The 72089-nt window shown below is 37.2% G+C and overlaps 3 protein-coding genes across 3 annotated transcripts; 2 read left to right on the top strand and 1 right to left on the bottom strand.

Moving 5' to 3' along the window:
- The first annotated feature begins 12355 nt into the window (after positions 1-12355).
- Positions 12356-25762, top strand: LOC140165015 (uncharacterized). The gene is made up of 9 exons (XM_072188425.1): positions 12356-12489; positions 13710-13847; positions 16850-17314; positions 17983-18030; positions 18522-18974; positions 19881-20038; positions 23403-23503; positions 24520-24618; positions 25067-25762. The coding sequence occupies exons 1-7, from the start codon at positions 12453-12455 to the stop codon at positions 23484-23486; spliced, it is 1383 nt and encodes a 460-aa protein (XP_072044526.1). The 5' UTR covers positions 12356-12452; the 3' UTR covers positions 23487-23503; positions 24520-24618; positions 25067-25762.
- On the top strand, positions 23974-63969 carry LOC140163781 (uncharacterized). The gene is made up of 27 exons (XM_072187096.1): positions 23974-24012; positions 24520-24618; positions 25067-25172; positions 25917-26005; positions 27228-27335; positions 28047-28166; positions 29589-29690; positions 30698-30838; positions 33484-33594; positions 34718-34813; positions 35818-35946; positions 37162-37260; positions 41626-41715; positions 42276-42398; positions 43524-43619; positions 47044-47139; positions 47958-48077; positions 48858-49022; positions 49810-49884; positions 50762-50878; positions 51327-51593; positions 52490-52598; positions 53314-53474; positions 53681-53893; positions 58365-59507; positions 60578-60614; positions 61858-63969. Exons 1-27 carry the CDS (start codon positions 23974-23976, stop codon positions 62190-62192), a joined length of 4386 nt encoding a protein of 1461 aa, XP_072043197.1. The 3' UTR covers positions 62193-63969.
- Positions 63970-65428: 1459 nt separating this feature from the next.
- On the bottom strand, positions 65429-71356 carry LOC140165011 (uncharacterized). The gene is made up of 4 exons (XM_072188422.1): positions 71168-71356; positions 69643-69704; positions 68802-68901; positions 65429-67235 (listed from the first exon to the last, which is right to left on the bottom strand). The coding sequence occupies exons 1-4, from the start codon at positions 71299-71301 to the stop codon at positions 67181-67183; spliced, it is 351 nt and encodes a 116-aa protein (XP_072044523.1). The 5' UTR covers positions 71302-71356; the 3' UTR covers positions 65429-67180.
- Positions 71357-72089: the final 733 nt, after the last annotated feature.

Raw genomic sequence — 72089 nt, 5'->3', positions numbered from 1 at the left:
GGCTCTCTAACTGCTGATAAGGGTATTGATGAAGTAGCTATCTACTGCTGATAAGGGTAGTGATGAAGTAGCTATCTACTGCTGATAAGGGACCAAGGGTATTCATGAAATAGCTATCTACTGTTGTTAAGGGTATTGATGAAGTATCTATCTTGATAAGGGTATTGATGAAGTGGCTCTCTAACTGCTGATAAGGGTATTGATGAAGTAGCTATCTACTGCTGATAAGGGTATTGATGAAGTAGCTATCTACTGCTGATAAGGGTATTGATGAAGTAGCTATCTACTGCTGATAAGGGTATTGATGAAGTAGCTATCTACTGCTGATAAGGGACCATGGGTATTCATGAAATAGCTATCAACTGTTGATAAGGGTATTGATGAAGTATCTATCTTGATAAGGGTATTGATGAAGTAGCTATATACTGCTGATAAGGGTATTGATGAAGTAGCTCTCTAACTGCTGATAAGGGTATTGATGAAGTTGCTATCTACTACAGATAAGGGTATTGATGAAGTTGCTATCAACTGATGAGGGTATTGACGAAGCATTTATTTACTGCTGATATTGGTATTGTATTGATGAAATAGCTATCTACTGCTGATATTTGTATAGATGAAATAGCTATCTACTGCTGATATGGGTGTTTATGAAATAGCTATCTACTGCTGATATTGGTATTGATGAAGTAGCTATCTACTGCTGATATTGGTATTGATGAAATAGATATCTACTGCTGATAAGGGTATTTATGAAATAGCTATCTACTGCTGATAAAGGTATTGATGAAGTAGCTAGCTACTGCTGATAAGGGTATTGATGAAGTTGCTATCTACTGATGATGAGGGTATTGATGAAGTAGCTATCTACTGCTGATAAGGGTATTGATGAAGTAGCTATCTACTGCTGATAAGTGTATTGATGTAGTTGCTATTGACTAATGATGAAGGTATTGATGAAGTAGCTATCTACTGTTGATAAATGTATTGACGGAGTAGCTATCTACTGTTGATAAGGGTATTGACGAAGCATCTATCTACTGCTGATAAGGGTATTGATGAAGTAGCTATCTACTGCTGATATTGTTATTGATAAAATAGCTATCTACTGCTGATAAGGGTATAGCTATCTACTGCTGATAAGGGTATAGCTATCTACTGCTGATAAGGGTATTGACGAAGTACTAGTATCTATCTACTGCTGATAGGGGTATTTATGAAATAGCTTCCAAAAAGGCTTTATTGGGATCAATGCACGAGTAGCGCAATGAAAGAAAAAAATGTATTTAACACTATTTTTGGCCATGATCGGGGTAAAAAGAGCTTTATTGGTATGTATGCGCGTAGCCAGCAAAAATTTTGTATGTTTTTGTTTTTGTTATTTTGTATTTTCTTTTTAAAAACTTTTTGAACCCCCTCCTTTTAGCGACCAAAAATGTTTGGTCTCCACGTTTTGCCCAGCCCCATTTGTGAACACTCCCTTCCAAAATTTTGGCAAATATTTAAATTTGTTTTTTATTGCCAGTTAGAACTATAAAGTATTGGGACTTATTTTCATCTGGCAAAACATGATAATATTTTTTTTAATCCAAAACAATTTAGTGCTGTATTTGTCTGGAATCGGGAGTAGGATAGGCCCTGGCCCTGCCTTGTCCTATACCTGCATAACGAGCTATATCGGTAGGTCTTCATGCGCTATGGCGCCAATAGTTCATGACCGTTCAAACTACAGCCTGTCTAAAAAAAAATTGCAGATGATGGTGGATGCGATATCGCTATTTTTGACGTCGCCATTGGATTAACACATAATCATGAAATCTTCACAAACAATTCTAAATTTGTTATGTGGTGTCAAAGCAAAATTATCTTACTCTAAAACCGTTGGGGTTCTGCAAAGTACCCCACTGCAAGTATGTTAATTGTCCATTTATAATCGCTAACCGTGTATTGTGAATGGGGCTGTCAGCCCTGTATCTTCGCCAGCCTCGTACGTCCGTGTTGGTCCTATATGCCGCCTGAAAAATTGTGCAAGTAAAAAGCGCCCTCTATGGCAATTAGAAAATACCGTTGTGAAATGATCCTTACATCAACGTCAAGGGCGTAGTCTTAGCTATCAAATACCGTTTGTTTGGTTCAATTTACTTGTTTTAATCTCGAGATATGTTTAGTTAACAACGAAAGGGTAAAATCACAATTGTGCCACTTTTACTAGGCATACTGTACATGTAAATCAACGATAGCATCAAATTGATCAAGAGAAGTTACTTCGTGAAATCAAAAGAACGCATCAATTATACAACAATAAAATATTTTTTACTGTTATTACTGTTTTATCATCATATCATGATACAGATATTATATGATTCTCTTTTTCCACTTAAAACAGATTAAAAGAGAAATAGATATTTCACATTCTGCTGTAAAGTTAAATGCATGTGCATGCCAATGATTTTATCATGGTAAATACTATATTCATTGTCACTCAAGACATGTTAAAAGACAAACAAATATTGCAATCTTATATAGGTTAATGAACGCGTGTTATTTGTTGGGAGTGACATTAGACAAAATAATGCATGCGGGTTGATGTTGATGCGTCTTATGCACTACCCACGAAGGGTGAGTACATTAGACGCATCAACATCAGCGAGCATTGATTTACATGTACAGCCCTCATTCCTAGTAAAAGTGGCACAAATGTGATTTTACCCTTTCGTGGTTAACTAAACATATCTCGAGATTAAAACAAGCAAATTGAACAGGACAAACGGCATTAGAGAGCTAAGACTGCGCCCTTGACGTTGATGTAAGCATCATGTCACAACAGCATTTGCTAATTGCAATAGAGGGCGCTTTTCACTTGCACAATTTTTTTTGAGACAGGCTGTAGTGGCCCGGGTCATTGGTCAAACCAGGCGGCGCCGCGCCGGTTGACATGATAGAGAGAGACGGCAAAACTGCTCAGCCGTATATGGCACTTTCCATACAATCGGAACACGGAAGTAAATCGTGTCTGAATTTCGCAACTGCCGTGTAAGGTCTAATTTCTGACTCGTTCTTGAGTCTATCGCTGCTCATTAGCGAACCCTTTTGTTCTATTCTTGACATCACACATTTGGTTTGACATGACTCGAATGACCATTTTCCCAATACACGCAAGATTTGCATATAATATAACAGCTAGGAAACACAATAGTACTTATCCGTTCTTGTTGGATCTCAGACTACAAGTGATTTATTTCCTGGCACAACATAATATCCATCCACTTATGCAATAATACGTAATCTTTACGTAATCTTTACGGTAGAAAAGGTAAATCTACTCCGAGATGGTCAAACAATTGTGTGACTTTTATCTTATGATTTTAGTGCATCTCTAGCTGGTAATCCAAAATAGAGGGCGCCAGTCAGGTAAATTTCCAAGACAGAAGGTGGTGGCTACATACCGGCCCCTTAATTGCCATGTGTCAAACATGCAATTACTAAGCACTTCTTTTTTAATTAACAAACAATACATTTTGATCCAAAAATGGCAAACTAAATTTGGGCCAAAACATTGCCGAAATTTAACAATAATCTTTTATCTCCAACTTTACTGAACATGCTTTCTGGAGATTATATACTGTCTATAATGATTTCTCCACTAATATAACTAAGTATAATGTCAGAGTTCACACTGTAGCAGCGCTATAGTCACATTTCACAGTCATAATATAGTTCAAATGATGCTTTATAGTTCTTTGACTGTGGTATCAAACAATTTAGCAAATTTCACTAAGAATCACTGGTTCCATGAGTTATCTTGAATCCTAATCAATAGTGTTCGTGTCCTAATCACAAATGTCCATTGTCCAAATAACATAATCCACATCGGTTCGGCACTCCAGATGAAACATTGGAAGAAGATCATGCGCTGCTGGCTTACTGCTCCAACGCTGCTCCTTACTGCGGGGTTCCCTGGAATCCGACGGTCCATGATGAACTTGATGAATTACAAACTCGCTGGATCCATTGATCAGCAATTCCGAAGCTCATGCTCCAACATGAGTGGTACAAACGTTTGCTGATCCTTAAAATTATGGTCGGTAGTTCCGAAGCAAATGGCTCCATACAGCCATAGGTGGCACAAACGATTACCGACGCTATTACTATACTCAAAAATATTTTTTATATTTTTCGATTTCCTTTTTTATTCAACTTTCTTTCATACAATAATATTTGTTTTTTGTTGGTGTTTATGGGTGTTTCGTGTCAGTATGATTTTTTCTTCTTTTCTTGAATCAAACCGAACAACGACGTGGCAACTCGAAAACAACATAGTTACCAATTACAAGTACAAGTACAAATACAAGGAATGCTCTATTTCCAAGTTAGGCAATCAAATGCTCACAGATGACTTCCATCAAAGAATCAAACCTTGAGAATCAATTTCCATTACAAAACATATCCTCTCTTATCAATCCAATGCCTTTCAAAACATTCCACAAGCCAATTGCACAACAATTGTCCATGTCCTGGCCAGAACACACAGACAAGGTTGTGCACCATTGAAATTAGACAAATTCAAACGTTCCATAAAAGCTCTTCACCAAATTCTTAATAATCTTACTCCGATAAACCCATTTGATTTGTGTTACCGTGTTCGCATCTGCGCGAGTGCTGCATCGCGTACCTACGCACTGCGCAAGTGTCTCCCTAATGTATAAATTTGTATTGCCTGCGCAGATGTCTTTTGCATTGAAGACCTACGCACTGCGCAAGTGTCACCTAGTGAAATCTACTGTTATCAATAGGCCATAATTTTGATGATTTTTAACAACAAGACACCTGAGACATTCCCTACCGGATACATCAAGACAAAGTCAATCTAACAAACATAAAATACATAGGCTCTGGACTTCAAGTCTCCAGTAACCATGGAAACAGACAGCTTATTCTTCTGCCTCCAACAACAGGCACAACTTGCTGATGGGCCTCCGTAGGGTGGATGACTTGGTTCGCACATCAACCTGTCGCACTCGACCATTCTTGTCTGGCAGAGTTGTGACGATCTTTCCCATCAACCAGGAATTCCTAGGAGCTGACTCATCTACTATGAGAACAACGTCTCCCGTCTTCAGATTCCTCTGTGGCTGCAGCCAGCGCTGTCTGCGCTGAAGTTCAGGTAAATATTCCTTCAGCCACCTTTGCCAAAACAGATCGGCCAGGTATTGGATCTGACGCCAACGTCTACGAGCGTAGATGTCCTTCTCGACAAAGCACCCAGGTGGCATGTCCGCCCTCGGTCTCAGCAACAAGAGGTCACGGGGCGCGATGACATCTAAGTCATCCGGATCATCCGACACTCTTGTGAGTGGCCTGCTGTTCAACGTCGATTCTATCTCACACATGAAGGTATGAAGTTGCTCATCCGACCTGCATGTCTTCAGGTGTTGTTCATTGAGGATGGCACACATTAACTTCCTTACAGTACGAATTTGTCTTTCCCATACTCCACCGTGGTGGGAGGCTGCTGGTGGATTGTATCGCCATTCAAATGTGTGGGATGTTGAGAAGTTCTGTATTTGGTCTTGGTCTAGTTCTTGCAGAGCGCGCTGTAACTCATTGTCCGCACCGACCAAGTTGGTTCCGTTGTCAGAGTGAATTACTTTGACTGGTCCACGCCTTGCTATGAATCGCCTAATCCCATCAATACAGGAACTAGTGTCCAGGGTGTGAGCGACTTCAATGTGGACTGCTCTGCTATTCATGCACGTGAACAGCATACCGTATCTCTTCCTTGTTACTCTGCCCTGCTTTATATGGAAGGGTCCGAAGTAATCTAATCCAGTGACTGTAAAGGCTGGGTCATCACTCTTTACTCGGTAGGCGGGAAGATCAGCCATCTTCTGTTTGCTAACTGGCATTCGGTGTTTTCTGCAGATTATGCACTTCCCTAAGACTGACTTCACCTTAGCTCGAGCCTTCACAATCCAGTATTTCTGTCGTAATTCGGCGAGAACGTGGTTACTACCCTGGTGATGAATCTCTCCATGAATATGACGGACTATGAGCGTCGCTATGTGGTGATCTTTCGGAATGATAAGTTGATGCTTCGCATTCTGCGGTATCTTGGCGTTTTTCAGTCTACCGCCTACTCTTACCATCCCATCCATCACCTGTGGGTCCAAATTGGTAAGCTTTGAGTCTAGTTGCAGAGATTTCTGTGCATGTTTTATGATTGCACACTCTGCCTCTTCCAACTCCTGCACAGTAAGTGCGTCTGTGAAGTTGTGACTCTGTCTCTGTTTGTTCTAAGAATCTTCTTAAGTCTCAGCCACCAGGCCGCTGCTCTTCTGAGCCTTGTCCAGCTGGAGTAGTGCTCTATCAGCTGGTCTATAGCATTATCTTGGCTCTGGTCTTCAGCTGTAACAGCGTGGACTTCCACGTCTGTGGACTCTGGAGATTCTTCTGATACTGCCGGTTCTACACCCGGCCACTCTTCCTCTGGTTCTAACAAGAACGCCGGCCCCTTTATCCAGTCTGGTCTTTCTACCAGCTGCTTGACTGACAGGCCTCTGGATGCATGGTCAGCGGGATTGCATGCACTGGGCACGTACCTCCACTGCTTTGGGCTAGACCCGTCTCTGATTACAGCAATCCTATTAGCCACAAAGACTGGAAATCGGGCTGTCTCGTTCTTGATATATTTAAGTACCGTCTGGCTATCTGACCAGAAAATGGTGGTAGCTTGAATGTCCAACTCTCTTTTAATCATATTGTCCACTTTCACAGCCAATGTTGCCGCAGATAACTCCATGCGGGGAATGGACACCTGCTTTATTGGTGCCACACGAGCCTTACTGAGGATGAGGTTGCATTCTACGTCACCAGCTTCATTCAAAAGTCTCAGGTATGAAGCTGTTCCGTATCCACGGTCACTTGCATCTGCAAAGTGATGTACTTGGACTTCAGCATTCTCAAATCCATCTGGCTTCCAACATCTTTGGATCTTGAAGTGTTCTAACTCTGGAATGCTTATCCACCACTTGTGCCACTTTCTCTTCATTTCATCGGGCACCTCATCGTCCCAACCATATTTCAACCGACACAACTCTTGCAGCATCTGTTTGGCTGGCAGAATCACTGGACTTGCAAATCCAAGAGGGTCGTAGAGCGAGCAAAGTGTCGACATCATGCCGCGTCTTGTCATAGGGTTGGACTTCTGCTCAATCTTGAAACCAAACTGGTCGGACTCCACATGCCACCACATGCCCAAAGTTTTGTGGCTCATCTTCTGGCTTTCAAGGTCTAAGTTCTTTGTGCTAGGTGACCGTTCTTCTTCTGGGATAGCATCCATGACATTCTGATGGTTGCTAGCCCACTTAGTAAGGTGAAATCCACCCATACTGCAGATTGTCCTAAGGTCTTGGCTCAACTTCACAGCTTTTTCTTCTGTGGGTACGGAGGTCAGTAAGTCATCTACATAAAAGTTGTGACATACTGTATCTGTTACTAGCTCATCAAACTGATTTCTGTTGTCCTTGGCAGTCTGCTTTAAGGCAAAGCTGGCACAGGCGGGTGACGACGTGGCTCCAAACAAATGTACCACCATCCGATACTCTCTAAGTGGTAGTTCCACGTTGCCTCCTGGCCACCAAAGAAAGCGCAGGTAGTTGCGGTCATGTACCGGTACCTTAACCTGACAGAACATCGCCTCAATGTCTGCTACCAAGGCAACTTGTGCCTGACGAAATCTCAACAGCACGCCCACCAGGGTATTGGTTAAATCCGGCCCCTGTAGGAGCTCCTTGTTCAGACACCTGCCTTGGCATGTAATGGCGCAGTCAAAGACTACCCTCAGTTTCTGTTTCTCAGCATTGTACACTCCATGATGGGGTATGTACCAGGTGGAACCATCTGTCTGGTTGATCTCATCATCTGGCACTGGCTCTGCGTAGCCCTTGGCTATAGTTTGTTCCATGGCCTTTGTGTACTCTGTTTTGAATTGTTCATTCTTTATGAATTTCCTCTTAAGGAAGTGTGTTCTACTCTCTACCACTGCTCTGTTGTCTGGCATCTGTGGGTTTCCATCTCTAAACGGCAGTCCAATCTCATAATGCCCATCAACAGTTTTTACACTACCAGCCACCATATTCAGGAAACGTTGGTCTTCTGCTGACATCGCCAACCGACCATCACTCATACGTTCGTTGAACTCATGGTTCACATACGACTGGAACTGGGTCTCCAAATTTTCCAGGCTATCTTCTATTACACTGCAGAAGTAGGTTTGAACTTGCTTGTTAAACCTTCCTGGAATACCGTACACTGCCCATCCCAGGGGTGTGAGTACAGCGTATGGCTCACCAATTGCTCCTGTGGCCAATTCCAGCGGCATGGTGGCTGCCGGAGTGTTGCTTCCAATCATCATTGTTACCTCTGGAATACATGGGTACTCGCTTGGTATTACTGGCAACTGTATATCGCAAAGGTGTGCCCATCTTCTCAGATCTTCTTGAGTCGGTGCGTCCTTTGCGGAGACTGGAATCTTGTCTTCGATATACACCTGTGGTAACGGGATGAAATTCTTCTGATTTAAATCACCCACTAGCAATTTATCCAACACCACCTTTGAGTTCACGGTTTTCTTCGAAGTCAAAGTTCCTATTAGCAGTTTTCTTTTTTGAGTCCTCAAGTTCATTCGCTGTTGTAGTAGCGAAGAGGCGAAAACCGCATCACAGCCGTTGTCCAAGAAAGCATATGTGGCTATGTGACTATCGCTAAGTTCATGCTTCACCAATACTGGTATTATGGTCATTAATGGTGAGGTATCACTACTTGTAGCTGCTGAAGCTAGAGTCTTGGTGCAACCAGTCACTACATTACTGCCACGAGCAGTTGCCTCTTCTTGAGACTTGTTTTGTTTAGGTGATTGAGATTCTTGCTCTCGTTTGTCTCTATGCATCGCAGTTGGATGTGTTTTCTGACATTTACTGCACTTCAACAGATCCTTACACTGCTTCTTAGGATGTCCTGCTTCCAAACAACCAAAGCACAATTTTTTGTCAAAACAGAAGGCTGATTTCTCCTTAGGTTGCAACTTGGAGAATTTTCTGCATTCCATGATCTTGTGCTTGGTGCCATCTCCACAGTAGGTGCATGACTTGTTTGAAGCTTTCTTCTCTGTGACCTCTTGAGCAGTTGTAGTGAAGGCTTTCTTCTTGTTGCTACTGAAGGATTCTGAGTTCCCTATTCTACCAAACACTGGATTCGCAATTATTCTCGCCTGTCTGTCGACAAACTGAACAAGATCGCTGAACTTTACTGTATTTCCTTGTTCTTCTTCAATAGCGTATACTTTATTTCTCCATAGATTCCTGTGTCGGTATGGCAGTTTCGCAACAAGAATCTTCAGGGTGTTAGAATGATCTAACTCACTTAAGGCATCCACTGTCTGCATCATGTTCTTACACTCGGTAAGAAATAGCGAAAAGGCATTTAAGCTTTTGTCTTCATCTTTAACTTCTTGCCAGGATTTGGCCTTCTTCAGCATTGCTTGTGCAATTTTATGGCCACTTCCAAACTTCTTGGCTAAAGTTTCTTTAGCTTTCTCGAAGCCTTCCTTTGGATCCTCATAATGAAGATAGCTCTCTACATATTTCTTGGCATCTCCATCTGTATGCTGACATAAGAACTCCAGTCTTTCTTTCTCATCATCTGTCTTGTCCTCGACACCAAATGCGAAGGCTCTCATAAATGATGTATACTTTAACGGATCTCCATCGAAAGTCTGGATCTTCGTCTCTGGCAATAAAGCTCGCAACTGCTGTTTTATCAGCAATCTAGTCAGTTCACTAAGCTGTTCAGCTTGATCTGCAGAATGATCTGCCTGTCTTTGCTGTTGAGGCTCTGTTGGTACACTAGTTGTTGGAACATGTGGGGGGCCAACAGGCTGTGTGGGTACACTAACTGTTGGAACATGTGGGGGCCAACAGGCTGTTGCTGTGGTCTATAGTCCATGTAATATGGCATAAACTGATCATACTGATCTACAGGTGCTGGTGCCTGCATGTGTCTATATGGCTTCATAGGAGGTGCATCATCATGCACATGTCTTGGGCGGAATGTATATTCCTCTGGATAACTATTGTAATCAAGCCGTGGCCGGTTCACATCACGTTCAGATCTGTGGTCTTCCAACTTTGGCTGTCTAACTTTCGGCCTGACTACTGGGTCTATATTTCTAGGTTTCAACGAAGCAGGAAGTCTATTTGGTAGCACTGGTACTTTCAAGTTCACCTGTACTTTCTGGTCTGACTCCTGATGATGAGGTACTATATTCCTATCATCACACTGCTTTATATTAGAAGCCAATTCAACATGTACAGTTTCTCCCTGTGGTTCAGGAGATATGTCTTGACCAGCTGCCATAGACCTGTCTACTTGTACATCTGATGTAGGCCTTTGCATTCTGACATCAGATTTTTGCACAACTGGTTCCTGAATTTCAACCTTTCCAGGACTATCATTTTGATTATCAAGCCAACTTTGTACGTTTTTTCGGCTGTCTATAGTAGATGGTAGAGGCGAACCTTCCTGACTACCTTCAGATGTACTGAGATTTTCATAAATTTCTAATTTGTTATTTTCTAATTCCAATTCTGCATCTATCTCTATAGACTCCTTTTGCTGTTGCAATTCAAGCTCTTTTTTCTCAATTGCTTGTCTTTTTTGAATTATTGTTTGTTTACTCATTAACTCTGCTTTACGCAGAGCAGCCTTGGCAATAGCACTGCTAATACTACTCTTTGATCTTCTGCTAACTTTGCTTTTAGCAATACTAGCATTTTCAATCTGTTCAATATCACCTGGATATTTTGCAGCCATATTGAGTCTATTTTACAATAAACTGGCTTGTTTACTATCTCACTAAATCTGAGATGGTCCCTGAATTAAATTCAGAAACTTATTTCAACTTTTGTCAAGGGCAAGGATGAAATCCAGTCAAAACAATGATTAGACTTATCTAAGGCCAAACCCATGCAAGTTAGACCTAGCCTATTTAGGTCCACTAACAGCATGAACGCAAGTCTTGATCAAGTCTAGCGCCCAGCGTGCTTGACAAGCATGTGCTGCAAGTGAATTTCTCAGCGCTGAGCTGAGCACAAATTATAATGTACACACTGTGTACGATACCAATGCAGTATACTATACTGCAAATGTACATGCACAATAGACTTTTGCCCCGATACTTTCTCGAGGTGACAACTTTATGACTTGTGTATAATCGAGGTAACGATCATATATACAACTTTTCTACTAATGTAAGGTCTAATTTCTGACTCGTTCTTGAGTCTATCGCTGCTCATTAGCGAACCCTTTTGTTCTATTCTTGACATCACACATTTGGTTTGACATGACTCGAATGACCATTTTCCCAATACACGCAAGATTTGCATATAATATAACAGCTAGGAAACACAATAGTACTTATCCGTTCTTGTTGGATCTCAGACTACAAGTGATTTATTTCCTGGCACAACATAATATCCATCCACTTATGCAATAATACGTAATCTTTACGTAATCTTTACGGTAGAAAAGGTAAATCTACTCCGAGATGGTCAAACAATTGTGTGACTTTTATCTTATGATTTTAGTGCATCTCTAGCTGGTAATCCAAAATAGAGGGCGCCAGTCAGGTAAATTTCCAAGACAGAAGGTGGTGGCTACATGCCGTGATCACTAGTGAGCGCCATTCAATTTGCACACTGAGTGATCAGAGCCTATCAAACACGGCGAATTTCGGCGACTCTATAATCAAATTGTACTGTATTTAATTAATTTGAAGGTTAGTTTTGTGTGCGGGTTCATTATCGAACCCCAACGGTTTTAGCTGGTATTAATATTATTTATAACATAGGCCTACTTGTTTGTGATATTTTAAGCGCGGTTTTAATATTTCAAAATAACCCCATTTTAATTACACGAAGGAACTGAAGAGAATGCATTGCGCTCATCACCACCTGGGTCAAGGAACCAGGAAACACTGGCGCTCGCTCATCGAGATGCATGGAGTTTAAATTCTGTGCCGCTCATGCAATGACATGAACATGGCATAGCAGATATGAAGTGGCCATCAGCGCCAGCAGGACCGCGACACTCCGGAGGACAGCAGAGGACAGAAAAATGTGACTCTCCTGCTAGTCTCCTACACAACCAGTTAATTATGTTTTTGTTCATACCGCATACAGTCTGGCCCGCGCCCGAGACTAGCAGGAGAGTCACATTTTCTGTCCTCACATCGGTATAGGCCGTCTGCACGTTAATTGTACGGAGTGTCGCTTCTCTACCTTTATTTTCTCTGGCGCCAGGGTTGATGACGATGTGCGTCATGATAGTACCATAATATTCTTCTACAACTTTTTGTTGCACATAATAATAAAACAAAAGAGCCGGTGCAGTAAAAAATGAAACGACATATGGCGACAGTTCCCATTGCAGAAGGTAGGCAGGTTTTATATTGTATAATTTATAAGTTCATTCAGGCCAAGTAGGCCTAAGTTTCGGACGGAATATCGGTTTTGATCAACTCCTGTCACATTTCAGTTAGGTAGAAGACGGTAGATGCAGCCTCATATGATACCTGGGCAGCGAATTATTTTACTGTGCTACTGTTTCGCGGTGTCCGCACAAAGGTTAGGGTTTATAACTTTTAAGTTATAAACCCTAACCTATTAAAATAAGTTTCTGCTATTCAAATGTATGCTCAGTAGTTAAACCTTGTTTAATGATATTATTATTATGATCTATAGGTCGCGTAGCTAATATGAGAAGTTCATGATGACCTGTCATCTAATGTTGTCATCACCAAATTCCCGGATGCCGTAGTGATGAGAATCAAGTGGTGGGCGTATCTCCCTCCCCCCTCTCCCCATAACTACACATACAGTGTTATAAGATAAATGGGGTAAAAAACGATTTTTACATAAATTTATAATGTGTCTTGTGTATGTTGGAACAATCACCCTTCCCAGTGGTGAAGCCAGGGGGATGCTGTCCCCCCCTGTGAGAAGTCTTCCCCCCACTTCCCCCTTCCATGAGAGGTCTTTTTTGTAATCATTTTTAGCCTACTTTTGACCATTTTCATCAAAGTTTTCCCCCAAGGAAATTTGCCTTGCCCCCCCTCTGAAAAAGTCATGGCTACACCGGGGCTACACCACTGCCCCTCCCCCAAATCTTTATAACTTGTGCAAAGACAATTTCAGTCAAGAGCATTATTTCCAGCCTGGGTGATAGCTTTGACCCATGTTGATGGAGAGAAAACAGATTTGGACCTTTTGCATGAACACACTGGAAGCATATGCTAGTTCATAACAAAGTGGCCATGTAGTTGACAGTAGCCAGTGGTGTAGCCAAATGAGGGTGCAGCTCCTAGCCCCCCCAGAAGTTGTGTCCTTCCTTCTCTCCCGGGCCTTCTCTCTTGCCCCCTCCCATGCTGATATTTTTAAAAATGTATGCTTTTTTTGCAATTTATAGTCCATATTTGACTACTTTTTCATCTAAATTTTTCCCTTCTTGATTTGCCCCCCCATCTGATAAAATCCCTGGATAAAGTCCTGGCTGCATCCACTGGGAGTGGCTAGAGGTCTGCTGCTCCCAAAATATGTAAATTAAAGACATCCTAATGATACTCATTTGTACATGTCTTTTATTTCCATCATCAGGTTTGCAGAAAAAAATGAAGAAAGAAAACAGTGAGGCATTCCATGATCATCCAATTATATACCAAGAAAAGGATGAAGCTGTTGATATTCTTGGTGGACCTGGGAGTGCCCAAAACCACAAATTGAATTTGATATTTGGTAGGCATGTGTTTAAGGGGGTACTACACCCCTGCCCAATTTTGTGCCTATTTTTGCATTTTTCTCAAAAATTATAGCGCATTGGTGACAAGCAGTGTTCGAAATAAGGAAAATATGGAGGTTGTCCCGAGGACAACTAAAGCATAAATTTTGCTTGTCCTCAAAACATTTTGGTTGTCCCCAAAATGTGTCATACTTTTGGAGGTAAAATATAGTGGTTGTCCAGGGGATAAGTACATAGCTCAATTTGGTTGTCCCCAGTGATTTTTGGACAAGAGGACAAGAGGATAAGTGCTTATTTCAAACACTGGTGACAAGTAAGGTATATTATAGGGGCAAGGACTACAACTACTGCACTGGAAATTTTATTTGAGCATAGACAACAGTTGTGGAGTTACAGTCAAAAATGAGGAAAAACCGATATTTTAATTTTTATCAATAACTTCTTGCCTTGAGTTGATGAATTTACAGTGCAGCAGTTGTAGTCCTTGCCCCAAAAATATACATATCTTACTTGTCACCAATACGCCATAATCTTTTAGAAAAATACAAAAATAGGCACAAAATTGGACAGGGGTGTAGTACCCCCTTAAACTAAATATCTAAACAAACATGATAAATGCAAACCATGCATTTGAAATTATTCATTGCACTGGATGGCACGAAAAGAGCAAAGTTCATCCTGGTGATTACTATGTTTGCATATCATTGTGCAGAAACTAAATGAATTTTAGTACAATGTTCAGCAAGTGAAGTATAATTATGAAATTATTTTAAGATTAATTTTTGTACAGGCCTATTTTGATTTTCGTCAAAGTGTAATTTTATTATTCTTTACCCAAAATGATTTCTGAGAAAGTTTTACATGATTAAAACAACAGTTTAAAAATATTTTTGGTAAACATTATTTGTCCAAATTGTTGTGTCAACACTTTGTAGCAAGTTTGATGTTAACCCTGGAACTATGGAAACTTTTGGGCCTCATTGTTGCATATTTTATTTTTTGGTCTAATGTATATAAAAGTATTATTAAGAATGACAAACATTTAACTAATCAAAATGGATGTCAGGTTTATGTTAAGTTTTGGAGAAAATCATAAATCATGCTGGAGAAGATCGGAAGATATAAATCTAAAGGTAATTAGGTATTAGGTTCGAATGATCCCAGCAAACACAAAACGTTTTCGACATCATTCGCAAAAGGTTATAAAAGGTTGCCAGAAAACGTTTAAATGTCGGGTTATATAAAGGGTATATTAAGAGTATAAAACGTTTTCATAACCTTCAAAAAACATTTTTTGATAATCTACTGCTCAGCAAACAAAAATGTTTTATAGAAAGCGTTTAACTGTCGGGTTATATAAGGCTAATGGAACTTGATTGTTAGTTTCCGATTGACCGCCCGCATCACTTTTTCAATTTGACCAAAACTTTCATTATTTTCATAAAAAGTCAATTATCTGAAAATTGAGATGGAAATAATCAAAATTGAAACTCTCAAAATGTCTGACATCCCCTGCTAATCATAATCAGCACTTTTTCTTAGTTGTAGGGTAGAGGATGTAGTAAATAATGGAAATTTAAGGATTACCTCACCATGTTTCTAGTGATTAGAAAAATTGCTAATTTCTTTTCATTTTTATGAAAACAAATTCAAAATTTTTCTCAATCTGTTGCAAAATGTCTGTAAAGATGATCTAAGCATTACTACCTGTTTTGAGATGGTCTTTCATCAACAATATATACTTTGGTACTGGTGGGGTACCTAAATTTGGAGAAAGCTGTTCATAAAATCATTGATTTTGTTGACATAATGGATAATGAAAAGAGACCGAATAATGAATAATGAAATAGCGACCTCATCCTTTTTTTTTAACATCCAATCGGAAACTAATAATCGAGTTCCATTGGCCTAAAGGGTATAAAAACGTTTTAATTACATTCCAAAAACATTCTTGAAAACTTAATACAAAACATTCTAAACAGAATGTTATTTTGGAGTTGAAAAAATATTTTGTGAAAAATGTTTGCCCAAAATATTTTCAATAACGTTTTAAAAACGTTTTCATGACCTTTATATAACCCGACATTTAAATGTTATTAAAAGGTTTGAAAAAAACATTTTAAGAACATTTCTGTGTTTGCTGGGTTCAAACATTTTGACATAATGTTTTTTAAGTATTGACACAATATTTGGCAAAAATGTTTACAAAAATAGTTTACAATAACATTTTTTGAAAACATTTAAAAATATTACTGTAGTGTGTTTTTCATACAAAACGCGTTTTAAAACGTTATCATGACCTTTATATAACCCGACATTTTAATGTTATTAAAACGTTTTACCTAAACCAAAAGCCAAAATATAACTTATTTAAAACGTTTTTAAAACGTTTTTGTGTTTGCTGGGATGTTCATCGCATTCCTAGTGGAAGGCATCAGAACTGCATATTTATAACAAATTCACATAGGTATGAAAGTTATTATATATACTTAGTTCTCTGGGTTGATTGGATGAACAAATTTTAATCTTTCCCCAGAGCAGCCAGCGCACATAAACTTTTTTTTTCCAAAGTATAATAACGTTCAAGATGGCATTACCACTCATCACATGCTAGTCTTGTTCAAGGCCCTCTAAGTTTCCTCCCTCATGACCAGCACTTGAATCCTACTTTCGGGCTCACCAAGTCCATGATATGAGGGCCACAGATGCAGCTGCTTATAATCATGGGTAAATTGAACGAGTGAACTCGGGTTGAGTCTGCGAGCCTGTAGGGCGAGAGTTTTGGCGGTTTGTAAACTCTGAGCTTAATTTTTCAGCGTACGCAATAGCAGCCGTAATCTGTGGCCCTCACTGACTTGGCGAGCCCGAAAATGTGTAGATACGATTCAAGTGCTGATCGTGAGGGATGGGAGGAAATCTTAGAAGGCCTTGAACAAGGCTAATCACATGCCTGTTAATGGTATCAACTTACTGTATTTTTTGCTGTTGTTTTGTATAGATCTCAAAGTGTGTATGAATGTGACAGCAAAATCAACCAACAAAGCACTTCCTAATGAGGCAACTAGTCTTGTGTTTAAAGAGCTCATCAGATTCACTGATGAATCTGAACAGAAGACTGGTGTTGCAACTGATGATGAAGCAGGATGCCCGGATGTTCAGGGAGATACCAACGCTCTTGAAGCACCTCTTGCACAGAATAAACTGCTGTGGAATATCTGTACTTCAACAGCTCTCTATGGTGGACAGTTGTGCAGGTTAGAATTGAACCAGGGACAGATCCTGTTTGCAGTTCGCTTTGGTGACATCAACAAATTGCAACAATTTCAGTCTCAATCAAGTGCACTGGCAACACAGATTGCTGCGTGCTTTGTACGCTATGATGTTGGTAAACGACTAGAGAAGGAACTTGCTGTGCATCTTGAAGTTCAAGACTCAGACTATAAGGCTGCAACAGAGATGCTAGGTAGGTGTTGCAATGCTTTATAAAAACAATGAATGCTAAGATAGAGGAACTCCTCCATTGAAATGGAAAAAAAGGTTATATAATACTAGTATAAGGACAGTGGCAATGCCAGGATTTTTTTTTCTGGGGGCATGTTGAGGGTAGGCAAAGTGATATTTTGGAGTGGCAACAATCTGAACATTTTTCAGAAATTGGTAGTAGATTTTCTGTGTTTTTGCTGTGACTTAGTGAGATTTATGGGGGGATAACCTGTTTCCCCCATGGCACTGGCACTACACAGTGATCTTTTGGTGGAAGGGACTAGTACTAATTAAGGGATTTGTAGGAGAAAAGTACCTTTACTTAATATAGTTTGGAACCAAGTCATGGGTGAAAACTGGCGAGACAGGTCTGTGGATAGTAACTTAGAATCAGGGATGGTGGGGGGGGGGGGGCACTCACTAAGATACATGTGTGTCCAAACAAGTATAGAAAAGGGTGTCATTTTAATCATACAGTGCCATACTAAAACTAAGGGGTGCTTTGGAGAATTTGCTCACACGTTGGGCATTACCTGAGCAGTTGAATGATGTTTAATACTAATAGGTGGGTTATTTTGGATTGGGAGCAGAAAATGAAAATGTTTGTAGATTGCAATATTGGACAAAAATGTATTTTTCTTTCTGCAGGGAAACAACAACAAGAGTCATTCACTGAAAGAAGATTAGATGATGCAGGTAATGTATAGTGAACATTTTCAAATAATACTTTGGCCCCAAATCAAGTTGTTTACCAGGCTAAATCTTTCAAAGGGGTAATTCTGGTTGATTTCTGCCTGGTAGATGGAGCTGGCCAAATGGTAAATATAGCCACTTAAGCTACAATGAGGTGGGATGTGGGCTCTGCCCCGGGGGCTCTGCCCCTGACCCCCACCTGATTCGCTACTGTATTTGCTAAACTTTTCTTACATTTTTGTTAACCATTAGTTTGATAATAAGCTATGACAGCTCATAATATATTATCATATAGGACTGAATATGATGTAGTACATAATTAGTGCATTTTTTACTACATGTAGTAAAAAAGCAGCATTTCTCAAGAAAACTTGGGAGAAAGAATTTAAGAATTTGAACATTCACAATAACAATGTAGTGTCATGCCTCCTTTTATGTTTCCAAAAGTAGGAATTAAAAAACTTCAACACTTTATTTTCTTGTTGTTGAAATAGGAATACCAATAAAAGCGACCTTTGAAGTTCAGAACATTGACGAATCGCAGCCTTTTAGCCAAAAACATACAAGACAGTTGACACCCAGCATGATGGAGAAAGCCAAGCAAAACTATCAGGATGTTCTTCAAGTCTTCCAAGACCATGGATGTTGCGATTTACAAATAACTGGTGATCCAGAGAAACCGTTTGTGGCATATTGCAACAACCTCTCAGATATCAACAGATTTTGCCATGCTCTTGGCCATGACAACAGTGTGTTTCAGAATTTTAGGCCACCCCGTGATGAGGATGTCAGCTTGGGCTACGAGCTAACACCATTTCTTATTGATGAGGACATTGTTAGAGAAATTGAATCCCCAAGTATACATATCATTGTTGAATCTATCAAATTGAAAGTGCTGTATACCCGGGTGGCTACCATTGACAGATTCAAAGATTTCTTTAGATGCGGTAAGAATTTTTAGTTCATATATTACATTTTGGTCCGAAATAACTGGATAAAAATGATACTTTCAACATAAGCTTGAAATGTGTGGGGGGGGGGGCAGTAGACTTGAATTGTCAAAAAGTGGCTGAAAAGAACAAAAAATGGGTAATTTTGCTGAAAGGTGGGGGACATGTTCCCCCTGACCCCCGGGATTGACGCCCATGCTTTTCAATGATAATTTCTTCATAATTAACTCTCTTCACGCGGGTGTCGACTGCAGACGACAAGTTTCAAAAAAATTTCAGAAATTCAAAATTTCAGAAATGTAAATTTTCATGACCATATTTGGAATCAGCATGAAAAATGCATTAAAATGAGTACAAACAAGCCTAGTATTGATTCAGTAGTTCTTAAGATAGCTCTTGATATTTTGAGAAAATATTTCAAAACTTGAACTTTTTCCATGGAGGCGCATGGATAGCACGTAGAGCATTAAACATATTTACAAAATGTCTTCCTCACTTTTGTTATAACTTATATGCCCTATTGAAGGCCCAGGGATTAAAGGTTTAAAAAAAAGTTTTGCCAAGTTTCATTGGGATGATGTTGACACACATTTTTGTCATCATTTACAGCTGATTTATGTACCGTGCATTAGTACTGATTTTTATGGCACAACATGTTTTTGTACTTTTTAGCCCATTTTTGACCATTCTCGTCAAAGTTTGCCTTGTTAAAGTTGCCTTGCACCCCCCTTTGCCCACCCTCTGAAAAGTGCTGGCTATATGCCACTGGTGGAATGCGCACTACATGTACTAGTGTTCCCAGTGTTCCAACTTGGCCAAGAATCACTTGAAATATAGGGCCTAAAACCAGGCCAAAAATAGTATGATATACATGGAAATACATGAATTTTCTTTCATTTGTAGGTAAAAAACCAATTAAAAAAAGAGAGAACTTACCTCAACATGAACAAGAAGAGCAGGTAAACTGGAAACTATGGGCATATGCTGGAAGGGGCAATCATGTCAAAGTTCAAGAATGCATTGACCTTGGTGGGCAAGTTGATTGTTATTCAGGAAAAAATGTAAGTATATGAAGTGAATTAAAGCCATAAGATTGGTCAAATTTTTATTTCATTCTTTCACAAAAATAATAAAATTTAGTAATATACTAGTGGTGCCCCCAGGGTGGTGCCAGGAGTAAAGGAACAGTAGCGTAGCCAGCAGGGGGTGGGGGAGGGGGGACAAACATCAGTATCATCCCTATTTTTGCTCTCCTTCCCTTTCTCTCTTTTCTCCTCTTCTTCTCATCCCCATGTTTCTGCTTATCCGTCCCCATTTTAAGTGTCCGGGCAGTCTGACCCCTTCCCTTCCCCCCGCTGGCTATGCTACTGTTCCTTTACTCCTGGCACCAGTTGGGAAACTAAGGGTCTTTTCGGTGAGAGAGACTTGACACCAAAAAGTGAGGTCATTTGGTGAGAAAGCCCAAAGATTGGGGTCTCTCCGTGAGACAGGGGAAAATTTGAAATAGTAGGCCTACTTCACTGCCGGGATACATCTATACTATTAAAGAGGAACTTGCCGATAATCGATACTGATCGATACTTTGAAGAGGAACTTGCCGATAATCGATACTGATCGATACTTTGAAGAGGAACTTGCCGATAATCGATACTTCTTGGGATCGATTCATCGGTATCATCTCAGAGATTATAGATGAAAAATAAATTAATAAATTAATAAATAGATAAATAAATAAGTTCTTGCATTTCCAGATGAATGGTAAATGCATAGATAGATAGATAAATCAATAAATACCAATAATTATTTGGATTTATTCGGTAGATCAACCAATGGTGGCCCGCTTATATTTACGGTCCGTTGCTTATACGCGCGATTACGCACAGGTCGTGGCAACTTCCCGACGCGCTAATGGTAACAAAACTTCCAGCACGGTATAAATCGCAACCGTATAATAAATCAACTGCATTCGTTTATGATGATTTTCGAAACTTCTTTTGTGATGACTTTCCAAGATTTTAAGGTAGGCCTAGGCTTGATAAGCATGGTATGATATATCTCAACAATGGCGCCATAGATTTCTTTTTGACATTGGGGGGATAGGGATGGAAAAGCATTTCTTAGAAGTAGGCATATTAATAGTGAATCTGGCACCTTTTGGCAACATTAACGATGGCGTAGGTTTCTTTTGACATGGGGGATGGGATCCGTTTAAATCAATTTCTTGAAATAGGCCTACAGTAAATCCAGCACTTTTGGCGACAGATTAATTTATGGCCATAATGAAGCTAAAATGGTGAATTATATGGTGCAAAAGTGGAACAAATTCGCATCGACGAAGACCGCTACAATTGGCTCTGTGACTTTTTAGCCAAATATGAGGTTAATTTTGTCAGAAACCCACATGTACATGTATACAGGTGTAAACTTGGGGTGATTGTATGGACCATTGCCCTAGGCTTATCAAACCCCACCACCGGGAATTTACGCCTATGTAATTCAACCATCTTGAAACCCAATGTTGCTATAGGCCTAGGCCTACTTGATGAAACAGAAACAAATTAAAAAGAAAGAACGAACGAAAGAAAGAAAGAAACGGCCACAATACATGCGTGCAAAAGTGGAACAAATTCGCACGAAGGCCGCAAAAATGGGCACTTTTATAGTTTGGCCAAATATGAGCCAGAAACCCACATGTACAATATGTATACAGGTGTCAACTTGGGGGTGATTGTATGGACCATTGACCTTATCAAAATATTGGGGGGTATCCTCCACCCCATACCACCGGCATGTAACTCAACCTTCTTGAAACCCAATGTTGCTATAGGCCTACTTGATGAAACAGAAACAAATTTATAAGAAAGAACGAACCAAAGAAAGAAAGAAACCCTGGCACATGTACATATGCGTCAACATGGAGGTGATTCAGTAGACCATGCCCCTTATCGAAATATTGAGGAATTTATTATTGGTACTCACCCCGAGAAAGAAAGAAAGAAAGAAAGAAAGAAAAACACCCGGGGGGGGGGGGTTCTTCGAAAAAATTTGTACGGGGTGTGCCCACGCAGACTTTCGGATGCTGACTTTCTCTATACCTACTTTTTGCTGTTTTTGCTACCCATCAGTATACCAATTTTCAAGAAAAAGCACCCAAAAAGCACCCAATGAAGGAAGAAAGAAAGAAATGCTTTAATGGCATTTTTGCCCAAATGCGCCCAATTGGGCGCATTGGTATCCACTGAAAACCCACCCATCGATATACCAAAATCGCTGAAAAGGTACCCCAAAACCGTGGCACATCCCGTATACCTTCAACCAGAAAGAACCCCCGGGAAAAACAACGGTAAAGCAAGAAAAACAACGGGAAAGCAAGAAAGAGAAAGAAGAAAGAAAGAAAAAAGAAAAACAACGGGAAAGCAAGAAAGAGAAAGGGAGAGAGAAACAAAAAGAAAGAAAGGGAAAAACATAGAAAAAAAATTGACAGACAGAAAAAAAGAAAGAAAGAAGAGAGAGAGAGAGAAAGAAAGTGAACAAGCAAGAAAAAGAAAGAGAGAAATGGAACGCAGGAAAGAGAGAGAGAAACTGAAAGAAAAAAAGGGAAAGACAGAAAAAATAAGTAAAAAGGGGAAGGAAAGAGGGAAAGAAAGAAAGAAAGAAAGAACGAAAGAAAGAAAAAGAAAGAGAAACAACGGGAAAGCAAGAGAGATAAACGAAAAGAAAGACAGGGAAAGACAAAGAAAAAATAGACAAAAAGAAAGAAGAGAGAGAGAGTGAACAAGCAAGAAAAAGAAAGAGAAATGGAACGCAGAAAAGAGAGAGAGAGAGAGAAACTGAAAGAAAAAAAGGAAAGACAAAGAAAAAATAAGTCAACAGGGTGTTTGGTACAAAAATTACGCAAAAGATTTTATGCTAAGGAAGTCGTTTGCAAAGTAGAGGCAACAAATGGTAGGCCTACCACATCACTAACCGCGTAATAATTGAGCTGTTAAAAGCGATACCAATTGCCATGATTACCATTTCCATCGTTTATACTAACCGCTCCCGTTTACTAACCGCTCCCATTTACTCATCTAGCGGGGGCCCGCGCGAAGCGCGGGTACCCGCTAGTGGTGTATGAAAGGCAGTCTTCAAAATATCTCAGATGTTGAAGTCAGTAAATGTGTATAATGTACTGCTTTTGTGAACCCTGCTCTACCTTGTGTGAACACAATTTTGTATGACCGTATTAGAGATCCAAAACTTTTATAACCCCTATGTCTCCCTTCCCCACCATTGTATGATTTCTGAACACTCCCCTATACTAGTGAAAAGAACTCTTTGGCCTTGCTCTGCACTGGTAAAACCTTTAAATTGTACTTGTTTTATTTAGTGTATCAAAAAATGTCATTTTAATTTAGATTGTTTAAACCATGTTTATACTTTCAGAATGAAACCTCTCCACTGCATGAAGCTTCTGCGATGCACATACTGATGTATGCAGGCTTCTACTGTGTTCTAAAGCAAATGTAAATTTGCCTTCAAATACGGTAAGTCATAAGCATTTTATTTAATTGGTTATAGGCCTAGGCCCTATGTTTCATTCCGCCAGTATGCCACCTCTTTCATTGAGGCATAAAAGTATATGTAGACTTATGTGTTTTGATGGAAATTAAGCCTTGGGGTCCTCGCTTGGTTCCTATATAATAATAACATGAATGGGGCCCAGAGGCTACCATAGTTTCTGATTTATTAAAATGCTGACAAAGCACTCATGAGAAGGAGAGGAAACAGCACATGCAGGAGCCATGTTACCATCAATCCGTTTTGAAATGTGGGGGGGGAGGGGACATTCGGCCTGAATTGTCAAAACATTATGTTTCACTACCTGCCTGGAGAGAATTGATCAAAAAATTGAATTCCCTCCTGAGTTTCAGATTCTGTCAATGAGTTGACCAGATCAAGGATGTCATTATAGCTAGAGGCAGTATATCCAAATGGGTCAATGAGTTGCATAAAAATGTCCTTGTGTGGTATTTGGTTACCAGGAAGCAGTGGCGTAGTGTCATAGGGGCAAAAAAAATGACCTGTGCCCCCCCAATCAACCCTGGTGCCCCCCCCAATCAGATGACACATGCTACGCCACTGTGCCAGGAAGTGAGTTTTGCCTGTGGCAATTTGTGGTTAAATGTTGATCCCGCAATACAAGAGTTATTACCGTCGATTTGGTTGAAAAAGGAGGTGAGACATTATCAAATCTCTGCAGGTAACAAAACATAATGTGCATCTTACGGCAGTTCAGCTGTTGATTTCCCACCAGCTGTTCTGTCTTTGGTCAGTGTGTGTTTAAGGTGCAAAAGCTTTTTTCATTTACGGAAAATTATGTAGTCCATTGATACCCGGCCGCATTAAGACAGACAGAGATTTGGCGCCCTTTGCCCCCCCCCCCCCAAACTCCGCCACTGTGCAGGCACCCTCCATGCTCACTGGATATGCCCCTGCTATGCTCCATTACATGGGCATAGTTGCATTAATATGATTTCTTTTTCAACTATTTTTATAACAGCAAGGAGCTACATCATTGATGTTTGCAGCAAAATCTGGAAGTTGGGCTACATATGATCTCTTAGTGAATTGTAACATTGATGTTCACAAGAAGAATGTGGTGAGTTGAAAATTTCATACACTTGAGTCTGCTATCCTTGCTCTTTGGCTCCACCTGTTTGGTGATTCAAAAACGAGATGGAGAAAACAATTTTTCTCTATCTTCTTTCCTACCTTCTTTCCTTTTCCTTTGCCAAAAAGCAGATAGGGAGTTAGGGTTAAAGTATATAGCAAAATCTTTTGGGGGTCGTGGTCTTGAGGGGGGAGCCTGAAATTTTTAGTTGAACCAGGACTTGAGGAGGGGGGATTGTTAAGTTTTAAACAGAGAAAATTGGGAAACAAGGGGGAACGCGAAAATTTTGAGCGGATGCGAGGGGGAAATGCAAAAATTTTTGTCGATATTTTTTCCAAAACACCCATTATCCCTTGTCATAAATAACGATCGGTCCCTAAGCTATAGACATACATATTATATGAACCCTTTTTTTGTTTACATTTGTTTCAAATAGGATGGTGAGACTACCTTGTTTTATGCAGTGCGAGGAGACAATGCTGCTATATGTCGAGATCTTCTTTATCGAGGTGCTGAAGTCAATATCTTAAACAAGGTAGCAAGTCCTGTTCTTTTTTCTCACCTGAGCAAATGTTCATCATGCATAAACAAAGCATGTCTCTAAGGTAACACACATTTATGTTTTGAGGTGCACATTTGTCTTTGAGAAATTGACCTATTGAATTTTTTTCCCTCCAATTTTCTTTTTACAAAAATGCTGCTGGACTGATGGGGAAACTGTGAATGCAGAACCAGAGTTGGTCTGAGTGACATACAAAATATCCAGTTAAGGGTAGACTAGGTATTGCGGTTGGTCGAAGCAACCAAAAAAATTGATTTTCATTATCTAAATCAATATATTATTGAAAATAACACTTTGATGTTTTGCAATAGTTCATTCTACAAATTATATAATTTGAAAATTCCTGGTGAAAACTTGCTTGATTCATTGTTGTTAATGAGCTATGTATGTTATGTTATACAAAAGCGTTGTTGTTTCAGTCCTCTTTACAACATAACTCAAGAACCACAGGACCTACAAAAGTATATATGTGATATTTGAATTCTTCTACACGCTCGCTATGAAATGATCAATGCAATTTTTGCCAAAACTCACTACCATTCGCAAGATGCTGCAAACTACCAAATCGCAACAGTTTAAAATAGTTGCTATAACCTTAAAGTGACGTCCAATTGAAAAGGGTTTCAAAATAATTTATGATAAAAAGGATTCATCTAAAAATCATATATAGGCATGATGCTGTAAATCAAGTTATTTTTATGTCATTTTAATGTTTTTTTAAAAGAAGGGAAAAATGTTCTGTTCTTTGTGCGAAGTGTGGAAGTATGCAAAGTTCTGATAGAATTCAAGGCTGATACTACAGTGATTGATAAGGTAGGTTAATTTCTTTTATTGAAACCCAGTGAACAGCTCACCTAATTTTATGGGTAAGGGGGCTAAAATACCCCCTAAAAATACCCAAAAATACTACGTCACATTTACAGAGTGACCAGCAGTTCTCATTTTAAAGGAGGATTTTGTGATCCACAAAAAAAGCTTATTCCCAAAATTTCAGTTGATTCCGATTTTGCGTTTGCGAGTTATGCATGATTATGTGTATTACACTGCTCCATAGACAATGTGTTGTAATTTCGTTCTGGTATACCAGAACAAAATTCAAATTTCACGATATCTTTGCTAAACGAAAATTAATCTGCAAGAAATTTTTTGTACTTATACATTATGTAGCCAGAGGTTTCCAGTGATATAAAAATCTCAACTTTTTTTGAGAAAAGTGGGGGGATGATGCTGTGGATCACGAAATGCCCTTTTAAAATGATGATACTAGATGCCATAGGTGACAGCGCTGACAATCTTTGCAGCTTTAAGTCCAATTTAAGTCCAGACTCCACATCGCGACCATGATGAAATCTAAGCTACGTTTTTACGAGTTTGACAATGAAATACTCATTGCGCTGTGGAATTTTCATTAGCGATGAGAGTTTTTCGCTTCTCTTGAGATATCAGCGTCATGCATGCTTGTGATTGGCTGCTGGAAAATCAAAGTCAGCATTCACTTTGGAATAATGAAAACCAAAATACTTTTATGTAAGAATTCCAATATCTGTCGTGTAACCTTATTATTTTGCTATTCACATCTGCACCAATTTATAGCATCACGATTCATTACATTCAGTCGCAATGGTTTATTATGTAAAAAGCGGCATTTTAAAAGTTGCATGTAAGTCCATCAACTCTCAAACAAGTAGGCCAGGCCTATGTGTTTGTTGAGGAAAGTTGACTCCTGTGGACTCTTTTTCTATATTTTGAACCATTTTGACCGTGACGCAATGATGTGTGATGCTATAAATTGGTACAGATGTGTAAAACAAATAAGGCTACACGTCATACCCTTTACATTTCATAAAATATTTTTTAGATTTCATAAAGTGTTTAAAAAAATCCTTTAGGCTATAATATCATTTAGAGTGGATAAATAAACCATCAGCAACATAATCAGAATATAACACATAAGTAAAGGAAAAATAGACACATTTTTGAAAATGATGTTTTACAGTATATTCTATTTGTGTTTTATATACATTGTTTCTTCCAGGATGGAGAAAATGCTATAATACATGCAGTCGTGAAATGCATACTACCTATTCCGAGTATAGTAGAAATTCTTGCAGAATCAGGTGCAGATGTCAACAATATTACCAAGGTATGATGCTTTGGAAGATGTGTAACATGTTACTTTGATGTGAATCCTTTGTTCCAAAGATTAGACCTTATTTTTGTAAATAATTTTTTTACATGCATATTAAGCCATTTCGTGGCATATGGCACGAAAATTGATAGGGGTAATAGAATAGGTTTAAGGGTCCTTTTCAGAGAATGAACGTGAATCCTGTTTAGGAGGTCAAAATTGCTTGTGACAATTTGGTATGTGGGTGTGAGACACCACACGTCATGGTTGTGTGACATAAAGGCCGAGTTATCGGAGGGTTGGAAAATCTTTTTATATGAGGCCCCAATTAGAGTCATTTGGTGCATAATATACACTTTTTTTTTACTGGTGCAACAGGGCTGCACAATTTTTTAACTCATCTTTGATGCTGGGTGACGCGAACACACTTCCCCCCATGTTGGCCAAATTCCACTGGTTGCAGTGAAAGGAATGAAAAACGAAAATGAAAAATGGCACCAAATGGCTTCAATTAGGGCTTCATTTTGAAAAATGTCCAACTTCAAGCTACTTCAGAAGTTCTCAAGGGGCATGTCCCCTTCAGACACCCCCTGTATCACGCAAGTCTACTCTTCCCATATTTTGAGGTATTTTCTACTATAACCCACATGCACAAACACTTTTAAAAACATGTGTCCCTCCATTTTTCTGATGCCCCTGCATAAAATTATTTATTCTGTCCTCTAGGATGGAAGGAGCTTACTACATCGTTGTCTAAATACACATGTTGGTGGATATGACTATGAGTACAATTTATGTTGTGCTTTAGCAAAAGGATCTAATCTGAACGTTGAAGTTCGAGACAAGGTATGTAGATTCCAAGAGAATGCAATAAGCATTATTTTATACTTCTTTTTGTAGGAAGGCCCCCAATTATCACTACAGGTTCATCAAATTTGGTGGGAACAACCACTGTAGCAAGACAAAAAATGTCAAGGTCATTTTGGAGTCATCCGGGATCAAATGCCATAGATTGTTGCAGGTTCATGAAATTTGGTGGGAACAACCATTCAGGCATGGGATTTTCCAGTGGAAACACTGGAACCAGTCTTTTGATGTCAAAATTCCTGCAGTTTTATTTATTTTCAGCCCATTTTCAGGTGTTTTTGTCCAATTTTACGCGCTTTTCCAGACTTTTTCATAAATGCGTAGTCCCATGCCTGACCATTGTAGTGAAACAAAAAATGTCAAGGTCATTTTGGGTCATTCTTGTTCAAATTGCTATAGATTGTTGTAGGTTCATTTACTTCTGCTACCAAAATTAAGCAGGCAGTCGCGAAAGCAGGCGAGACTTGTGGTTCAGGAACCACCTTGTTTTTCAGTGTTAATATGCGAACAGATTAAATTTGTTCATCCTATTAACTCAGTGAACTAAATTTCAACAACTCTTCCTACCCGTCTTCCTATGCCTTTATACAGGAGCTAATCGTTGTTATTCTGTGATGAATCCACACTTATATAGCATAGCGCGTATATGCATTACGCATAGCGCATAAAATTTGCCATGCCTGGAACTTGTGTGTGCTGCATTTTGTTTTCATTATTTTGGTGGAAGCGGCTAAACATTGCCCTTTTATTCTGTAATTCTGAGGGCTGTGCAATAATTATGAGCCCCACCCTCGGCCCACCAAAAATTGCTTGCCCCCCCCCCCCTCATGGCCCGCCAAAAAAAATCTTTGCCTCCCCCTTTGAACATGCTAAACAGTTTTCCTAAGCCTTTTTTGAGCGTTTTATTAAAAGGGCGCCCCATGAATGTGAGCCAAAAATCGCTTGCCCTCTCCCCCTCTCGGCTTGCCAAAATTGCTTGCCCCCCCCCTTTCGGCTCGCCAAAAATTTCTTGCCCCCCCCCCCAATTTTACCCTCCCCAGGGCTCATAATTATTGCACAGCCCATGAATTGCTGATATCAATAGAAAAATAATCGAACTTCTTGTCACTGGACATTCAATAATCCTGTGGATTTGAAAGGGATTCAATCATGTTTCACTATTGTTCATCACCGTTTAACAACTCGCGTCAGGGGCGTCTGCGTACTTTAAGTAAATCATGCAGACGACGCAGACGCATCATTGTTTAATGATTGAATCCCTAATTAATAATTTCATTGCTTTGAGATTCGTTTATAAGGCACTTTATAAATATTGTATATTACTATTATTGTTATCGTTATTATTATTATTATTAAGTCGTCCCCCAGCGTGACACTTACCCTTTTTTATTCTTTGTACAGGATGGTCTGACACCTTTACTTTCTGCTGCAAAACAATTGAAAGGGTCACTTGTTTCAGCATTGTTAGAATGTGGAGCTGATATTCATGCTACTGATGCCAAGGTACACAATCTGATGATTCAATCATACCAAAGTCAGCAATAATCAGCGGCGTGCATCGTGGCACCCCAACCCCGGGGCTGAAGAAAATTCAATTTTGCCGCCTTTCCTCGACAGCCCGAAAAGGTTGACCCAATTTTTTTCTCGGTCGTTTGAAAAAGTGAAGAGCAGAAAAAAAAAGGGTTTCAGGCACTAGCGCCCTAAAAGCAGCACATTTAGATGTATAGTACCATTTTTTCAAAATTTTTTATACTTTATCAAATTTTTCCGCCCTTTTTTATTTACTAATTCTTTTTGCCGCCCCTTCGTTTTTGCCGCCCCATCTTCTTCATTATACCTCGTTTGTTTGGCTCGAAATTAAAAGGGGATAATGTGATCAGTGAAAACAAACATTTAAATAAGAATCTATTCTTTATGCAAATCACACATTATTGCTTTAAATTAAGCAACCCTGGCACTCTGTCACTTCTAAAGTTGTGCCCCCCCCCCCCAATTTGTGCTACTTGTTTTGGGCCACTTCTAAAGTTGTGCCTATACTATGTTATGTAAGCTTTTGTATTCATATCATCTGCCTCTCAAATCAGTACTCGCCACTGTTGTTGATTTGTGATGCGGAGCGGGAATACATCAAATTCACAATGTTGTTGTTGAGTACTCGCCACTGTTGTTGAAGGCTGTGCTCGCGGGAGCGGGAATACATCAAATTCACAGTGTTGTTGTTGAGTACTCGCCACTGTTGTTGAAGGCTGTGCTCGCGGGAGCGGGAATACATCAAATTCACAGTGTTGTTGTTGAGTACTCGCCACTGTTGTTGAAGGCACGGATCTGTGATGCGGAGCGGGAATACATCAAATTCACAATGTTGTTGTTGAGTACTGACTCGCCACTGTTGTTGAAGGCTGTGATCGCGGGAGCGGGAATACATCAAATTCACAATGTTGTGTTGTTGATGATCATGATGATAATGAATAATGATCATTTTACTCTATACTCTACTTTATTCATCTTAGAATGGATACACTGCTTTGCATTATTCTGTTCTGGAATGGGGGATGTACAACAATCATGACAGTTCATCGGTATACAGCAGTTCTGAAGAAGTTGTGCGCTTATTAGTAGAGCAACATGCCAATATTCATGCTAAAGATAAGGTATTGTTGTTTATATTGACTTTTAAAAGTAATTGTCATGATTCAACTACAAAGTTCCATACATACTGTATCAAAATGATTGGTACCCATCAGCTTTGTTGTTGTTGATATAAAAATGTCTGTTTCTTAGATCCTCTTGAAATGATTACAATTTATTGTTTGATGACCTTTATTACATAAATTTACAAATAAGGTGGATGTTATGCTGCATTTTGATGTGGCAGTCTTGTACATGTTCACTCGATATTGGTGGGTACCAATCATTTTGATACAAAAATGTTGTGCAATAATTATGAGCTGGGGGTTGTAAAATTTCAAAATGGAATGCCAAAAATTGCTGCCCCCCCTTCTCAGCCTGCCAAAAATTCTTTCCCCCCCCCCCCCATTTGCACATGCCAAATTGTTGAGATCCCAATTTGGTCTATGTTGCGAGCACAGTGAGCAGGGCATATGGAAAGGTCAAAAACAATTCTCTTATAAACCATGATGCGCACAGTTTGCACCTCGATACACCTGAGCACACATTTTCGTCCAAGAGCTCTCAAGCAAGCAGTGAACTGTCTCCGCACAGTACATTACACGGTTGAGTGCATAGCAATGTAAGAGCTGTGGAGCTTCTAGATGAAAAATGGGCCTCTTTGATTGGTTTTTGTCGAAACCTCAAGTGTTCCCTTCATCGCATCAGATTTTTTTTAAATATCGACCGAAAGCTAACACTTCCCTTAAAAACACTTTTTTCGTCACTAGGTCAACAGATAACGCAATTCAAAGTTTTAGCAAAGCGAATGTGGTAAATATGTTGAAAACTACTTATCCAAGCACATTTTTTTAAAAAGTCAAAACCTCAAGTGTTCCTTACAATATGTTTCAAATTTTATGCCATTAAATGAAAAGAAAAAGCACACTTATATTGTCCATATACTAGCATCACTAGAATGAGCAATGGCCAATTCTCTTTATATTGCAAATCTTGTGCAAAAAGTTACTATTTTCATTGTTTTGTTATATAGTTGTAAATTCAATGAACTATGACTTTGCTAAAGAGTGCTTACAAATTGATATAAAATTTGCATATTTAAGTGCTTCTGTGCTGTTTTCCTAAGCCTTTTTAGAGCGTTTTAGTTAAAAGGTGCCCATGAATGTGTGCTTCCCCAGCTTGCCAAAATTGCTTTTCCCCTTTCGGTTCCCAAAAATTTCTTGCCCCCACCCCCAATTTTACTCTCCCATGCACTAGGGCTCCTATGTTCAAATTCAAAGCAAATTTGTAACATTGGCTGAGGAGGACCAGAGGTTGATTCAATGTAATCCCAGCATGCAGTATGATATTAGGTGCAATGTAATAAAGGAGCCATTTCAACACCATTTCACATTCAAATTTATGTGCAAAATAAGAACCAGTAGTTTTGATGGAATATTCATCGCGACTTTTATGTTTTGAATTGATAATTGGGTACGGGTAATGTTTGTTGATACATTGCTACCAAGAAAGTTAAAAAGTCGTGTGTTTTAAAACAATTTTAGATATTTTAAATGCTTGGGAAAAGGAGGTGGAACCAGCAAAGTTATCTTGTTGTATAACAACCTTGACCATGCACAGCAGGAGCCCAGCATGATGTTTTTCTGAAAATAACCATGTGTTTCTCAAACATGCTGTCAGTGGCTGCAATGTATTCTGGGCTTACATTTAATCAACCTCTGGAGGAGGACACCCTTAAAGGTCCGTAACCCGATCGACAGCATCATCCCCGATTTTTTCATTGTTGATGAGGTTTTGGTATCACATAATAGATACTATTTTTCTCATTACTATCCTGAAATTTGACGCTCCAAGTCGATGTATTTCGGAGAAATCATGAATCACAGCGGTTTTACAGGTATACCAGTTTGTAAACAATGGTAAATACTTTGGAATTCTGGGAGGGAATTATGAACGAAATATCAGTCACCGCAAGACGGTGCGCCGTATATAGTTATGAAAACGGCAATGGTAAGCGTGGTGTGCTAAATAGCTCAATTGACTAGCTGCGTTTGTTTTTTACCCGAGAGGTACCGTTCAAAACCCGGTCTCGGAAGGGTTTTTTTCCTCTCCATTTTACCCAAACTTTTTTATATTCATTTGAAATGTACATATTGCAAGGGGAAATATATTTTGTTTCCTTTTTTTTTTTTTTTTTACGAAAAAAAACCATTTTCCGTTCAATATGGGCCGGGCATTGTACAGCATGTCAGCATTCGTCATTGCCTGCCCAGAATGCAATTCACGTATACCAAGGTATTGGATTGCAAATTTGGCTATTTATTCACATTTACGCTGAAAATGCTCTCGCTTTTTCACAAAGCAGCATAAAGGAGGCGATATTTGATATTATTATGTAATTTTAAAGACAATCCATATCCAAAACCAATAGGGTTACCCCCTTTAATTTTTTTTAAATGTTGGGGCAGAAACAAAATCAGTGCTCTGCAAATTACACTGAAAATTGACAATTACTTTGCTGACATGACAAACACAACAATTGTGACTGATTCCATTCAGGTGCAACTTGGGACATGTGTAAACAAATATGCCAAAAAAATCAGCTTTTTAAGAAAAAGTTCCATATTATAAGATTGTATTATGGATTTAAATTTAAATATTTTTAAAGGATGGGAATACTGCAGTACACGTCTGCTTGGAAGAAAACCGGAGCTACGTGGCATTGGAAGCCTTTTCTGTGCTGCACATGATAGGGTTTGACTTTTCTGACCAAAACAATGTGAGTAATTTTTGTCAAGGCTCCCGTAATCGAAAAAGGCAAATTGAGGTTCGAGGCCTGCGATATTTGTTATATATAATATCAACCTCAACCACTTCTAAAAACCTGTACTGAAGATATTTCAGGTTGCAGTCAAACTGATTCAGGTCAACTGAGTCTTCCATGTAACTCCCTTTCTAGGAAGATTAAAATGAATAAAATGGTCAAATGATGCTCAAAATGGGAATCCTTTTGGTGAAAATTTGCAACAATAAACAACATTGGCATTAAACTTTGTGATGCATTATAGGGCAGTTTTTGTAGTTTTGAACTCTGAGTAAAGCTGAATTTATACTCGATCGCTGAGCAATTCGGATGTACCACTTTTGGAAAGGGGTTGTCAATCGCAGAATTTTGCAATACATTTTAGAACATCCATTGCTATAAATAATTATTACCTTGAATTAATTCATCACCAAAAGTTAATAATCAAGAAAAGTAAATTAATTTGCAAAATAATAGATCCAGTTGGTTGGAAATGATTGGTTGATGCATTCATGTGTCAAGCGTCATTGCTCTGAAGTTGCGATTTCTTTAATCTACAAAAGCAATGTCGTTTTTTGCCTCAGTGATTTGTATGGATTGATTGGCTTGATGCTCTGAAAACGAAAGTAAACACTGCATGCATGAGAATCACTTTTCTGCAAAAGCGATCGAGTATAAATTCAGCTTTATTGGGAAAATTGCTTTAGTCATTATTCATTCATTTATTATTGTAATAATGTTATCATTAAAATATTTTATATAATTTGTGAGATTCCTTTAATTTTTGCATTCTAGTAAAACATTTAAAACAATACTTTGTATGCACAAAAACAAAGATCAACATGTACGAAAACTGCATAAACTGTCCCACAATGCATTGCAAATTAAATGTCAATTTGGCTTAATAATGTCATCTCTATTTATTTGTGGTCCGTTTTGGCTTATTGCAACAAATAATGTATTCAGGAATGATGATCTAGCTGATTTGAAATCATAAGAAGTCATGTGATATATTGAATTGGTATTTAATTTTCTATGCTTTTGTCCCAGATTTCCTGGTATTTACACAGGTTGCACAATAATTTTTCTTATAAAACAGGTTGGGAAAACAGCATGGCATGTACTCCTAGAGACAAGACCCCTTGCAGAAAAACTGGACATTTTGGAGGAGTCAAAAGTCAATTTGGTTGACAGCGTAAGTGTTTTCATCAAAATCAAGTTCTGAAAATGGAACATATGCTGAAAAACTGAAATTAATTGTGCTCATTTTGCTTGATGACATCACATTTATGAATATTAATGAGCTTATTTGCATGCATGCAGTCTAAATAACACCATATTTTAGGCCAAAATAGGATACGAAAATTGCACAATTTTGTGCGCTTCATGCGCACTGGCCTGTTATAAAGCAAAATTCAGCTTCACTTTGGGCTAAAATAGTCTAAAATTGAACTTTTTTTCGCACGCTTCGCGCGCAAATGTCCTAATACAATCTAAAAACTTGCCCACTTAAGTGCACAATACCTTCCTCACGATGCGTTTGGGGGTCTCCAAAACTATACAGCACATCAGGCTACCATATCCTATCACCATACCAAGTTTGATATAATATTGGATGGCTGAGCATGATACCGTAACATATCGGATGAGTCATAAAAATATCGGACGAGCCAACGGCGAGTTCGATATTTGTATGACGAATCCGATATGTTATGGTATCATGCTAAATAAGCCATCAATATTATCATTATTAGGTTTTCTTAACTCCTAATAACCCTGAAAACATAATAATGAAGTTGATCGGTTATTGCGTTGGGGGCTGCACAGTGGATTAATGAATTTGCTTCCGACCGGACAGCCAGCCAAATAAACAAACAACCAGGCAGGCAAACATTTGGATGATAACATAAGCCCCACACAGGCCCATACGCAGGGAGGGTGTGCACCCCCAATTTGGAAAAGTATACCAAAAGTCCCAAAATTTCATAATTTTCCAGAAAGGAAGAGGAATAGAAGAACCTGTAACATGCAGTAGCAAGATTTTTTTAAATGCCGCAAAAAGTGGAAATGTTTAAATTGGATTTTTACTGGGGGCATCTGGGGAAAAAGCATTCTGACTGGGGTAGTCCCCCCCCCCCGTTGTACTGCCACTAGTAACGTGTGAATAAATTAACTTGATTTTCGTTTCAACTTTTCTAGAACAACAACACACTCCTACATAGCCTTTGTTCTGCAGTTGACATGAGGGATGCATATGGTAATGACAACGAAACAAAAGCATTGAAGATTTTATCGGAGAAAGGAGCAAATATATCAGCGACAAATAAGGTATTTTAACGGGATTTTAAAGTATTCATTAGGTGCATGCATGTATAATGGCTTTCTGTGCCATAGGTTGAGCTTTATTCAATTCAGCATGCTGAGTGCCCAGCAAACACAAAAACGTTTTAAAAACGTTTTAAATAAGTTATATATTGGCTTTTGGTTTAGGTAAAAACGTTTTAATAACATTAAAATGTCGGGTTATATAAAGGTCATGATAACGTTTTAAAACGTTTTATATGAAAACACACTACAACAATATTTTTTAATGTTTTCAAAAAATGTTATTTTAAATTATTATTGCAAACACTTTTGCCAAATATTTTGTCAATACTTAAATAACATTATTTTAAAATATTTGAACCCAAACACAGAAATGTTCTTAAAATGTATTTTTCAAAACCTTTTAATAACATTTAAATGTCGGGTTATATAAAGGTCATGAAAACGTTTTTAAAACGTTATTGCAAATATTTTGGGCAAACATATTTTGCAAAATATTTTTTCAATCCCAAAATAACATTCTGTTTAGAATGTTTTGTATCAAGTTTTCAAGAATGTTTTTGGAATGTTATTAAAACGTTTTTATATCCTCTATATAACCCGACATTTAAACGTTTTCTGTAAAACATTTTTGTTTGCTGAGCAGTAGATTATCCAAAATGTTTTTAAGGTTATGAAAACGCGTTTTATACTCTTAATATACCCTTTATATAACCCGACATTTAAACGTTTTCTGACAACCTTTTATAACCTTTTGCGAATGATGTCGAAAACGTTTTGTGTTTGCTGGGTGAGCCCAGTGCCACGATCCAGAGGGAGCCATAATTGATGCGCCTGTGTGTTATAGTGATATGGTAATGGGGGGGCAAAGCTTTGAAATGTGCCATTTTTTGTCAAAAATTATGTGATTTTTTTTTAGATAGGGGTGTGTATATTAAGACAAGCTGCCAAATCATGCCTTGTGCTTCATACCTCGGAATAATCCTCAGTGCTACAACCCTCTGGATGTTCCTCAGATTTTTCACACTGCCCTCCAAGCAATTGATGCATAATATTAAAGTAATAATACAGGAGTAATAACTTTTCTTTCAGTTTCAATAAGGCCAAAAAAAGAATTTGTTTGCTTGTCCATAGATCACTTTCAAAAGTTGGGTCGGTCGCAATCATACTAGTGGTTTTTGCTCGTGACTATAACTATATTTGTATTTCTCTATAAAGGATGGTGAAACACCCTTGCATGTAGCCTCAAGAAATGGAAAATCTGGGATTTGCAAGATCCTTATACAAGCAGGTGCAGATGTATTAGCAGAGACAGAGGTTAGCATAGTCATATCACCCCACCACAAATGTTATGACCTTTATGTTATTTATTATGGAATAAAGCTACTAAATATTCATATATATAGCTTTATTCCATAAAAGTTAATATTCAAATCAGTAATTGTTTATCTCTGATAACTTTCCAAGTAAACCAAAATAAAATATTCTGATTGAGAGTGACATTTACGTTAATCATTATAGAATAAAGCTAGCTTTACTCCATAAGGCTGCGATCACATAGAAGTATACGGTATTCGCTATACGAAATATGCTCATTCGATCAGGCTGAGTTCATATAGGAGTATACTATGTGAACTCAGCCTGATCGAATGAGCGTATTTCGTATAGCGAATAGCGAGTATAGGTCAGTTTACCATTTTTCTTCGTCTAATCAAATGCTTGTAACTTTACTTTTTGAGGTCACATTGCATTCAATGAGGTGTCATAATGTGCAGAATTAATATTAATTAACCCACATACGGTTCAGTTTTAAAATTAGGACAGTATACGCTGCACTAAAATCGAACACACACGGTTCCCACTATACTATACTATACGCAGGTATACGGCCTTTTCGAATAGTGCTCTTATGTGACCCGGTACTATGAAATTATCTTGCTCGATTTAAGATATACGCGTGCACTTGCAAAACGTGCACCGTATACCCGAATAGTATACTTCTATGTGATCGCAGCCTACCCAGCAAACACAAAACGTTTTCGACATCATTCGCAAAAAGGTTATAAAAGGTTGTCAGAAAACGTTTAAATGTCGGGTTATATAAAGGGTATATTAAGAGTATAAAACGTTTTCATAACCTTAAAAAACATTTTTGATAATCTAGTGCTCAGCAAACAAAAATGTTTTACAGAAAACGTTTAAATGTCGGGTTATATAAAGGGTATAAGACGTTTTAATAACATTCCAAAAACATTCTTGAAAACTTGATACAAAACATTCTAAACAAAATGTTATTTTGGGGTTGAAAAAATATTTTGCGAAAAATGTTTGCCCAAAATATTTTCAATAACGTTTTAAAAACGTTTTCATGACCTTTATATAACCCGACATTTAAATGTTATTAAAAGGTTTTGAAAAAACATTTTAAGAACATTTCTGTGTTTGCTGGGTTCAAACATTTTAACATAATGTTATTTAAGTATTGACACAATATTTGGCAAAATGTTTGCAAAAATAGTTTACAATAACATTTTTTGAAAACATTTAAAAATATTGTTGTAGTGTGTTTTTATACAAAACGTTTTAAAACGTTATCATGACCTTTATATAACCCGACATTTTAATGTTATTAAAACGTTTTACCTAAACCAAAAGCCAAAATATAACTTATTTAAAACGTTTTTGTGTTTGCTGGGTAGTGACAAGTGACCTATTTTTAATTATTATGGAATAAAGCCAGATATTCATGTTAGCTTTGTGTTATAAAATAACATACATACCCTGATTGCAAATGACATTAAAAATTAATATTTAAACTCACAGTCTGTCCAAAATACTGAACCAAAATAATATATCCTGATTGCATATGACCGTTATGTTCATTATTATAGAATAAAGCTAGCTTTATTCCATTAAAAACATTAATTATTTAACCATGATTGCTGTCCAAAATAGTGAACCAAAATAACGTACCCTGATTGCATGTGACCGTTATGTTCATTATTATAGAATAAAGCTAGCTTTATTCCATTAAAAACATTAATTATTTAACCATGATTGCTGTCCAAAATATTGAACTTAAATAACATACCTGATTGCAAGTGACCTTTAAGTTAATAATGTGGAATAAAGCCAAATATTCATATCAGCTTTGTTATGTATACCTGAATGTTCAAACATTGTTTAACTCTGATTGTAACTGTCCAAAATAGTGAACCAAAATAACATACATGTACCCTGATTGCAAATGACATTAAAAATTAATATTTAAACTCTGATGTCTCTCCAAAATAGTGAACCAAAATAACATACATGTACCCTGATTGCAAATGACATTAAAAATTAATATTTAAACTCTGATGTCTGTCCAAAATAGTGAACCAAAATAACATGCATGTACCCTGATTGCAAATGACATTAAAAATTAATATTTAAACTCGTGATGTCTGTCCAAAATAGTGAACTAAAATAACATACCTAATTACATGCAACTGTTATGTTCATTATAATTAATTATTTAACCATCCCAGCAAACACAAAAACGTTTTAAAAAAGTTATATTTTGGCTTTTGGTTTCGGTAAAAACGTTTTAATAACATTAAAATGTCGGGTTATATAAAGGTCATGAAAACGTTTTAAAACGTTTGGTATGAAAACACACTACAACAATATTTTTAAAATGTTTTCAAAATGTTATTCTAAACTATTTTTACAAACATTTTTTCCCAATGTTCTTAAAATGTATTTTTCAAAACGTTTTAATAACATTTAAATGTCGGGTTATATAAAGGTCATGAAAACATTTTTAAAACGTTATTGCACATATTTTGGGCAAACATTTTTCGCAAAATATTTCGTCAACCCCAAAATAACATTCTGTTTAGAATGTTTTGTATCAAGTTTTCAAAAATGTTTTTGGAACGTTATAAAAACGTTTTTATACCCTTTATATAACCCGACATTTAAACGTTTTCTATAAAACATTTTGTGTTTGCTGAGCAGTTGATTATCAAGAAATGTTTTTAAGGTTATGAAAACGTTTTATACTCTTAATATACCCTTTAAATAACCCGACATTTAAACGTTTTCTGACAACCTTTTATAACCTTTTGCGAATGATGTCGAAAACGTTTTGTGTTTGCTGGGATGATAGCTGTCCAAAATAGTGAACTAAAATAACATACCTGATTGCAAGTGACCTTTAAGTTAATAATGTGGAATAAACCCAAATATTCATATTATCTTTGTTATGTATAACTGAATGTTTCAAACATTGTTTAACTCTGATTGTAGGTGTCAAAAATAATGAACCAAAATAACATACATGTACCCTGATTGCAAATGACATTAAAAATTAATATTTAAACTCTGATGTCTGTCCAAAATAGTGAACCAAAATAACATACATGTACCCTGATTGCAAATGACATCAAAAATTAATATTTAAACTCTGATGTCTGTCCAAAATAGTGAACTAAAATAACATACCTAATTACATGCAACTATTATGTTCATTATTATAGAATAAAGCTAGCTTTAATTAATTATTTAACCATGATAGCTGTCCAAAATAGTGAACTAAAATAACATACCTGATTGCAAGTGACCTTTAAGTTAATTATTATAGAATAAAACTAGCTTTATTCTATATATTAAAACATTAATTACTAATTTAATCATACTAGATATCCAAAATGGTGAACCAAAATAACATACCCTGATTGCATGTGACCTTTATGTTAATTATTATAGAATAAAGCTAGCTTTATTCTATATGTTAAAACATTAATTATTTAATCATAATCGCTGTCCAAAATAGTGAACCAAAATAACATACCCTGATTGCAAGTGACCTTTAAGTTAATAATGTGGAATAAACCCAAATATTCATATTATCTTTGTTATGTATAACTGAATGTTTCAAACATTGTTTAACCCTGATTGTAGGTGTCAAAAATAGTGAACCAAAATAACGTAACATACATGTACCCTGCAAATAATATTTAAACCCTGATATTCTGTCCCAAGTAGTGAACCAAAATAACATACCTAATAGAAACACACCCAGTTTTAACAAGTAGTCCTTCTTAAAGCCATAATGTGTGATTTGCTTCACAGCGACGCCCTCAATTTTACTTGGATTTCTACTTGTTGCATAATTATAATGCCCAGTGGTGTACTAAAATACCACATAAAAGACTAAGCCTGAAGTGCTTTAATAACAGTAAAATTTAACTTTTTATATTAAAACTGGGGCGACCCGGTTTTATTCAGAGTTCACCAATCGAATGCTTGCTAACATATCCCAAGGATGTCAGCTTATTTGTACACACATTGAGCGCGATGCTCCCGTGCAGTATTATATATAATACGATCGGCGAGCGTAGTACACGCATTGCAGGCGCTGGAATGAAATCGCAATTTTCTTCGTTATACCTCATTTGTTTGACTCAAAATTAAAAGGGGATAATGTGATCAGTGAAAACAAACATTTAAATAAGAATCTATTCTTTATGCAAATCACACATTATTGCTTTAATTAGCTTTCAATAGTATAAAATATATTTTGCATGTTCTTTTGTGGTGAAAATTTTTAAATTGGAAAGCTTTCCCTGGCAGAAAAAACTTCTGATTTTTTGTTTATAATATTAATGTATTTACTGTTCTGGCATTTTCATTCAGGCTGGGGACACACCGATGCACTATGCAGGCAATTACAACATAATAACAATGTTGCTTGAGGGTGGTGCAGATGTACTGGCAGAAAACAAGGTATTACCTATCTCATGTCTCTGCAGCTGATGAGTAAAATTTAACAATAATACATGTAATTAATTATTAATACGTGGTCCATGTATTCACCCGGGGCCTCAGCACTCTGTGTATCTGGCGGGTACTTGTGCTTGTCTGCAAACTTTGAAAATGCACCGTTTGCATTTCATATCACTTTGAGCTACACACACAGCGAATGGAGCTTAGTCATCAACACAGTCATTTTCTTCCTTTTGGCAATTTTTTTTTTCACATCATCAGCCTGCTACACTTATTGCCCAAGTCATTTTTTGTAATTTTGAGAACAAAGTACAAAATTTGGTTCAAGAGATATACTACAAATAAAAGGGAATAATACGAAATAATTAGGGTGATTACGTAACTGATCCGTGAACCACATTGTGAAAAAATACCCAGAATGACAATTTTCATAATTTTATTGATATCGACCTATCCTGCCCTTTTAAGCTATACCTACTATATTTCATTTTTTTGCTCTAGGCCTATCACTAATAGTATCATTAATACAGTATTCTTTTTTCTGTCAATATTTCCTTAAGAAATTCCAAACACCATTGCATACTTTGGCAGGAAAGGCCAAGGGTGATATTGGTAAGTCTTCTCAACCAACAAGCCTGAGAAAGTTGCTGGACAAGGGTGGTTTTATTAATGCAAAGGACATTGTAAGTATATATCAAAGAAATTGTGCTATTCCCTCTAAAATCCACACACCCTCTGTGGAAGATTTCAGTGTCATCTCAATTCCAGTTGCACCTTATGGTCAAGCCAGCTGGAATTATATTGGCTAGTTTTATGTGCTATTCCATCTAAGAGTCTGTTGGTGACATTTATCAAATCCAGTTGAATTTTGTACAATTTGGCCTAAAATAAGATAATTTTGTTTCTAAGATTCTAAAATTCCACACTTTTCCATTTTTAACATTTGAATATATGAATACAAAACCCACCAAAGTCCATAATTTGGACAAATTGAGTTAAGGATGGGAAATTGTTGCTATACATAGGCCTGTCATATGTTTGAAAGAACAACTCAAATTCATCCTCTGTGTCTATTGAGCATGTGAAAAATAGCATGTATGAAAGAATCACCCAATTCCATGATTTGAGTCTTGTAACACATTGATTGAAATCCACTGTATAAAAGTCCACTTGTAACACATTTATTGCTAGAGAGTGACTTTTGGAAAAAAAATGGGTTTAATAATTGAAAGTGTGTGGTTTATATTACATGGCAGAATGCTTATCAACATTATACATACCTGTGTGCTTTATTTTGTATTATCTTACTAGTGGTAATCTCATTCTAACATTGTTGTCGTTGTATATGATTCAAAAAACCACCCAAGTCCAAAATTTAAAATGAACCCCACAAAGTCCCTGAAATGCTAATTGTCATACCCAATACAGGTTAATCCACTCATTTGCACGTAAAACCAGGTAAATGTAACTGAAGGAATTAAAATGATACACAGGTTTTTCTCTCAAAATTACTTCCCATGGACTTGGGTGGGTTTTGTATTCATGTATTCATTTGTTAAAACACTTGTAACATTTTTACATGGCTCACACAAATAGCCACTGAAGTCTCACTGAGTCCTTAGTAATGGTTACAACCAAGTGATTTTACAGTTGCAAGGGAAGACAAGATCTTGATTCAACTATCAACTAAATTATTTTGATTATTAATCTAGTGGCATTTTTCAAAAACACAACATAACAACTTCGCCTGCTGTAAATGGTGCATAATATTTAAATTTAATGTTCTGAAAATTGTAATTTCTTTCCAGAATGGTGATACAGCACTGCACATTGCATTGAGGAAACAAACAGACAGGGCACATGATCTTATTCAGGAAGGAGCGGGTGTTTCAATAGTGAACAATGTGAGTATGAGGTGATAATATTCAAAAGATATTGTATCCCTCATTAATGCTCCGTGTGCTAGCCATATAGGCTTCAATATAAAAAGCTTAAGTGCTGAGATATTTTCTCAAAGCATCAAAGAGATTTTGAATTTTGAACAAAGCGTCCAAGTATGTTGTTTAATTATAACAATCAAAATATTAGTCCATACATGGCGTGCAGGAAGGTCATAACACAACAAAAGGACTGACCCAAGTCACGTTCGAAAAAGTGACACACATACTTTGGTGACGTATGCGCTGGAATTGTTCAGGTCAAAAGTAAAAGGGACACTTATGACAGTGAAAACATTTTGTGGAAAAGAAATACAATATGGCTTTAATGGATTCTTGTTCATTGATTGGTTAAACATGATCACAAATTTTGGCCTCCTCCGGCCTAATACCCAATACCTCTGGCCTATTCCCCAATACCTCAAGCCTAATCCCCAATACCTCTGGCCTAATCCCCAATACCTCTGGCCTAATCCCCAATACCTCTGGCCTAATCCCCAATACCTCTTGCCTAATGCCCAATACCTTTTCCCTAATGCCCAATAGCTCTAGCAGAATCCCCAATACTGCTAGCCTAATCCCCAATACCTCTGGCCTAATCCCCAACACCTCTGGCCTAATCCCCAATACCTCTGGCCTAATCCCCAACACCTCTGGCCTAATCCCCAACACCTCTGGCCTAATCCCCAATACCTCTGGCCTAATCCCCAACACCTCTGGCCTAATCCCCAACACCTCTGGCCTAATCCCCAATACCTCTGGCCTCATCCCCAATACCTCTGGCCTAATCCCCAATACCTCTGGCCTAATCCCCAACACCTTTGGCCTAATCCCCAACACCTCTGGCCTAATCCCCAACACCTCTGGCCTAATCCCCAATACCTCTGGCCTAATCCCCAACACCTTTGGCCTAATCCCCAATACCTCTGGCCTAATCCCCAACACCTCTTGCCTAATCCCCAATACCTCTGGCCTAATCCCCAATACCTTTTCCCTAATGCCCAATAGCTCTAGCCTAATCCCCAATACCTCTGGCCTAATCCCCAATACCTCTGGCCTAATCCCCAACACCTTTGGCCTAATCCCCAATACCTCTGGCCTAATCCCCAACACCTCTTGCCTAATCCCCAATACCTCTGGCCTAATCCCCAATACCTTTTCCCTAATGCCCAATACCTCTAGCCTAATCCCCAATACCTCTGGCCTAATCCCCAATACCTCGGGCCTAATACCGCAATATCCAAATGGGCCCCCTAATAGACGACTATACAGTTTGATCACCTCATAATCAACGGGCCTTATAACATGACAGCTTAATATTGATATATTTTAATTGAAGAATAGAGGTTATCCACTTTACTCATGTGTGACTTCTAACAAAAGGCGCTGATTCCCGTAGTATTCCTTATTCAAAACAAGTCAATGCATGACCTCGGAGTTACCTGCATGACTTGGCGGGCTATTTTGAAACAGTCATGGTTGCACATGCATGTACTTCTTTTGAAATTCCTAAACAAGGTTTAGGAGTCGTTGATAGGATATGCAGCTTATAGAATACGGATAACCTCTATTGTTTTGTGACATCTCACCATAAAACATCACAAATTATTAATTTAAGTCATACTTTTGTCTACTACCAGACAGATCAGCTACTTTTCAGCATTGGGGGAGCAGCGTGGCACACTGGTTAAGGTGCGAAAGGTCCCGGGTTTGATTCCCCCGCAGGACCTAAAAAAAAAAATCTCCGCTCTCCCCGTGGTTCATCTGGTTATGGCGGGGCAGATGATCCATGACAAAAGACCTCGTTTACAGGCGGTTCCGATCAGGGTAACGCCCGATTGTCGGTTACACTTGCCTGTCCTGTAAAAATACCCCGACCAGCTATCTACGGCGACCCCCTTCGTTCACCAGGTCACTTGTGCCTGGCCAAAGTTTCGTCAGCATTATCTCTTAGATTTCAGCTGTTATTGCCTAGATATGCCTGACATAAAAAAAAAGCAAAACAATTCCCGCCAATTACAAGCTTATCAAACTATATTCCCTTATAACCTCCTCCCTCAAATGCTCTATAATCATTGTAAGTGACGTTTGAGGGTAGAACAAAGATCATTAACCTCAAATAAATTGAATAATTAAATCTTGAACTTGAAGCAGACTAGGGAAATATGCACTGCATGCCTGTTTTACAAGAGCATTTTGTGCTTCTTGCCTCCTCTTTTTATGATATGTTTGGGTAGATCAGTATCCACAAAAAAGTCATGCATGATTATGTATAATTGCTCAATAGGCCACTGTGCTGTAATTTTGTTTTGTCGACAGAACATAAACACAAATTTGATAATATATTAGTGAATGAATCTGCATGAATTATTTTGCACACAAAACATTATGTAGCCAGCGGCGTAGCTAATTGCCACCACTGGCAATGCCTATTTGCCCCCCCCCCCCTAGCGCAGGGCAAAATAATAAAGGAGTGAGAGAGATGAATAAAAGGGGAAAAGAAAGAGAAAGAGAGAATCCATAGGCCAGCGATATAAGGTGCGGATAGAATTTGAACAAGTTTAAAATTTTGTTAAAAAATGGAACTATATTATATCAAAAGCGAAGTCGCTATCCCTTGTAATTATTTTTTTTTTTTTTTTTCTCTTTTTCAAACCACCGAAAAAAATTTGGGTCAACCTTTTTTGAGGAAGGCGGCAAAATTATTTGTTTGGTGGAGTTGGGCCCCGCCCCATACAGGCTTGCCCCCCCCCCTGGAAAAAGTGAAGGATGAAGCTATGGATCATGAATTGCCCCTTTGATAAATATCTTTTATCTCTCTATTTCAAAATTCAGTATATTTAGGGGGCTGGCATTTTCTTCGGAAGGGGGGTCCCAAATATGACGGTGACCAAAGAAATTTTTTATGACCCCCCCATCATGGGCAAAAATTTTACGACCCCCCCATCTTGGGTTGAGAAATTTTATGACCCCCCCCTTCCACCTACACAGACTCAAGACAAATTATTAATTACCGGAACTAAGGCGCGGAGCACACCAAAACTTAGAATGAAGAACGTGCATGGAGCGCGTTAAAAAATTTTTTGTAAGTGTACAGAAATTTTGCATAGATTGTACGCACATTTTGATTGTGAAGTTAAAGAATGCGCGCATAGTGCGCTAACATTTTGAGTCACCAGCCCTTAATAATTCTATAACTCCCCTATTTTGGGTGTTAAAAAATTATAACCCCCCCTATTTTTAGTCTGAAAATTCTATGACCCCCTGTATTTTTGGGACCCCCCTTCCAAGAAAATGCCAGCCCCTTATAATTAGGAACCTTTTATATGACTTAAAGTTTTGTCAGGTAGAAGAAAACAATAATCAGTTCATTATTTTTGATACTTTTTAGGAAGGTAAAACACCCTTGCATTATGCTGCCCAGTTCAATGGAAAGGATTGTGATGATCTGCTCCAGAAGGGGGCTTCTGTTGATGCTGAAGATAATGTAAGTATACGGAAAACTTATATTCCAATTTTGAGGGTGGTCTTAACCCTGAAACTTTTGGGCCTCATAACCAGGGCTGTCAACTTTTTGGAATTGCTTGGCGTGAGACAGAGGCGTACCGGGATTTGCCGACAACAATGTTCATTTTGTACCATGATTATTTGAGCCACGGTAGCCGGGAATGTGAAAAGCAAAAGCGGGGGGTAGTAGGAGCAACAAGTTATTCATGTCGATGCGTGAGATTTTACTCATTTTCTAGCTTTTGGCGTGAGATTTACTACCTAGGCGTGAGATTATACTACCTTGGCGTGAGAAAGTGACCCAATGCGTGAGACTCACGGCCAATGCGTGAGAGTTGACAGCCCTGCTCATAACTGCTAAATTGTTGGTCTAAAGTATATAAAAGTATACATATTTTGAGTGGCAAAGACTTGATAAATTTATCTGTTAGGTCAAATTTGGGCCAAAATGCTCATTTATTGCATAAAATAAACAAAATAATATGTAAGGTAGCCTTTGGATATTATCACATTTTGTATTAAATGCTCTGTGTGCTAGTCATAAGCTTCAACATAAAAAGACCAAGTTTTGATAAATGTTCTCAAAATATATCAAGAGCCATCTTAAGAACCACTAAATCAATACTAGGCTTGTTGGTACTCATTTTAATGCATTTTTCATGCTGATTTCAAATATGGTCATGAAAAGTTACAATTCTGACATTTTTGAAAAATTCAAATAAAAATTGAAACTTGTCGTCTGCAGTCGACACCCACGTGGAGAGAGTTACAATTCTTCATTTGATTTTCATATTACAGGATGGCAACACACCATTGCATATGGCAGCCAAAGCTGGAAATGAAGACAACTGCATGCTGTTGATAGGAGCAAAAGCAACAGTCCTACTGAGATCAAGGCCTGCGATGACTTCAAACAAGGTATTGGAAACATGAAAAAATCATAGTGACTGAGGTTAAAAGAAATTTTAGCAAGGGGGGACGTCCCCATAAAAATGATAATGGAAGAAAAAAATAAGCAATAATTGTCCTGTGCATCTTCCTTTTTAACATGAAAAATTCTAAGGTGAAATTGCAAACTTTGGTGCACTCGCACACTGGCCCATCAAATAGCAAAACACACCTTCATTTGGGGCTAAAATAGTCTGAAATTGACATTTTTCACACGCTTCGCACACACAGAAAAGTGCCTAATAAAACAAAATACGCTCATCACCGACCCCCCCTGAATTGTAATGCTTCCGCTGTATACTATGTAGTTGTTGTTTTTGTAAAAAAAAAACCTTTTTTCATTGCATTTGCAATCCACTTTTTTGTTTATTGATTTTTGTTATTAATTTTTTCTTGGGAACTTAAAAAAGAAGTCGATCACGTCACAGAGGGCTTTAAAGCAAATCAATTTCATGTACCAATTTTCATGCGCACGGATTCAGTCAGTTGTCAGTCAGTCAAATGCTATATAGCCTTGATTTACTTGTCTGATCTTGTTTTGAGTTCACTGAACTTATTCAAACATTATATTTGGAATTTAGCATCATGTCACAAGCATTAATTTTGCCTGTCCTAGAAGCAAATTGCCTGTCCAAAATGATAGGTGAGTAGCTAACACGCTTGCTGAGCCTCCCCCAGTAATTGGGTGAAGTGAAAAACTGATCGGATTTGTATTTGACTTATTTTTTGCCTAATTTTTTCACCCCCCAGAAGAGGTCATCACCAAAATTTGGCTTTGTCGTCAGCTCCTCCAATGTGGAAAATCTTCCTAAGCCACAGCAGGATGATAGCACATTGCGTATGGCTGCAGGCAGAGCAGGAGATGGAGACAACTGCATGCCATTGACAAAAGCAAATGCACTGAAACAGAACAAGGTATTGAAAATTTGAAGAAATATGTAGCTATTTATGACTTATATTTTACTGTATTTGCTTTAGTTTCCTGTGTATATATAACTTATTCTAGCGGGTTCACCGTTATTGGACTAGATTGGAACTGTCAAGCTCTCATCACAAGTAGCTCTGACTTCTTCAGGACAGGTACCTAAGAATGAGACATGTAGGCCGTCTCTTGCCTACTGGTGGCTCTGAAAGTGGAGCCGTTCACTGAAGACTCTCTTGTCAACAGAGAACAAGCCGATGTCGCCTATCTGCTGATGTAAAGGGTTTGGTGGCTCTGAAAAGAGCCGTTCACTGAAGACTGCCCCTTGCCAACAGAGAACAAGCAGACCTCGCCTATCTGCTAAATTTATGGTTCTATTTATAATTTGGTTCACCTCAAGTTTGGTACTGACGTCAATTGCTACTTCGCGGTTGCGCCGTAAGCGTGCCAACAAACCGCCTTTGTAGGCGTGCATGTACACTGAGCGTGTTTAACTTTATGCGCGCGATTCAATACTGCGGCGAGCAAAATACGCACATACGTCACTACCAAACTTGAGGTGAACCAAATTATAGCAGATAGCTAAGGCAAGGTCTGCTTGTTCTCTGTTGAAGACAAAGTTTGAAGACCCAACCCCACCCACCCCAGACACAAATGTAACAATATGTACATGTAAATTAAGTTGTAATTTTATGAATTTTGTTATAAAGATTGAGTAAATAATTCTCAAGTTTATATGACAGCACTTTTATTTTCTATTGCATATTCAATTACAATTAGGCTGGTAAACGACCCTTGGATCTTTGGCCAGCATCTAGTAAGGGGATATCCAGAAATCTACAAAAAGCAGTTCAGGTAAGCGACGTACACAAAATGCAGATATAGTTTTCAAGTATGCCCATTCTGGAATTTGTGGGGGGGGGGGGGATCAGGATGGAAATAGGAGTTTTATGTCAAGATATAAATACTCTTTGTTTTATGTCAAAACCCTTTGGAACCCTGTTGTCCCTACTACCAGGACAAATTTAAGTTACCGGGACTTTGCACCTTAGAATGACCGAGCTGGTCTTTTTAATATTGATTAGGTAAGTATGTAGAAAAAAAACAACAATTTGTTGTTAAGGGATGGGGTATGAACGTTTGGACAGTATTTATTGTGGGACAGAGCACATCAGACATATCGAATTGCATTCTGAATACGAAGAATGTCCTTCTGATGTCAAATAATTTTGATTTTTTGAAATTTGCAATGTAATACACATTTTATGGCAAATGATTAAAAATTGATAATTTTGATATTTAACAGTGCTCGAAGTAAACTTCATAAATCTGATGATTTATACTTAACACACAAAAAAAAAAAAATTTTTCTTTTTGGGAAAAAAATCCATATCTACAATATGAAAGGTCAAAATTTTCAATTGATCGTCGGCTTTTCCTCCCAGCTACATACACTTGAAGAATATATCATTAGATTTATAAAATTTACTTCCAGCACTGTTATATATCAAAAATGTGAAAAATATCAAATTTTAATAATTTGTCATAAAATTTGTATTATATCGTGAATTTCAAAAAATGAAAATTATTAGATATCAGAAAGACATTCTTCGTATTCAGAATGCAATTCGATATGTCTGATGTGCTCTCATATCCCACAAAAAATACTGTTGAAACGCTCATTCTAGATCCCTTAAGTGAGCTAATCTCAAAATGACAATTCTTATTGTAGGTTCAAGAATATGAAGAACTAAAGAAGAAAGGAGAAACAAAGTTAGAAATGGTGAAATTGTTTCTGTTGGGTGAGCCAGAAGCTGGAAAAACTACACTCAAGAGTAGTCTGACCAAGGTAATTTGTAAATTTGATGTGAATACACAGAAATAGGGGCCAAAAGTGCAGTGATTTATAGTTCGCAAATTCTTGAAGTATAGTGAATCCAGCACCTTTTGGCTACATAATAAGTTTATGGTACAAATATTGTTAAAATGGTGAAATGTGGTGCACAAGTGGAACAAATGCACATGAAGAACACAAACATTGGCACTTTTTAGGCTAAAATGGCAAATATGAGGTTAATTGGGTCAGAAACCCACATACAGGTTTCAGCATGGGGAAGGGGGTGTGACTATGTGAACCATCCTCCTTATCAAAATATTGGGGAGGGGGTTATCCCCCATCCCCATGACTACAAGAATAAGTTGGTGATTACATCAGTGCATTTTTAAACCAACATCAAACCTAATGTATGGCTATTTGATAACCATTTCTTATTCTTTATTTCTTCATTTCCACAAAGTCTTCCCAACAAAAGCAATTAGCTGTTACTAGCGATGTGTATGTGCCAACTCCTGGTATAGATATTTCACAACATTCATTGTCTGAAGCTGGGTTGTTCTCAATTTGGGATTACGCAGGGCAAGAGGAATTCCACGTTACCCACAGCATGTTTCTTGGTGGAGAGAACTCCATATTTCTTGTGATGTATGATTTGTCCAAAGCATTCACTCCCGCTTCTAACAGAAAAGGTGAAGATCAAGAAAAAGTCACAAAATACTGTGAAAAGGTAAGAGGACTATTCATTCATTCATTCATTCTGCATGTGTTGATATGCATTATGTCAGTGTGCATAGGCTATTTAATAAAAGGCACTAAATTTAATGCCCACGTGACCCATGGGCGCCGCCATACCAAGACCACCAAGTGATCAATATAGATGTGCTACAATGTATAAGGCAAAATAATTACATACTGGGGGATTCTGTTTTTAGTATGTTTTCAAGAACTAAATTTTGGATGTTTTCACCAAGTTATCGACGGAAACTCTTACAATAATACTACAAAGTTGCAAAAAAAATGACAAATTTGCTAGAAAATTTGGACATGCATCCCGCGTTTCCAATTGAAATACACAGGAAGACCACCCACTGTGTCAAAGGTCACTTTCCCAGACATCCTGTCTAGAAGCTGTAATGTCAGTGCCCATCTGGTCACGTGGGTATTAAATAAGTGCCTTTATTTAAATACCCTAAGAGGACTGTATGTCAAGAAGTGATTTTAGCACTATGAAAGGCATGTCTTGTAAGAAGTATTAAAATACTTCTTACAAGACATTGTGGACAGGGCTGTTCCTATCTTTCCTCAGGTGGGCTTTTAATTAAAAGCTCTAAATCATAATTTATCCCAATAAAGTTATTTGAAGATACTGAAGCAACTGGAAGCAAAAATTCTTAGGTTAGTGGTGTAAAACTTCAATTCAAAGAGCTAGGGAGATCGATCCTGATGCCTAAGTTGCCCAGAGGCCAGCAAAAGTAAATCTCACTTTTTAACAGGCCAGTATTTCTGTTTCAATTTGATAAGGCACTGTCCGCATAATGAGCTATTTATAAATTTACTTTAGCATAAGGAACAGCTGACTGGCAAAATAATGTTATTTTGACTTAATTATTTTACTTTTAATAGTTGCAGTACTGGCTCTCTTTCATCAAAGCTGGCAACAGTCCATCAACAGACAAACCCAAAGTGGTGCTTGTTGCATCACATCTGGATAAAGTGCCTGATGAACATGAGGGTAAGATGATGGGAAATCTATCAACTTATTTTGTTCTATGTAGAAAACAGAGAATAGTGTGACTAAGTGGTTTTTTTTTAATATTTAAAATATTTAAATATTTGACTCTGGTGCACCTGGGTCAAATTCCTTACAAAGAAACATTTACTGCATTTTAAGTGTGGAGCAGGTACACAGATAGTAAAGGCTTAGTATTGCCCAAATACGGCCAATTTTGGACTAAAATGACTTGTTTAGCCAAAAATGATAAAAAGTTATATTTCTGCTCTTATTTAGTCAATGATTCAAAAATAAAGGTCAATATTAAAAAAATGAAAAACACTTCCTGGAATGGAATGGAATGTTAAGGTTACAATAAACAAAACAAACAAAAAAACACACACAAAAAAACCCCAAAGTTTTGGATTTTAGTGTCCCAAAACAATTGAGACAAAAAATGTGTTTATTTGTGAGATTTTCTCCAAAATTGTTGTTTTCATCAAATCTTTGCTAAAATTTAGATTCCTTGAAAATATATACTTGTATATATCTTTCATGAATAATGAAGAAGTTGTAGTACTTTTAATTAACACATTTCTGAGAGTGCACAATCCCTTTAATACACATGAGGTACGTAGCATGTGGGATCACAAAATATATAACATCTGCCATTTTGTGATTGATAATGCCTAAATATAAATTTAGCAAAAATGCTTCATTTCATCTTCTTTGTCAGGGCAATTGATGGCTGCGAATATTTTGAGCGAGATGAGAAAGAGATTTGCTGCATCGTTGGATATTCAAGACAAAGTTGCTGCACTGGATGGTACAAAAGGTGATTCAGAAGAAATGAAAGTCCTGAAAATCACTTTGAAGGAGCAAGCCGATGAAATCCGGGTGAGACATCAAATAGTTTCTTAAGTAAATGATAAGAAAGGTCAGCAAATATTAGAAATTGATAAAGTTGTGGAACTTTTTTATGTGTACAAGTAGTAGAGGATCATGGCAAATATTATCACTTCTTAATTTGTATTGTTGCCTTATAAAATGAAGCACCTTTAGTATTAAATGGGTGTGGCTTTTAAAACCTTTTCTTCATACAGGGTGAAAGAATGGTACCAACTCTCTGTGAAGACATAAAACAAGAGATTGGAACGTGGTGTCTCACCGAGTCTGAAGCCAATGAAATGAAAGAAAAAGCTGCATATCCTGTGATGCCCATTGCACAGTTCACACAGAAGATTAAAGAATTAGATGATGAGAATGATGACGATATCATCAAAACTGCTTCAGAGTATCTTCACAAAATGGGAGAGGTGAGTAAAACTATGAATACAGGTCTACTATCACACAGCATGATCCTATTTTACACGAGATTGTAATTATGAGAATTAAATTGAAATAATGTTCTCTATAAGACACACATAACCCCACCATTCTTGCCCGAGGGGGTTCTCCCTGTTTGAAGGTATACCGGGGTGTGCCACGCCCTGGCTAAAATTTGATACACTTTTGATACACCACTTTTGATACGTATGAAAAATGTATGAAATAAAAGGCTTTGAATTGGAACCCTCATTTCATACACTTTTATGTATCAAAACTGTATCAAATTAACATTGCATACACATTTTATACATATCAAAAGTGTATCAAATGCCAAGATAATGTATCAAAAAGTATCAAATGAAATGTATCCTTTCATTTCATACATATTTGATACATAATTATATCAAAAGTGTATCAAATAAGTAACTGTATCAAATCAGGGTTCCAATTTAAACTGTATCAAATTAGCGTTCAAAAATTTTTATCCTTTCATTTCATACACATTTCATACATAATTTATATCAAAAGTGTATCGAATATGTTACTGTATCAAATGAGGGTTCCAATTTAAACTGTATCAAATTAGCATTGAAATTTTTATCCTTTCATTTCATACACATTTCATTCATAATTTATATCAAAAGTGTATTGAATATGTTACTGTATCAAATCAGGGTTCCAATTTAAACTGTATCAAATTAGCATTGAAATTTTTATCCTTTCATTTCATACACATTTCATACATAATTTATATCAAAAGTGTATCGAATATGTTACTGTATCAAATGAGGGTTCCAATTTAAACTGTATCAAATTTTCGTTGAAATTTTTATCCTTTCATTTCATACACATTTCATACATAATTTATATCAAAAGTGTATTGAATATGTTACTGTATCAAATGAGGGTTCCAATTTAAACTGTATCAAATTTATGCTCAAATTTTTATCCTTTCATTTCATACACATTTCATACATAATTTATATCAAAAGTGTATCGAATATGTTACTGTATCAAATGAGGGTTCCAATTTAAACTATCAAATTTATGCTCAAATTTTTATCCTTTCATTTCATACACATTTCATACATAATTTATATCAAAAGTGTATCGAATATGTTACTGTATCAAATGAGGGTTCCAATTTAAACTGTATCAAATTTATGCTTCAAATTTTTATCCTTTCATTTCATACATATTTTATACATAATTATATCAAAAGTGTATGAAATATGTAACTGTATCAAATCAGCGCTCCAATTTAAACTGTATCAAAATAGCGCTCAAATTGTATCCTTTCATTTCATACACATTTCATACATAATTATATCAAAAGTGTATGAAATATGTAACTGTATCAAATCAGCGCCCAATTTAAACTATCAAATTAACATTCAAATTTTTATCCTTTCATTTCATACACATTTCATACATCATTTATATCAAAAGTGTATCGAATATGTTACTGTATCAAATGAGGGTTCCAATTTAAACTGTATCAAATTTATGCTCAAATTTTTATCCTTTCATTTCATACACATTTCATACATAATTTATATCAAAAGTGTATCGAATATGTTACTGTATCAAATGAGGGTTCCAATTTAAACTGTATCAAATTTATGCTCAAATTTTTATCCTTTTCATTTCATACATATTTCAAACATAATTATATCGAAAGTGTATGAAATATGTAACTGTATCAAATCAGGGTTCCAATTTAAACTGTATCAAATTAGCGTTCAAATTTTATCCTTTCATTTCATACACATTTCATACATAATTATATCAAAAGTGTATGAAATATGTAACTGTATCAAATCAAGGTTCCAATTTAAACTATCAAATTAGCGTTGAAATTTTTATCCTTTCATTTCATACACATTTCATACATAATTTATATCAAAAGTGTATCGAATATGTTACTGTATCAAATCAGGGTTCCAATTTAAACTGTATCAAATTAGCGTTGAAATTTTTATCCTTTCATTTCATACACATTTCATACATAATTTATATCAAAAGTGTATCGAATATGTTACTGTATCAAATGAGGGTTCCAATTTAAACTGTATCAAATTAGCGTTGAAATTTTTATCCTTTCATTTCATACACATTTCATACATAATTATATCAAAAGTGTATGAAATATGTAACTGTATCAAATCAGGGTTCCAATTTAAACTGTATCAAATTAGCGTTGAAATTTTTATCCTTTCATTTCATACACATTTCATACATAATTTATATCAAAAGTGTATCGAATCGAATATGTTACTGTATCAAATCAGCGTTCCAATTTAAACTGTATCAAATTAGCGTTGAAATTTTGATCCTTTCATTTCATACACATTTCATACATAATTATATCAAAAGTGTATCAAATATGTCACTGTATGAAATCAGCGTGCAATTTAAACTGTATCAAATTAGCATTGAAATTCTTATCCTTTCATTTTATACACATTTTATACATAATTATATCAAAAGTGTATCAAATATGTCACTGTATCAAATCAGCTGCCCAATTCTAATGCTGGCCAGCTGGACCGCCCTATTTTTGATACATGCCATTTGATACACCTTTGATATAGTTTTTGATACACTTTTGATACAGTTTTTTATACACTTTTGATAGTTTTTTGATACACTTTTGATAGTTTTTGATACACTTTTGATACAGTTTTTTATACACTTTTGATACAGTTTTGATACACTTTTGATACAGTTTTTTATACACTTTTGATACAGTTTTTCAAATTTCAAAATTGGTCCAATCAAGCTCAAATTCAACAAGAATTATCCGTACATGATCTAAACATATTTGCAAACATTAATGACCCCAAAGTGAAGGGGTCAAAGGTCAAATTTTGAAATTAGTCTAATCAAGCTCAAATTCAACACTGCCCTCTACTGCTAATGCTGACCTCTAGCACTGTCCCCCATCACGGAGCAGCTCAATGCACTTTCCCTATCAACGCTCAAAATTACAACGCAATAGGATAAATGTGTGAGAAAGTCTTGCAAAAAAGAAGCAAAACCCAACCAAAATGGAACATACATACATCAGAAGGCCTGCTTGGAATTCAGTGACGTTGTTACCCTCAATAAAGAGACAAAAAGGCTACCAATAACATCTACTATACAGGCATGTGCTATATTCATGCTTAATACATATACATTGAGGCCCTATATATAATATATAGTAAGCTTACCTTATCAGAACAAAGTCAGATATTTCCTCTTTAATCACAGTCCCTGATTACAACTACATTGTAACCTAATGTGCAGTCTACAAGCATGTTTGTATCATCCTCATGATAAATAAAACACCATAATTTGCTCTAAAATACAGTACATTTCCAAATGCAAATCCTGGTGTTAACTGCATACATGCCACATGGGCAAATTTGAAAATGATGAGTCATTATCTAGACATGTGATCAGTTATTGATACAGTTTTGATACACTACAAAAGGTCAGTTTATGAAAGCCCAATTTGATACACTTTTGATATACCTCTAGCCACCCAAAATAAACTAAGTCCAATTTAATACGCTTTTGATACACTAAAAAACAGGCAAAGTCCAATTTAATACACTTTTGATACACTGTATGCAGCCAGAATTTGACTAAGTCCAATTTGATACACTTTTGATATACCTCTAGACACCAAAAATTAACTAAGTTCAATTTGATACACTTTACATACACTAAAAAAAACAGGCAAAGTCCAATTTAATACACTTTTGATACACTGTATGCAGCCAGAATTTGACTAAGTCCAATTTGATACACTTTTGATATACATCTAGCACCAAAAAGTTCACTTTGATACACTTTACATACACTGAAAAACTGCAAAGTTCAATTTGATACACTTTTGATACACCACAAGCATGGCCAAAATTAACTAAGTTCAAATTTGATACACTTTTGATACATTTTTGATACAGTTAGGTGGTATTTGATACAGTTTTGATACCTTATATTTTCAGTTGATACATTTTCAATACACCCTTTGTATATCAAAACTGTATTAAATTGCTGTTTGATACAGTTTTAATACACTTTGATACACTTTTGATACACTTCTTGCTGTATAGAATTTCTGCTAGGGCGGTTTTGGGGTACCTTTTCAGCAATTTTGGTATATCGATGGGTGGGCATTTGGGCAAAAGTGCCCCTAAAAGCGCCCAATTAGGGCAAATTTGGGTGCCTTTTTTGAAAAATTGGTATACTATAATGGGTGGCAAAAGTAGGTCAGCATCTGAAAGTCTGCATGACACATCCCTGTAAAAAATTTTTGTTGAAGAAACACCCCCCCGGCCTTCTTGGTACAAAAATGCCTTGATCAGACCAGCGAAAACAATAACGCAATTGTGTTAAAAACACTTGTTTGGGCTGGAAACATGATCAACACTTATTTCTTTCCTGTTTATTTTTATAATTATGTAGATATACCTGGTCAAGATTAAGGGTGCAGAAACCCTAGCTGTTCTAGATCCACAATGGCTGTGCACTAAAGTTATTGGACCAGCACTGGCAAGGTCCAGATCAGGGTTTCCAGCAACATACAAGAAGCTTGACAAAGATCGGTTTTCTGTCCAAGATGTGGAAGAGCTTTTCCCAGATTTTCCAAACCACAAGCATCTGCTCCTATTTCTTGAGCAATTGGAGCTTATCTACAAGCTGGATGGGACGAATTACACCATGCCATCTCAACTGAGAAATAGATTTCAACAAAAGTATTGGGCAGAAGATCTAACAAAGGAAGAATACTATGGCAGGCGAATAGAATGCTGTGACGAGACAGATATCTTCAGTGCAGACGTCTTTCCTTGCCTTCAAGTGAGGCTGATGAAACGTTTTAACACACAGGAAGCGAAAGCGTTGATCTCCCAGAGTGAGCTTAAGTTTTCAGATCAGGTAGAAGCTTTTGTTGAACTTGTAGAAGATCAACAAGCAATTCAGTATTATGTTCGCAATGCTGGCCGCCATCAGAGGGCACATACCTATAAGATCCTGAAAGAAGTTGAAAAGATTATCCATGCAGAGTTAGAGGAACGCTCTCCAGGTACCTGTGTCACACACAAGTTTCTCAGTTCAACAGAGTTGAAGAAGCAAATGAGGGGTTCGGTGCGAAGTTACACTATTGAGCAGCTACAAGAAGCTGTTGGGCCAACTGGCAAAGGCACAGTGTGTGATCCAGACACTGGAAATACGGATGAAATTCAAGACCTCTTGTGTTTTGGTTATGATGAAACATTCTTAGAATGTTTAGGATGGGACTGTTGTCTTGCATGGATGACATCTGATGCTCAAGAAGCCTTGTCAGAAGCTTTGAATATGGAGAGTCCTTTGCGAGATGATTATCGTGGTCTGGCTGAGGCGTGTGGTTTCTCAGAGACCCAGCTGATGAATATCACACAGAAATGTACGAATAAGGAGTCTGTCACACTGGCTGTTCTGAAAGCATGGTCCAAACCAGAAAGGAAGACTGTTGGTGATCTAGGAGCTATCCTTAGCCACCCAGGACTAGTTGACAACAAGAAAGCAATGAGGGCTTTGGATGATATGATGGGGAAGATAGATGAAAAGGTGAGCCATTTAAAGACACTATAAGTGACCCTCGCAAAAGTGTACACAATTTGAAGGAATTAAAAGTAAACGATAGATAAGAGAAAGCAATTTCATTAAGGCCACCTTAATTATATCCTGAGTCTCAGAGCTTATGAAAAATTGAAAACCCAATGCGCAATGCACTATTTTACTTACGTGTGCGGCAGCTTTGAGACTCCGGATTTAATTAAGATGGCCTAATATAAATATATTTTAAAATAGTAAAACAAATAAAAATGGCAGCCACAGTGTTGTTAAATATAAAGCTCCATTCAACTGCATGTAATAAACATAATGCCCAAACAATGACGAAAATGTAACATTTTAGGATAATCAGCTTATTTGGTTGTTTTCAGTCTTATCACTTATCTCTTCACAAAAAACGAAGAAAAATCCGATTTTTGATATTTTAGAGTTTATAGCGAATCACTGATGATGAAAGCATCGATCATTTCAGTTTTCTACTGACCATCTAAATTTGAGAACTAGCCTTGCTGATGTGGTACATAAACATTAAGAAGGATGTTCTTAAAATAGTGAAATTGATTTTGATTGGGCTATACGAGTTGAAACCCATATATCCCCTATGGAAAACATGGCCTTAATCTCCCACACAGGTAGTGTTGGTCTTAGTCTTCCACACAAGGAGTGTGAATTTCAAATGGGATTTTATACCTGAATGGGTGGCTCCATTTGAAATATATAGTATGCAAGTCTCAAAATAAGCAGATCTGGACCAGGAGCCACACATTTAGAAAAAGCAGCTCCTGCATGGTCCTGAGATTTATCTAGTGAACCAGGAGCCATTTTTAAAGAGCTACGAGTCATTTACATTTCAATTGTACACATTAAATACAAAACCTGCTTTAACTACATGTACTAGGCTCTATTTAAAACAAAATGTAGAGCCTGGTTCAAATGATTTTGGTGTGGACCAGGAGCCAAAATGTTATGACCATTAATTGGGTATGGCTCCTGGGTCCTGGTTATTTTGAAGCTTGGAAATATGTAAAAACAAATGTTGATTATGTTCATCTCTTATGTTACAGTATTGTGGTAGAGTACCAGCTTTAAAAAGGACTCTTGGTAAGTATACCAAAAATATGTTTACATTTCCCTTTTCCAACCGACCCAAAAATCTGACAAAATAAGGTCACATCATTTTTGAATTTTCATATAATTATTTGTTATAAAATTTGCAAATTTAAATGTTTTGCCTGTTTGTAATGCACAACTCTGATAATCATAGTCAAAAGACGCCTGAAAACCCCTATAGATAATTGTTCACTATCACATTTTGTGGTGAGCTTGCATTTTTTAACAATGTAAATTGGCAGAATATTTTTACAAAAAATCCAGTAAACCACACAAAGGACTCTGACTTTTGAACTTTAGGGCAATGCAAACTTCTAATGAAAAGCCAGTTTGCAGATAATGTATGAAATCGTCCTCATCTCTTTTCTGCTATTATATTTAACCCCCTGGATACTACTGGTCATCTAACAGCATTTCTGATTGGTTGATAACTTGAAATGCTCATTTCAATTGCCAATTATGATCATGAAATGAAATTTGCATTTGCAGATGATCTTATTAATACCCTCCTTGATTGGTTCAAAATTGGACACAATATTCATTATGGCCAATCAGCAGGTCTCATGGGGTTAAAGACAAATAATGTCCTAATCCTACATGGTGAAGGTGAGTCTTGCGGCAGATTTAAAATCATAAAACATTTGTTTGTTTGTTTGTTTAAAATCAAAGGGGTATGCTCCCCTGAATTTGACCCAAGTAGGGCACTGAAAGACCCCTAATTTTGATAATTTGAGCCTTAAATTTGACCCCTATATTGCACATTCCTTACATTTCTGGTTCTTTCCAGGCAATTTTCAACCACAAAGCCAAGAAAGACCCTTGATTTTTACCATTCACAGCTCCGAAAGGCCCCCTTTTACTATGTGTTGATTTTTAAAAATTTGTTTGTATAAAAGTCACAATTGAGAAAAATTCTAGGTATGACTTGTTGTAATACCCTTTTACTGATATACATGTAGCTCCCAAAGATCCACCATCTCCAAATTCAAGGGGATCTCACCTACCAACGAATTAATGATGTGCCCTTCCCAGCAGAAAAAAAGTGAAATTTTTGCACAAAAAAAGGCCATTTTCATCCCAAATATGTCTATTTTCTGTGATTTGTTTCCTGACTGGGGTAGGGGGCAAAGAACAAATTTGGGGGTGGGAAAATTCCCCCTTGCCTCCCTGCTGGCACTACCACTGAGAGTCTGATTGTATTCTCCCTGAATTACTTTTTATTTCCATTCTCTAGATATTCCTCTTGACTTACTGGCACAACGTGCAGCTTTGAGGGATTGCTACATGGGTAACCTTCGCCAAAACATGGAAGCTGATAAGAGACTACTGGACTGTCTCTCAACACTACCAAATGAGGAGGGCGAAAAACTTGGCAGAAAGGTAGACTTACTCTGTAATGAAGAATTGAATGACATGATTGTGTACGAGATTCTGAAGCTGAAGAAGATTGGATGGTGGGAGGAGCTGAAGGTTGCGTTCAGGATGCAACATGGAAGAAGTGATTCACATCTTTGTGAGGATCTGGAGCGTTCTTTGGAACGTATAAGAAACACAAAGTATTTTAAGTGATAGCATGTTGTTTAAAGTGGAAAGTATAGCTTACACAAGTCCCTGTCCTCCGTGTATCTGTGGGGTAGGCATGCTCATCGGCAAACTTTCAAAATACCCCTTTTTTGCATCAATGTATAGGTTGTGATTTCGAAAATGCTATGCAAAACTTTTAATTTGTCTTATATGCTCTTTGGCTTACAGTCCAGATGGCTATACACTGGTATGTTGATGATCTGGAGGCTCATGGACGCAAACTGGGTGCGCCTAACAAAAGAATGAAACTGGGTGCGATTTATGCATGTGATTTGAAAATTACCCCTTTTCTGTTTACGAATCATGTTTCTTCATCCGAAAACACCCTTTATTTTTGATTTCCGATAAGTATGCCTATACCCACAGATGAATGAAGTGCAGGGAACCAGTACTACCGTATATGTGACTTGCTACCACGAAATCAGCGTAAAGTCGCAAGGTGTTAGTCACTCAAAACGCCCTGGCTACTGCATTGGTGTTCACTCACCTGTTAAAGCCACTAAGTATGTCTGTATGTCCGTTATGAATGGGGGCACAATGGGCCATTCACGAAGGATAATACTACTGGCTTGTACAGGTGCGCGGCAAACAAAGAACATCAACTTAGTCAGATCAAATGTCTCGAATCTACCAACTCAACGATACGAGTATAAAGTTGCGGCGATTTTACGCTGATTTCGTGGCAGCAGGTCACGTATGACCAAATTATTAAAGCACACCCTTCAAATGACTTACTCCAAAAGTGCCTAGGGTGCTGATTTATCGAATGCATTAAGTCTACAGTACTTGGATACCAGAAAAGACATATTTCACCAGGCCTGACTTTTATCATTGCTGGTAATTTGAACATCGTTTAAACATTGTAAATCTCACAATAAGAAATGGGATCAATATTAAGTAGTGATATTTTCTGTAGTGTTTTCCCCAGGAGTGTTTCGGGTCATGTTTTAGAGTGCCTTACATATTCATAGTATCTGCATGTATATTGCTTTGTTTAATAATTAAAATAATGTAATTGTACATAGATGTGGATGGATGCAGGGGGTGCAAGTGACAGAGCTGTGTGGGGGTGATTGTTTCAACCAAAGTATTCTAGAGATTTTACACAAAAAAGGGGCTAAATAGGTGAGAATCCCCTAAAAATGGGAGTCTGATTCAGTGATGCCTGAATAATTTTGGGCCCATAATAGTGCTGAAATGCACAATTTGGCATATTTTATACTGTCAAAAAGGGAGATTTGGGGAAACAAATTTGGTAGTTTTAGAGAAAAAAGGTTAATTTTTGAGAGCGTATGTTTAGATCCATTTTAAGCAGAACAAGTTTAAGGTGAAAGAAACCTTACTGGTTATTTTGGCAGTTTAATGTGGAATTCTATGGAGGACTTCAATGACTGAATATTACATGTCAAATTGCTCTGTTTGGCAGATTCTATTTAGGTGTAAATTGGGACATGTATAAACATTATAAAAATGCCAAAAAAAAAATCATGTTTGAAAAATTAACCAAGTTCATAATATGTGACATGATCTGGTCCATGGGGGCCAAAGGCGGGAAATTTGAAATTGAGATAAAGGAAAATATATATAGTAAAAAACATTAAAAACACAAAATGTCATAACTTTAGAACCAAGTATGCTACACCTTTGGTGTTTTCAGTATAATATTATGATAGCCTAATGTTTGTATTAGGCAATGATTATAGTAACTCAATTTTCATAATGCCTCCTTTGGCCCCAATAGACCAGATCTTCTTCTTAAGTACGTCGACAGGGCGGCTTTATTAATCTGCCACATTTCGTCAACCTATTTCATTGTGTCACATATTACGGTATTATGATAGTACATTATGACTATTGACTAGTTTTGAATTTAATAGAAAAAAAAATCTTGAAATGATTCCATATTATATAGCTGCTTCAGGATTGTTTTTATTATGAAACAGAAATGATTGAGGACCTTACAAAAGCAATATTAAGGGACCGTTCACAAACACTTGTAAGGGGGGCCTGATGCAAAACAATTTTATCACAAAAATGCTCAGGCCCCCCCTTACAGACCTCAAATATTAGGGGGCCCCCTTTTTGACATGAAAATTATGGGTCAACCCCATAGAAAAGCATATAAACATTTGTGGTAATTTTTTTCAGGCCCCCCCCCTTAGGAGGGTCAAAAAATTTCAGGGCCCCCTTTTTGCATCAGGCCCCCTAACAAGTGTTTGTGAACGGTCCCTAATATTAAATATTGAACATAAAACAATGGTTATTATTTAGCATTGGTCATAACTTGGAGTCAATTTACAGAACTCATCTTTTGAGATGAAAACAGAAATTCGGAAGCTTACAAAAACAATATTAAATATTGAACATAAAATCATGGTAATTATTATTTAGCATTGGTCAATTTACATAACTCGTATTTGAATATGAAAACAGAAATTCAGAACCTTATAAAAGCTATTGCATATATAAACAATGGGCTACTCAAGTTGAAATCCATACATCCCCTATGGAATACCTGACCTTAATCTTTCACACTGGGAGAGTGAATTTCAAATGGGATTACCTGAATGGGTGACTCCATTTGAAATCTGCACTCCCTGTGTGGGAGATTTAGGTCATGTCTTCCATTGGGGGTGTATGGATTACAACTGAAATAGCCCAATGAGAATCATTTAGCATTGGTCATGACTTGCAGTCAATTTACAGAACTCATCAAACAAAATTTCAAAGGAATAAATTCACTTATTGTTGACAATGAAAGCCTTCAGTATTGTTGGAATTCTTGAACACATACATAATTATATATGCCTTCTTAATTGCCACCACAAGTCTTGAAGCAATATTATAACATTTGCAGAATACACCACCATTTTTTTCCAAATTCTGATTTTTACATGATTGCAATGTACTTCAACATACTGCTCAAAAATCATGGCCTCCTTAGGTGCTGTATTTCTGATAAAATCTGTGATTTTTAATCTTGTGTAGCTGAATTGCCTCGTCATTTACATAAAAATAGATATTCATGCTTAATGTGTCTTACTTATACATCAATGCCTACATCTACAAGACGTTCATCAAGCTGAACAACTGACCAACGTAAACTGATACACGCATTGGGGATGTAGGCACTGAAATTAAACAGCAATTTTCTATTTATTTACCTCATTTGTTTCATTCAAAATTTGGATATATGTAATCGTTAAAACTAATATTTTGTGGGAAAAATTGTATTTTTTATGGGAATGTTACAATATTGCTTGAAAAAAAAGGTAGATATTACTTTGACACAATAAATAGCTTCACTTGGTACACTTCAAGTAACAACAGCCTTTTTAGGCTGAGTTCACATAGGAGTATACGGTATACGATATACGCTCATTCGATCAGGCTAAGTTCACATAGGAATTTACTATGTGAACTCAGCCTGATCGAATGAGCGTATAGTGAATACCGTATACAGTCTACTCCTATGTGAACTCAGCCTTAGCAAAGGATTTCTGAGACATAATTTTGAACTAAAGATTACAACATAACAATAAATACAACTTTAAACGATCATACATGCATGGTTAAGGACAATAGATAATTAATAAATATCAGTATGATTTTTAATACATAGTGGATGAAAGGGGCTGTTCCAGTTAAAATCCATACACCCTATGGAAAACATGACCTTATCTCCCTCACAGGGGGTGTAGATTTCAAATGGAGTCATCCTTCAGGTAAATTCCATTTAAAATCTACACTCCCTGTGTGAGAGATAAGGTGAAGTATGGATTTCAACTGGAATAACCCATTATAGTATAATTTATACCTGAAAAATGTGCCGAGGGTTGTGGGTTTATGAACTATAAATCACTGCACTTTTCTTTGTTTTTGTTCTCGTTTGTTGTATGGGCTCTATATTGTATATTTACGTATTTGAACTCATTTAGGTACCATATATTATATCAACATTTTACTATAATGTGATTTTACTGTAATAAGGTTTGTCTATATGCTATTTTGGGGTCATGACATGCCAGTTTTATGAAATGTAAATTTCTGCATTTTGGTCAATTTTATTTTTCTTTGAAAAATGATGGGGGCTGTTCATTAGAGGTGGGTCATCAATTATGGTATTGGAAAAACTTACTTAGCTTAAGGGTCACTATATAGTTGGCTAATAAATGTACTTTGTGTGCGCTTAGCCACCAACCAGTACATGTCAAATACAAAACTACATTCTTCATTGTTCAATCCATTAGAATGCAGTATCATGCATTTTACATGCACTGACCCGAACATGCACACACACAAAATGGTCACTCAGTACATACTGGCCTTAACTATTATTATATATTTGGCTATTCTAGTTGAAATACATACAACCCCAATGGAAGACATGACCTTCATCTTCCACAAAGGGGGTGAAGACTTCAAATGGAGTCACCTACTCGGGTAACACCATTTGAAATTCACACTCCCTGTGTGGAAGATTAAGGTAATGTCTTCCATAGGGGTGTATGGATTTCAACGGGGATAGCCAAATGTCTAAAATCCTGCAAATGCAGGAAAAACATAAATCCTTGAGTACACAAATGCAATTAACTGTACAATTTAAATATACCGGTAATAAAAAAAACTTTGTAAGTATACAGCCATTTCAATATGAAATTGCCTTCAATTGTGTTTTTGATTGATTGATTAAATGGTTCATTCAAAAGTGTATGTTCCAAGATTTTATCCATTCTTTTTGTGTTGAGAATTGTCTAGCGCAGATGCATAGACTAAGATATGTTATTAAATGGAACAAACACCTTCAACACTTGTTATATAGAACATGTGAATAAGAACTGGATAACAGAAAACCAAGAGTCTGATATTAACTTATAAGTTGTTGCACAAAAGAAGTTGGGTACCAACTATATGTAGCTATCTACAACATCTTTTATTGTAGCATCAGGTCAAAGGTCATCTGGAGTAGATGTCTACTGGATTGAGACGATCTCAATTTCAAACACCAGATCTGCATTGGGGGTGATTGTGTGAAAGGTTAAGGAAAAAACACCTGCTGTAATAATACTGTGGAAAAGACTACTATCATTAGTGTGCACAGAAATTGAACTATCAGTAGCATTGTGCTATTCCAGTTGAAATCCATACACCCCCTTCGGAAGACATGACTTAAACCTTCCACACAAGGAGTGTGAATTTCAAATGGGGATTACCTGAATAGGTGACTCCATTTGAAGTCTACACTCCACTGTATGGGAGGTTAAGCTCATGCCTTCCATAGGAAATGTATGGATTTCAACTGGAATAGCCCTTTTTCATATTGTTACAATTTCCACAAAAAAATCAACATTGAAAATTATACTGAAAAGAAAGATGTTAGATGAAGATAGCAGCACTTTATCTATTATTATAATCTGTAATAGGAAGGTATCACAGGTATGTCATTTTCAGGCATGAGAATACACATTCATAAAAAAAGTCTGGAAAGTGGAAACTGTCCAAAAAACTGGAAAAGCATGTAAAATTGTTCCAAAACACCTGAAAATGGGCTGAAAATAAATAAAATTGTGGAAATTTTGACATCACAAAAGTCTGTTTCCAGTGTTTCCACTGGAAATTCTCATGCCTGATTTTTCTTTCGTACACGCTCGCACACACATACATCTACATACGTATAACCACTAACCAGAAGCCAACAGTGATAAACCACTTTCGAGTTTTATCTCCACGCTGTATATTATTGATACACCTGGGCCTTAAGGAAGAACAGATGATTAATTGTGTTTTCAACTGATTGAGTGTTCCAGGTTAATGAAGAAATAAAACAAACACATATATTATTTTTATCCCAATTTTTATGCAATTTTTGATTATCCAGGTATTTTTATTACTGATAGCGGTTACATACACTCTCAATTTTTTATAAACATTGTTTACAGCCATATTGCACATATTTATAAAATGGGGTGGTCCCTGGTTCTCTAGAGGTTCAGGTTGGTGGTGATTACAAACAATCCTACAAATGCATATGCAACACTCGCACAAAATACCTTGCTGGAAAGCAGCCATAATCCTTGTTAACTGTATGATGCACACAGACCCACCCCCTATCATCCTGCGCTGGCAAAACATGGACCTTGTGTATTGTAAATGCTAACATCTGAAGCGACTTTGTCATTTAATTAACACTAGGGCGGTTACCCGTATTTCGCAGTTCTCGGCTGTCATGGTTATTGGCTTTTGCAGATCTCAAAATCAGGGTTACATACCAAGGACAAAATTGGCTATGTATAATACATGAACATGTTACTAAATATGCCTACCAAACATGGTTGGTATTTTTTGACAATGCATTTGGCATGCTATTGTGACACTATACTGCAGACCTCAGCGAACCGAGGACGGTGCTCAGTTGCAGACAAGTCCACAGTTTCAATGTGAAAAGTTCCATACGTGTCCTCTTTCGCACACACACCCACCCCTACAAACCACAAACATGCATGCGAGGCTTTGCGAGTAAACACTTATGACACCACTCCATTACTTAGTATATTGTACAGAACACATTTCAATTATTACTAAGAGAAAGGATATCCCCATGCTGAAAAGCCTCCTTGACCATATCCCTTGTGTGATGCAATGAAGAGCCTGGCAATCTCCCCATTCCTCATACTCAAGCAGCCCTCATCCCAACCTGCAAAAGAACAGTGAGAGGTTAAAGCACAGTCATATCTGCAAAAGCTGACAGGTGTCATAATATTTGGAAAGTGTACAATAGCAACATGGCTACAAACTTTCCCTGATCTATACCAACCAGGTGATATGTAAACCATACTAAACCCACAAATATAGATATAAACTTAGATAGCTAAAGGACCGTGGACACTCACATAAATTATGAAAAAGTACCTATAAAGCCAAAATGTACAATCTTTTAATATGAAATTGGTTAATTTTTTTTCAAACCTGATTTTGTTTCTCATATTTGTAATGTTTACACATGTCCTAACTTGCAACTAAATGGAATCAGCCAAATTGATTGTGTTTTTTAGGTCAACAGAGCAAAGTTCAACATAAAAGTCATAGTTCATGAATTATGACTTTATGCCACTTCTATAGAACTGAAGCCCAAATAACCAGTAGGGTTTCTTTCACTTTACCTTGTTATTTCAGCACAAAATGGACAGAAACCCTTCCCAACAATTATTACTAGTATTATTCCAGCATTTTGAGCATAGAGTAATGAATTCAAAACCTGAAGGAAATCATACATTATGGCTTTAATTACCTTTCCAAATCCAACTTTGAATTTAACATATTTTTGAATATAATATAGCATTATGAAGATTCACTTCAGCCAACTTGTTAGGATATTATTTTGAAGGGAAAAAAATTGATCCATTTGCAGATTACGATATACAAGGAAGTAACTTACCTTTGATTACCTTTCCCAGCCCAACTTGGAAAGAAAATGGCTGTTGACCAGGGTCTTTAGTGCTGAAAGTGAATGACAAATGGAAAACAAAATGATAATTTCAGGGTTTTTTTTAAAAATAAAAACATTTTGCAGACAGCGCATTTAGCACCTGATTGGAGCAATGCACACATGCTGCTACTAGGGCTCCGGGGGCACTCACATGCAAATGTTGTACTGAGACATGCAGCAGCCAAAGGCCCCTTTTTCATGATCCTGGGCAGTTTTGATCTGCATGAAGATCATGCTGCAGTTCTTTAACCCCATGTGAGTTACACTCCCAAAATTGCAACTCTATCCACAACTACGAAAATTTGGAATTTTTATGTACAAGGTATATTTTGGCAGAATTTTATTAATTAAACCAATTTTTTTTTTTGAAATTTCAGAATCCCCTGTTTTGCTGGAAAAATAATTTCTCAGTTCCCAAATTTTGGAGCTCTGTGCTCATGGAAATTTGAAAATGCCACACACCCCTATCAAAACAAAATTTGAGTGTCCCCCTCTTTGCAGGGGGACACTCAAATTTAGGGGGACATTTAAATTTTGTTTTGATAGGGGTGTGTGGCATTTTCAAATTTCCATGAGCAAACCCAGACTTCCGTGCATTTTTCCGTATCACGGAGAAATCGTGGCTTTACCCATGATCCAAGAAGTCTTTCACACAGCAACTTGTGTTGCTCCTTGGAATATTTCTGCCCAGCAAACATAAAATGATTAAATTAAAAGACAGTAAATTCAGCTGGAAAAGATGGTGTGCTATGTACATCTGTCTGCCTTAAATATTGGGCTATTCCAGTTGCAATCCATACACCCCCTATGGAAGGCGACAACCTTCAAGCTCAACCTTCCACATAGGTGTGACTTTCAAATGCGGTTACCTGAAATTGACACCCCTGTCATCATCTTCTATAGTGGGTGTATGGATTTTAACTAGAATAGCCCATTGAGCTCCATTGTAGCAGAGCTACACATCATTTCCACATAGAAAAGGTGTGAATTTCAAATGGGGTTACCTGAATGGGTGACTCCATTTGAAATCTACACCCCCTGTGTGGGAGATTAAAGTCATCATCTTCTACAGTGGTGGGTGTATGGATTTTAATTGGAATGGCCCACTGAGTTCCATTGCAAGAGAGCTACACATCATTTCCACATAGAAAAGGTGTGAATTTCAAATGGGGCTACCTGAATGGGTGACTCTATTTGAAATCTACACCCCCTGTGTGGGAGATTAAAGTCATTGTCTTCTACAGTGGTGGGTGTATGGATTTTAACTGGAATAGCCCACTGAACTAAACATCAACCCCTCTGCTAAGAATGTTAGGATAGTAAGGAGAGTAATGTTTAGATCTGTTAAGGAGAGTGATTTAAACTCAACGTTGACTATAAAATTCCAGGTGGGCAAAGTATCACTCTCCTGATGAAGTGTAGAGGAGCAGTGATTGCCCTCAGTTGCCTACAAGGTCAAGAGCCTGCTACATACCTCCAGAATTTCTTGGGTGGATTTGCCAGTGACCCTGTGCAGTGTACCGTGATAGTCTGGCCTGGGTTTGGTGGTGCTCCACTGCCCTCTCTCAGAACTTGTTTCATAACTCCTTCACTGACTGGTACAGCCATGATGTACTAGTTTTCTGGTTACTTTAGCGATAAACCCTGAAAGCATATCAAAACATTTTGTGTCTATTTTTGCATTTTTCTCAAAAATTATAGTGCATTGATGACAAGTAAGATATGCAACTACTGCACTGAAAATTCAGCAACTCAAGACAAATAGTTATTGATTTATTGATCAAATATTGGTTTTCCCTCATTTTTGACTGTAACTCCACAACTGTTGTCTGTGCTGAAATAAAATTGCCAGTGCTGTGCAGTAGTTGTAGTCCTTGCCCCTATAATATACATATCTTTTTTTTTTTTTTTTTTTTTATTCCCTGTGCTTGGAACTGATGGAGGGAGAAAAGACATACATAATGAGCCATCAGTTCCCAACGATCATGAACAATAATTACATAATCAAAATATTCTTTTTGAGCAACAGGTACAAAGAGAGACAGATGAGACAAAGACTATGGACGAAGACAACGAACACTCACACTCATACAAAACATACAAAAGGACAGAAGACAAACAAGAAAAAAAAGGATTCATATTCTACTCACACACTTAAAAAAAATCTAGCCATGTCTTACTTGTCACCAATGCACTATAATTTTTGAGAAAAATTTGAAAAATAAGCACAAAATTGGTCAAGGGTGTAGTACCCCCTCAAGCGCCCATGCCCAAATAAGCGCCTTACCCACGGTATTCCAATTTGCAGGGAATGCGATTCTATTGAACACCCATCCAAAAAGTTTGATTATGCTTACCTTTAAAACACAGTACATGTAGGAACACCAAAAATATCT

Source organism: Amphiura filiformis, chromosome 11, assembly GCF_039555335.1.
Source record: "Amphiura filiformis chromosome 11, Afil_fr2py, whole genome shotgun sequence".
Taxonomy (NCBI): Eukaryota; Metazoa; Echinodermata; class Ophiuroidea; order Amphilepidida; family Amphiuridae; genus Amphiura; species Amphiura filiformis.
The sequence above is the reverse complement of the archived record's forward strand: the minus strand, read 5'-3'. Positions and strand labels throughout refer to the sequence as shown.

Excerpts from the sequence above, each read along its gene's own strand:
- LOC140165015 (XM_072188425.1), top strand. The coding sequence starts at position 12,453 with ATGAAACGACATATGGCGACAGTTCCCATTGCAGAAG. Across the intron at positions 17,315-17,982 it reads GGCTGCAACAGAGATGCTAG|GGAAACAACAACAAGAGTCA; the intron begins GTAGGTGTTGCA and ends TTCTTTCTGCAG. Across the intron at positions 18,975-19,880 it reads CAAAGATTTCTTTAGATGCG|GTAAAAAACCAATTAAAAAA; the intron begins GTAAGAATTTTT and ends TTTCATTTGTAG.
- LOC140163781 (XM_072187096.1), top strand. The coding sequence starts at position 23,974 with ATGTCCTTGTGTGGTATTTGGTTACCAGGAAGCAGTGGC. Across the intron at positions 25,173-25,916 it reads TATCTTAAACAAGGTAGCAA|AAGGGAAAAATGTTCTGTTC; the intron begins GTCCTGTTCTTT and ends TTTTTTTAAAAG. Across the intron at positions 27,336-28,046 it reads ATGTCAACAATATTACCAAG|GATGGAAGGAGCTTACTACA; the intron begins GTATGATGCTTT and ends TCTGTCCTCTAG.
- LOC140165011 (XM_072188422.1), bottom strand. The coding sequence starts at position 71,301 with ATGGCTGTACCAGTCAGTGAAGGAGTTATGAAACAAGTTCTGAGAGAG. Across the intron at positions 69,705-71,167 it reads CCACCCAAGAAATTCTGGAG|CACTAAAGACCCTGGTCAAC; the intron begins GTATGTAGCAGG and ends ATTCACTTTCAG. Across the intron at positions 67,236-68,801 it reads GGAGGCTTTTCAGCATGGGG|AATCACCCCCAATGCAGATC; the intron begins ATATCCTTTCTC and ends AACCTTTCACAC.